This window comes from Coregonus lavaretus (assembly GCF_964263955.1).
Source record: "Coregonus lavaretus genome assembly, contig: HAP1_SCAFFOLD_260, whole genome shotgun sequence".
Classification (NCBI taxonomy): domain Eukaryota; kingdom Metazoa; phylum Chordata; class Actinopteri; order Salmoniformes; family Salmonidae; genus Coregonus; species Coregonus lavaretus.
In genome coordinates this window covers 44,394-116,482 of record NW_028159512.1, presented here as the reverse complement: position 1 = coordinate 116,482, position 72,089 = coordinate 44,394, and the positions used below count along the sequence as shown (strand labels likewise).

General features: G+C 45.5%; 1 protein-coding gene and 1 pseudogene across 2 annotated transcripts; one reads left to right on the top strand and one right to left on the bottom strand.

Annotated features, from left to right (window-relative positions):
- Positions 1-17,207: 17,207 nt before the first annotated feature.
- On the bottom strand, positions 17,208-47,606 carry LOC311122778 (2-hydroxyacyl-CoA lyase 1-like; annotated as a pseudogene). Its single transcript has 9 exons — positions 47,569-47,606; positions 21,480-21,560; positions 21,248-21,320; positions 20,982-21,059; positions 20,707-20,805; positions 20,299-20,407; positions 19,557-19,692; positions 19,104-19,209; positions 17,208-17,333 (listed from the first exon to the last, which is right to left on the bottom strand). The product of its transcript is annotated as a 2-hydroxyacyl-CoA lyase 1-like (transcript).
- A 95-nt stretch (positions 47,607-47,701) lies between these two features.
- LOC311122780 (E3 SUMO-protein ligase ZBED1-like) lies at positions 47,702-49,849 on the top strand. The gene is made up of 2 exons (XM_084197098.1): positions 47,702-48,928; positions 49,083-49,849. Exons 1-2 carry the CDS (start codon positions 47,748-47,750, stop codon positions 49,747-49,749), a joined length of 1,848 nt encoding a protein of 615 aa, XP_084053224.1. The 5' UTR covers positions 47,702-47,747; the 3' UTR covers positions 49,750-49,849.
- The last annotated feature ends 22,240 nt before the right edge of the window (positions 49,850-72,089 follow it).

Genomic DNA, 72,089 nt, shown 5'->3' with positions numbered 1-72,089 from the left:
TAATTCTGACAAAATAAATGACATACCTGTACACGAAGAGACAACACACAATAGCTTAGCCCTTGGTGCAGCCACAGCTCTCGGGCACCTGCGTGAGCACATAGAAACTCACTCAAACACTGACCCAAATACTCCCGAGTTACAATAGGTACCCTAATTAGCGAGCTCGGTGAAAGTTGTTAACATACATCTTTATATTGTCCACATTGTAACAAAACCTGTAGTTGCGTAACAGCACTTTGTGTAACTTTACCACAGTTTTATATCGACAAATTACGGCGCCAAGGACAACATACCTTGCTAGTTGAAGGTCAGGCAAAAGAGAACAATAAGAGGGTACATAAATACAGATAACCCGCGATGGACCAAACCAAAATATACACAACTTTTACAATTAGGTGTATTTGCAATATAGATACATAAAAATGTTTGTACACCAAAAAATAACATTAGCTATGCAGCTTTAATTAAATAAAGAAACCACATTGAATTATTATTATTATTAACTTATTAACATCCCCTCTTGACCTGGCCTACTTGAACTGTCCTTGTGTGCAATTTGGTGCATAATCTAGGGGAACAACATCACACTACTACACATATAATTCAAGTCATACCTTTATTGTCATTCATGCTCTTATTTTTAACCTAGTAGTTTTGCAAAAGTGTAACCTGCGTCAATTCTAGGAAATATTGGAATAACGTGCTTAAGAGGAGCCCTGACACGCACAACAGGATAACACAACTACCACATTTTCAATTGACAATCATTGATTTAAATGGATGTGGTCAATAGATTTGTATAGGCATATATACTAATTTAATTTAACTTGTAAGCCAAGGTTGGATTAGTAGGTCTATGCAACATGCACCTGGATAACCGCGTCATGAATCGGAACGGGCTCCAACGTCCTCATATACACATTATGACAAAATAAAGATCTTAATATTTCACGAAATAAAGACATAGAAGAAAACAGGTTCTAGAAACTCAATTTCTCCATGGCAATAGAATGTAAACATGTAAATTGCGCCAAACATATCCAAATATCGCCTACAACTCAATTCTCAGCGCAGCATATTGGACGACTCCACAGGCATTGATCATTCGCGACTTTAAGTCATTCCTGTTATCTCTAGAGCATCCCGTATATTTATAGCGCTGCATTTCGTCCCCCTCTGACCATGGATAGGGTTGGGAGCATTCCTGAGTTCACTTATGGTCCCACTAAGGTAATCTTAGGAGATATTCCTTTTGGCATACTGTAAATGCCTGTGCATAATGTACCTAATAAAGCATAATTGTTTTAATTATCTTCAAAGGAATTCTGTAGAAGCAGCCTTTATTTTCAGACTCTGCAGGCCTGCTGGGAGGAAGCATATTACAATAAACAGGTAAGATTCATCCCACAAAAAAAGTAACCACAGAAAAAAAGAGATAGATTTAATCCCAAAACAAGAGTTTTATTTCAAGACAGTTTAGAGAAGATGGTCATAAGAGTTTTTAATATCACTTGCAAATTGTGAGACATGAGCAGTTGTGAAATGTTGCGAGAGGCCCTTCTGAAAGCACATTATATGGTCTTTAGTGGCACGGTCTCACACCTTACCTCATCTTGCAGAAGAAGTTCATGGTCCACTATCTGCTGCTCCAGAGTCGAGGCCAGGTCTCGCCCCATGTCACCATGGAGCACATGAGCGACTGGCTGGTGTCTCAGGGCAAAAAATCCCTTAGGGAGAGGTGAGTACCACGTCAGCTCTCACCTTCACTGCCATTCTCTGTCACCAGCAGCACTCCAGGAGGTGTGGGTAAAATAAACAACAGATAAATAGGAAGCCAGGAAAGTTGAAATGCTTTGTGTTTTATTTGAAGGGTGTGGAAGGAAACCCTGGAGGAGGGGAACGAACTCGCTCGGCTGGTAAGAGAATGAGAGTTAGAGACTTAGACTATCAGTCAGTGAGCTCCTTTCTAGCCTTTCAACAACTAGTCAGTACAGCAGAATATATCTGTTGTGAAATTACACTAATGGGACTTCCTGTTTCCTACGGCAGACCTGGGAAGTAAACACCTGCCTAAAAATGATTGACATGGAGCACAAGGCTGTCTGCAAGCTCCGCCGCTCTATGCACACCACCTCTCCAGCTGGCGCTGACATGTGAGTTCCATGTATTGCCCTGCATACAGCTTGCTCCATTCATCTACACATCTGGAGCTATGCAGAAAATAACTAGGGCAGTGTTCTCTGTGTGAACATTGCACATCGTTTAGCTTTCTCTGCTGCTTTTTGTTGATTTCAGCGACCCCAAGGTCCACATCATCGTGGAGAGAGCTGTGAGGAGCATTCTGGACAAGCTGTCCAATAAGCCCTGTAGCAACCTGCTCAGCCCATCCCAGGTGGTGGTGGAGCTGGTGCCTAGGATCCTCCTGGCCCTGTGGCTTCAGCCAGAGGAAGGCCATTCAGATCACCCCATCCTCCTAAGCGGGATGGCTGTGAGTATGGTGGTGGCCGTAGGGGAGAAGCTCTCCAACACGTTGAAGGCCTCTTCTCCTCACACCCCTTTCTCCCGGGCTGCTGCTTTTGACTCTGTGAGGTCGATCCTCGGGAGAATCAGCCAGTCCTTCTCCCTGGATGACCTCAAGACCCCTTTTTTTATGAGCTCTGTCTGTGCCTTTGTGGCGGACGAGGTGAAAAGCTACTTCCAGCCTACTGCAGACACCCTGCGAGTTCCCCCTGTCCTAGTGGTGGCCTTCTCCGCCACACTACCAGCTGATATCCAAGCAGGTGAGTAGCACTCATAGAAAGCACTCTGACAGATGCCTTTTGTCATGACATCCTGGTGCCTTGTAGTAGTAGAGCCAATCAGGATTTTAATTGTCACCCCTAACACAGATGCAGACCAGGCTTCTTCCCACCTGGAGGTTGTGGAAATCCCCCATAACAAAGAGGCAGACCCAGCTTCTTCCCACCCGGAGGTTGTGGACATCACCCCTAACACAGAGAAAGACCCGGCTTCTGCCCACCTGGAGGTTGAGGGATTCACCCCTAACACAGAGTTTGACCCAGCTTCTCCCCACCTAGATGTTGTTGACATCACCTGTAGCAGAGAGGAAGACCCGGCTTCTTCCCACATAGTGGTTTTGGACATCACCCCTAACACAGAGGCACACCTGGCTTCTTCCCACCTGGAGGTTGCTGACAAAACCCGTAGCACAGAGGCAGACCCGGTATCTTACCACCTGGAAGTTGAGGACATCACCCCTAACACAGAGGCACACCTGGCTTCTTCCCATCAGGAGCTTGTGGACATCACCCCAAACACAGAGGCAGACCCGGGTTCTTCCCACCTAGAGATTGCGGTCATCAACCCTAACAAAGAGATACACCTGGCTTCTTTCCACCTGGAGGTTGTGAACGTCACCCCTAACACAGAGGCTGAGGCGGTTTCTACCCACCTGAAGTTTGTGGACATCACCCCTAACACAGAGTCAGACCCTGCTTCTTCCCACCGTATGGTTGTTGACATCACCCATAACTCAGAGGCAGACCCAGCATCTTCCCACCTGGAGGTTGTGGACATCACCCCTAACACAGAGGCAGACCCGGCTTCTTCTCACCTGGAGGTTGTGGACATCACCCCTAACAAAGAGGCACACCTTGCTTCTTCCCACCTGGAGGTTGTGGACATCACCCCTAACAAAGAGGCACACCTGGCTTCTTCCCACAAGGAGCTTGTGGACATCACCCCTAACACAGAGGCTGAGACGGCTTCTACCCACCTGAAGTTTGTGGTCATCACCCCTAACAAAGAGTTAGACCCGGCTTCTTCCTATCAGGAGGTTGTGGAAACCACCCCTAACACAGAGACAGACCCGGCTTCTTCCCACCTGGAGCTTGTGGACATCACCCCAAACACAGAGGCAGACCCGGCTTCTTCCCACCTAGAGATTGCGGACATCAATTCTAACAAAGAGGCACACCTGGCTTCTTCCCACCTGGAGGTTGTGAACATCACCCCTAACAAAGAGGCAGACCCGGCTTCTTCCCACCTGAAGGTTGTGGACATCAACCCTAACACAGAGGCAGATCCTGCTTCTTCCCACCTGGAGTTTGTGGACATCACCCCTAACACAGATGCAGACCCGGCTTCTTACCACCTAGAGGTTGTGGGCATCACCCCAAACACAGAGGCAGATCCTGCTTCTTCCCACCTGGAGCTTGTGGACCTCACCCCTAACACAGATGCATACCCTGCTTCTTCACTCTTGGAGGTTGTGGACGTCACACCTGAAGAAAAGCCTCTCATGGTGGCCGTCTACGCCACTCTGCCATCTGACATCCAAGCAGGTGAGTAAGACTTATAGAAAGCACTCTGACAGGTGCCGTTCATCATGATAACATGTCAAGTGTTGGTCCCATGTTTCATGAGCTGAAATAAAAGATCCCATTCAACTGGCCAGTGTTTAGAACCTACGGTTTGCATTTATTTACATTCTGTCCCGCTTTTGTCCCTTTCCAGAGGATGATGCTGTGGTCACCCTGGACGTCACCCCACACGTCACCAAGGACGTGACCCTGGATGTTCCATCCAGGGCGAGGAAAGGGGCAGTCCAGCGTTTTTTTTGCAGGCTTTGGAGGGCAGTGTGCTGCTGCGCTTGCCACAAGGAAGAGGAGGAACAATATTAACTATTCATTAGACCAGAAACAGGATTGAACCATATACCATTAAATTCTTTGCATTATAGTTGCCTTCAATTCTGATTTTCTTCTGTTTAATTCTTAATTAATTTCAGAACATTTCTCTAAACTTTGTGGAGTAGGTTGTATAAATAGGTGGGAAACATCCCAATCCCAATTTTAATGCTTTTAATAATTAACTTATTACATTTTTTTTAGATGTATTATTTGACAAAAAAGTGGAGGGCGCGACAAAAAAACTTTAATCATCATAGAAAACTCTTGCTCACTATTAAAAATGCATTGTTTTATTTAAGCAAGGTTAAAAGATTAACGTTTCGGCCTAGTCTATGACAATATGCAAGTTGTGTTTGCCCAGTTAAAGGGGGACCCAGACTCACCCTGGTTCTTGAGGGTTGCAGACACTGAATAATTATCATTTGAAATAAATGGCACTTTTCAAGTCTTGACTAAAAATCTTTAATGAATATGAATTTAAATACAATTGACTTGAGGATCAGAGCAGGCAGGCTGACTGGCTTGCCCTGAAGGCCCTCTGCCTCTACCTCTGTGTGGTTAATCTCAGCCAAGAGGTTGTATGGGTTGTCTGTCTCTCTCTGGGTGTGAATCACTATCACTATGACCTCTCGCTCCGCCTGCCCGTTGGCCTGATTAGAAGGCTTCCCCTCTCATTCCTTGTTCACAGGAGCAGGGGTGATGGCATCCGGGGTAACCTCCTCCTCTCCTGTATCTAACCCATCTTTCTGGCTGTGAGTTCGACTGAGGTCACTCGTTCTCTCTCCCAGGGTGTTGGATAGTGGATGAAATGGACATGGAAAGGTAGTGGAATGATAGTGGTCCTGTAATGGACAGATAACAGGGGTAATGAATATGCACAATATCTGATAGCACAAGTAGAGCAACAACGCTATTAACAAAGGAAGGGCTGTATTAATGGCATAATGCTACCTGCGGAGTATTACACAACACAGTAAAACACAGAGAGGCAACTTACAATAGGCAATGGTAGTAAATATAAAGAACAACAAGTAAGAATGATATACATGTTACAAACTCACTTTGTGCACGTACACTATCCCACGGTATATCTGTGCATTCAAATTGTCATCGATAAATGCAATTGTGTTCATTGTCTGTAGCTTATGCCTGCCCATACCATAACCCCACTGCCACCATGGAGCATTCACAACGTTGACATCAGCCAACAGCTCGCCCATACGCTGCTTTACAAGTGGTCTGAAGTCGTGAGGCCAGTTAGAAGTACTGCCAAATTCTCTAAAGCCGCCTTGGCTTATGGTTGAGAAATTAACATAAACATATCTGTTAACAGCTCTGGTGGACATTCCTGCAGTCCGTAAGCCAATTGCACGCTGCCTCAAAACTTGAAACATCTGTGCATTGTGTTGTGTGACAAAACTGCACATTTTAGAGTGGCATTTTATTATCCTCAGCACAAGGTGCACCTGTGTAATTATCATGCTGTTTAATCAGCTTCTTGATATGCCATATTTGTCAGGTGGATGGATTATCTTGGCAAAGGAGAAATGCTCGCTTACAGGGATGAAAACAAATTTGTGCACACAATTTGAGAAAAATAAGCTTTTTGTGCGAACAAAATATTTCACGCTTTTATTTCAGCTCATGAAACATGGGACCAACACTTTACATATTGCGTTAATATTTTTGTTCAGTGTAGTTATTAGGTTGGGAGAATGGGATCCTATCGGGGCTAGCTAAAGCCAACTTCATGGTTAGTAGTATGACAGAGAAAAAATAACAAGACAAATTTAAACATCACAAATCTGAGGGGGCAGGTGACCCTGTGCCCCCTTTGGGCATGACGTCTCTGCTATCAACCACATCATTCTGTCTCCGTGAATATTCAAAACAGACACATTCATTCAGGTCTGGTACAGTTCCTACCATATAGATCAGGGATGGACAATTCCTGTCCTTGGGGGCCGGAGTGGTGTCACACTTTTTCCGCACACTCTAGGAGCTCAGATGCAATAATTTAATAACCTAATAACCAAAGTTTCGACAGACAAGCTGTCTTCATCAGGGTATCCTGACGTTGGTTATTAAGTTATTAAATTATTGCATCTGAGCTCCTAGAGTGTGCGGCTCTCCTTTTCTTTTTCAAGTGTTCTACTCCGATAGCCAGCATCTCGCCTAAATAGGTGTGCGTTTCTTTCGCCTCCATATTAATCTGGTACTGGTCCTACCATATAGATCAGGCATGGACAATTCCAGTCCTTGGGGGTCGGAGTGGTGTCACACTTTTTCCCCATCCCTAGCAAACACAGCTGATTAAACGTATTGCATTCTAAACTGAAGCCCATGAGTAATTGATTATTAGAGTCAAATGTGTTAGCTGGGGCTGGGGAACAAGTGTAACACCAATCAGGTCCCGAGGACTGGAGTTGCCCATCCCTGATATAGATGCTCTGTTTGCACACATCGAGGGATGTGGTGACAGTGGAGACAAGGGAACACACATAAACAGCTTTGTCCTTTTAGAAGGTCGTCATAATCCTTACATAAATATGATGTGTATGCAAGAAATGCAGAGCCACTTCCAAAAACATATTGACAGAGTCTAGTATCTAGTAATCTAATCAATTAGTTTTCAACCCCTTTGTTATGGCAAGCCTAAATAATCTCAGGAGTAAAAATGTGCTTAACAAGTCACATAATCAGTTAGATGGACTCACTATGTGTGCAATAATAGTGATTTTCAAATGACTACATAATCTCTGTACCCCACACATACAATTATCTATAAGGTCCCTCAGTCCAGCAGTGAATTTGAAACATAGATTCAACCACAAAGACCAGGGAGGTTTTCCAATGCCTCGCAAAGTAGGGCACCTTTTGGTAGATGGGTACAATTAAAGCAGACATTGAATATTCCTTTGAGCATGGTGAAGGTATTAATTACGCTTTGGATGGTGTATTAATACACCCAGTCACTACAAAAATACAGGCGTCCTTCCTAACTCAGCTGCAGGAGAGGAAGGAAAACTATCAGGGATTTCACCATGAGGCCAATGGTGGCTTTAAAACAGTTAGAAAGTTTAATGGCTTTGATAGGAGAAAACTGAGGATGAATCATCAACATTGTAGTTACTCCACAATACTAACCTAATTGACAGAGTATGCACTCACTAACTGTAAGTCGCTCTGGATAAGAGCGTCTGCTAAATGACTAAAATGTAAATGTAAAAGAAGGAAACCTTACATGCATTGTGTTTGCAATAAGGCACTAAAGTAAAACTGCAAATAATGTGGCAAAGAAATTAACTTTATGTCCTGAATACAAAGTGTAATGTTTGGGGCAAATCCAACACAACACATCACTGAGTACCACTCTTCATATTTCCAAGCATGGTGGTGGCTGCATCATGTTATGGGTATGCATGTCATTGGCAAGGACTAGAGACTTTTTTAGGATAAAAAGAAACAGAATAGAGCTAAGTACAGTCAGAATCCTAGAGGAAAACCTGGTTCAGTCTGCTTTCCAACAGACACTGGGAGACAAATTCCCTCTTCAGCAGGACAATAACCTAAAACACAAGGCCAAATATTCACTGGAGTTGCTTACCAAGATGACATTGAATGTTCCTGAGTGGCTTAGTTACAGTTTTGACTTAATTTGGCTTGAAAACTTATGGCAAAAAAAAAAAATGGCTGTCTATATAATGTATATTGCATATATTTTACAATCCAGTTGTGCAAAGCTCTTGGAGACTTACCCAGAAAGACACAGCTTTAATCGACTCAGGGGTGTGAATACTTATATAAATGAGATATTTCTGTATTTCATTTCCAATACATTTGCAAAAATTTCAAAAACGTGTTTTCACTTTGTCATTATGGGGTATTGTATGTAGCTGCGTGAGAGAAAATATTATAATTGAATCCATTTTGAATTCAGGCTGTAAGAAAACAACATGTGGAATAAGTTAAGGGGTATGAATACTTTCTGAATGTACTGTATATCTGCAAGAAAATGATAAATATGTGAATGTTTGAAAGGGGGTCATATAAACATTGCCTTATTTATATTTTTACAGACAATATTAAGTGAATTCTGTCTGAAATAGTCATGCTATAATGGGCATAGTTTCTCAGACCAAATTTCCATTCTGGCTGAAACAAAGCAATCTGATCATGCTCCAGTCAAATATAGCTATAGGGAATGCCTATACATTGTCCAATCTGATATTAGCATTAACTTGTGTGTGTGGTGTCAAGTGTGGATGGTCCTATGTATGCAAATAGCCGAGATTGGATATTTCAGCACCATGGACAGCAGCGACATTGGGATAGCGAGATCTGTAATTCAGCAACACATGACACTGGATAGCGGCTGTCTCAGGTGAACTTGGCATTGGGAAAATCCCATCTAATAGGAAACGAGGCATAGGAGGCAAAAAGACTGAAGGAGAAGACTCCCACAGGAACTCTATGCTTAACTGTTCTGCCACATTCATTTCAAATGTTACATTTTTCGATTTGTAAATAAAAGGGAACACATCTGCAAATAATGTAAATTGACTTTTCTAACTACACTGTACAGCTTTAGTGTGTCTGTGTGTCATAGGTACAACTGCAAGCAATTCGCTTCTCAAATCCTTCTCAAATGTCTGTTTAATGTGAGAAACTAAATTAAAAACAACCGTTAGACTAATACAATGCGTACTGTCACAAATTATTACTATTCCCAACAAGACAACGAAGTGATGGTCTTTACCCACCATGGAGACTTATAAAGTCTACTTCCCCCCCACCAAAAGTTCCCACGCAGAGCGATGTTGTTTACTACATCATTATGCATATGCAGCGTGGTTCGTTCTGCGTTGTGTACTTTTAATTAGGACACTGCCACAACTGGAATTCTGATGGTTGGATAATTTTTATTCGACCTGCACACGAAGAGACAAAAAAATGATGTTAGCCCTTGGTGCAGCCACAGCTCTCGGGCACCTTGCTAGTTGAAGGTCAGGCAAAAGAGAACAGGTGCTGCATAAACACATTCAGTGCCTAACAACACACTATACAATACAAGTAAAATGATATTCAACATAATTCTGACAAAATAAATGACATACCTGTACACGAAGAGACAACACACAATAGGTTAGCCCTTGGTGCAGCCACAGCTCTCGGGCACCTGCGTGAGCACATAGAAACTCACTCAAACACTGACCCAAATACTCCCGAGTTACAATAGGTACCCAAATTAGCGAGCTTGGTGAAAGTTGTTAACATAAATCTTTATATTGTCCACATTGTAACAAAACCTATAGTTGCGTAACAGCACTTTGTGTAACTTTACCACAGTTTTATATTGACAAATTACGGCGCCAAGGACAACATACCTTGCTAGTTGAAGGACAGGCAAAAGAGAACAATAAGAGGGTACATAAATACAGATAACCCGCGATGGACCAAACCAAAATATACACAACTTTTACAATTAGGTGTATTTACAATATAGATATATAAAAATGTTTGTACACCAAAAAATTACATTAGCTATGCAGCTGTAATTAAATAAAAACCACATTGAATTAATATTATTATTATTATTATTATTAACTTATTAACATCCCCTCTTGACCTGGCCTAGTTGAACTGTCCTTGTGTGCAATTTGGTGCATAATCTAGGGGAACAACATCACACTACTACATTCACCCCTACTGTTTTACACTATATTATAAACACAAAACAAAACACATAACCTCGAAGGTAACAAAGCAAAGAAAGAAAAAAAACATTCCACACCCACAGGGCGACAGAGTAACCCAGTGTAGTCCCTTAATTCTAGACCCACAAATGGTCGATCAGCTGGAAAGCTATCCCGTGAAGGATTAGGAAAAATAAGAGGTAGCTAATCCCTTATTCAACCCTATACAAAAAATGCCAAATACATTTTATGCTGATGAACTACACACAAAGTTACATGAATTGTCAAAAATATTAGACAAACCCACAAATCACTCTAAGACCCACTTAGATTACCACATACACACAACAAAGAAAAGGTAGGCAATATCCTACCATCACTGAGAAACCAAGAATTGTTTCATTTCCTGTGTAGACATAGTTTGGATTAGCCTATTCACTGGATTAATAAATCTACCTAGTCTAGTCCGAACACCCTCACCCAAAAACCTAGCAGGAATGTCACGGACAGCACCAACCGTGCTCAAAGGTCTAACCTCAGGTTGGGGAGTACTACAGATCAGCATATCCGGAGCCAGCACACTTTCAATTTCCGACTCAACACTAGTAGTGTCAGACGACTGATCAGAATCCTGGTAGATTGTCACAGACCAGACTGACAAAGCATCTTCAACCAAGTTAACAACATCAGGCACAGCACCATCCCAGCTGAGTGGAGTTTCACTATCAGAATTCTTGTAGGCTTTGGGGATCTCAGCCCCGAAACCTGAAGGATCTGGAGAAGGTCTGTATGGAGGAGTGGGCCAAAATCCCTGCTGCAGTGTGTGCAAACCTGGTCAAGACCTACAGGAAACGTATGATCTCTGTAATTGCAAACAAAGGTTTCTGTACCAAATAATAAGTTCTGCTTTTCTGATGTATCAAATACTTATGTCATGCAATAAAATGCAAATTAATTACTTAAAAATCATACAATGTGATTTTCTGGATTTTTGTTTTACATTCCGTCTCTCACAGTTGAAGTGTATGTATGATAAAAATTACAGACCTCTACATGCTTTGTAAGTAGGAAAACCTGCAAAATCGGCAGTGTATCAAATACTTGTTCTCCCCACTGTATGTACTGGATATCATTTTTATTTTACATTTTTAGTCATTTAGCAGACGCTCTTATCCAGAGCGACTTACAGTTAGTGAGTGCATACATCATTTTTATTTTTCATACTGGCCCCCCGTGGGAATCGAACCCACAACCCTGGCGTTGCAAACGCCATGCTCTACCAACTGAGCAACATCCCTGCCGGCCATTCCCTCCCCTACCCTGGACAACGCTGGGCCAATTGTGCGGCGCCCCATGGGTCTCCCGGTCGCAGCCGGCTACGACAGAGCCTGGATTCGAACCAGAATCTCTAGTGGCACAGCTAGCACTGCGATGCAGTGCCTTAGACCACTGCGCCACTCAAAGGGTGCCAGCTTTGCAACCCATCTCTGCTCGCATGCATCGTCTCAGCTTTGTAAGAATATATTTGAGTGGATCGTTGTCGGTCCACACAGTAAACGTATGCCCTCGCAGCCAATGGCTGAATTTATCATGAATGGCCCATTTCATGGCTAGAAATTCCAGCCGGTGAGCAGGATACTTGGATTGTGCATGATTAAGAGATTTACTAGCAAAAGCTATCGGCCTGGCTATGTCCTTCCCATCTTGCACTTGTGATAGTACAGCTCCCAAAACACTAGTAGATGCATCCACGGAAAGTAGAAATGGCTGAGAAAAATCTGGATGAACCAGCAGTGCCTGGTCAACTAGTGCTGATTTCAAAGCTTCAAAAGCGAGTCGACATTCGGCAGTCCAGTCTGCAGCAGTGAGCCTGCGAGGGGGACCAGGCCTCTTCCTACCCTTGCCTCTCCTAGGCTTCTTCTGACCTGTAGTTAGCTGAAACAATGGCCTAGCAACCATGGAACAATTCTCAATGTAGTGCTAATAGTATACTACCATACCAAGGAAAGAACCTATTTTGATAGGAGACGGTGTGACACCATCAGCTTCACTCTCAGCTTCACTCTCAGTCACATTCAAAATGGTTTGAACTTTAGCAGGGTCAGTGGCTACACCCTCCTGAGAAATGATGTGGCCCAAAAACTTTACAGACCTCCTCAGAAACTTGCACTTAGACGGAGACAGTTTAAGGTTGTGCGCCTGCAACCGCTGAAAAACCATCTCAAGTCTCTGCAGACTCTCTTCCTCCGTCTTAGCAAAAACCATCAGATCATCCAAGTAACAAAGGAGACTTAGAACGTTTTGGTCACCAAAGATGGTCAGCATCATTCTCATAAAAGTAGCCGGGCTGTTGCAGAGGCCCTGAGGTAACCGATTGTACTCGTGCAGACCTAAAGGGGAGGAAAAGGCAGTGTATTTCTTGTCCTCTTCATGCAGTGGCACGTTGTAATACCCTGACGTCAAATCCATTGTGCTGAAGAAGGCATTACCTCCCAGTGCGGCCAGTACATCAGCCTGATGAGGCAGGGGATGAGCATCCTTTACTGTGCGGGCATTTAACCACCTGAAGTCAGTACATAGGCGCAAGTCCCCATTCTTTTTCCATACCAGCACCAATGGTGAGGCATACTCGCTGCTGGATTTTCTGACGATTTCCTTTTCCTCCATATCATCCAGTGTTTCCCTGAGTTTTTGGTAATGAGCTGGAGACAGCCTACGATAAGGTCATCGAAATGGGCGGTCATCAGTCAGCCGTATGCGAAGGCAGAACTCCTTTGCCTCGCCACAATCTAGGCTATGTCTAGAGAACACTGTGTCATACTTCCCAATTAAGTTGACAAGTTTATCTTTCCAGAACTGTGAAACTGGACACTCCTCAACAGACAGGCCTTGAAGTCCAAGATTCCTCAGTGTACTGTTGCCATTATCTACACTGCCACCAACTGAACTCTTAGCTGTCAGACTGCCATGTGATCTGTCACATTGAGCCTTTGCCACATTCTGATGAGCTGCTTGCTGCTTGACATCATTAAAATACTCCAATGCAATGCAAGGGTACACATCCGCCACTTTAGCATTTCGTCTCAGGGTAACTGCCGATGTTGTTGGATTCACAATCTTCACAGGGAGCCATCCATCCCCCCACAGAGGCGTAACTACTCTCCCCACTAGTATGTGTCGATTCACACAACGAGACGTGCTGGGCTCGACAACAACAGTACTGCCCACAGAGAGTTTTGTCTTTGGCGGTAGGCGGCCCCACACCAGATGCTCACTCATGGGTTGGAGCGTTACTGCTATCTTCAACTTAATGGTGCCCACTTTATCTGGGATGGAGTCTCCTCTCCATCTCTCCAGATTTGACATCACACTGGCTAGAGGAACCTGGTGTACCCGCCACCCGCCAGTAGCTGTCATTTGATTTGAACTGTCTAACCAGAGACTTCAACACATTAGTTCCCACAATGAGTTCATCAACCTGCCCATCAACAATAAGCACTGGGACTACATAACAGAAGCCATAAAGTTGAATTTTTAAGTCACACATGCCCACTGGGCTAGTTTGTTCCCACCACAACCCACCAGGATGATGTCTGAAGGAGCTAGAAAGTTCCCCTCTACCACTCCTGCCTCCCTCAACCGAGGAACAATATCTGCGCGCAGAGTAGTAGCCATGGACCCACTATCTAACATCCCCTTCAGCTCAACTTTATCCTGTACTAGCACAGTGGTGTAAAACAAACTGTCATTCTGATTGTGTTCTGAAAAATGACTGTGTTGTTCTTGGGTACTGACTCACAAAAGTAAGAATAAACAGATTGGATATCATCATCAGTGGAGGAAAAATAAGAATGCCCCACATTGCCCTCATTTAGCAGACGCTCTTATCCAGAGCGACTTACAGTTAGTGCATACGTTATTAAATTTTTTCATACCCCCCGTGGGAATCAAACCCACAACCCTGGCGTTGCAAACACCATGCTCTACGAACTGAGCCGGCCATTCCCTCCACGACGCTGGTCCAATTGTGCGCCGCCCCATGGGTCTCCCGGTCGCGGCCGGCTACGACAGAGCCTGGATTCGAACCAGGATCTCTAGTGGCACAGCTAGCACTGCGATGTAGTGCCTTAGACCACTGCGCCACTCACAGACTGAGTATTGCTGACCAGAGCCTTCTCTAACAAAGTCAAAACTTTCTTTAATGTCCCACCCTCAGATACAGATGGTGCCAGGTCTGGTTCACGGCCACATTGAGAAAAAGATGACACATTAGGTCTTTTCACAGGACCCACTCCCTCCTGAGGGCAGTCAAAAACTGCAGCAACCTGCTGTGAAAGTTGTGTTCTACATGCTTTACGTTCCCTTAACAGGTCATCCAACCGATCCTGTACCTCACTGGCTGTCCAGTCACGAATGGGTTTGCTCTTGAACACTTGGGCCAACTCTTTATCAGGACAGTTGCGTACAAACATGACTGCCAACTCTGAGCACTGATTGGGTAAGGTCCTGCCCTCACTCACAAGGTACTGTTCGGCTGCCTCTGCAGCTTTGTTAAGCCTAATCCAGAAATCTATTGGACCCTCATTAGCTTATGGTTTGATTGAATAGAAATCAGCTAATGGCATACCTGAGCAGACAGTATCCCCAAAGTGTTGCTTGAAAACACTGAACACCGCCTTAACATCTGTGACAACAAGGTTGTTACGCTTCCAGACTTTGGTCACATCCCGTGCCCTCCCCATGAGCCTAGACATCACCTCCCCAACATTCCCAGACCCAGTGTAACCCCTCTTCTCTAGGTAGACTTCCATTAACTCCTCCCACTCCAGGACAGAGTACTTATCTGAGCCATCACCCCTAAAAAGAGGTGGAGCACTAACATCTGACTTCACAACCAGATTCAGCTTGGACGCATCAATAAAGGTTGACCCACACTGCTCAGGCAGGGGAAACTGCTGGGGTTGGTGAGGGGGACGGGCAGGAGAAAGACTTGAAACCCCAGGCTGCAGTAAACTCGCTCTGATAGATTCTCCTATCTCTGAACCAATCTGCTTAATAAGGTCACTAAGCTGACTCGGAGGCATCCCATTATCACCGAGTACTGTGGATGATGGTACTTCAAAAGACAGAGGTGGGATACCCTGGTCAGGTGGAACAAACAGCCTACCCCTCCCAGTGCTTGCAAACTCAGGACTAGCAAACGCTCTACTCCCAGGAGCTGACTGTACAATTGGTGTAAATGGAAGGACACCCCTCCCTCTACCCACACTAAAATCCCCAGCATAACACGTCTTATGGATTTGAGAATCTTCCATGGCTCAACAGAGCACTAAAATACAATGTAATTTAGTGCATTTAAATACCCCCAAAAATTAATGCAATAAACAAATTCATCCAAAACATACAAATAAGCACGAATACCTGTATCTAATGAATATGCTACATTCACTTTCACTGTTTACAGTATATATTCACTTACAGTAAGCCATCAACAAATTCACATGCGCAGGTCGTGCACCTCATCCACATGCACAGCTCCGGCGGTCGGCTTGAGCTGACCAGTCGGCAGGTCACGTAATTAGGACACTGCCACAACTGGAATTCTGATGGTTGGATAATTTTTATTCGACCTGCACACGAAGAGACAACACACAATATGTTAGCTCTTGGTGCAGCCACAGCTCTCGGGCACCTTGCTAGTTGAAGGTCAGGCAAAAGAGAACAGGTGCTGCATGCACACATTCCGTGCCTAACAACACACTATACAATACAAGTAAAATGATATACAACATAATTCTGACAAAATAAATGACATACCTGTACACGAAGAGACAACACACAATAGCTTAGCCCTTGGTGCAGCCACAGCTCTCGGGCACCTGCGTGAGCACATAGAAACTCACTGTCTAATCAGAGACTTCAACACATTAGTTCCCACAATGAGTTCATCAACCTGCCCATCAACAATAAGCACTGGGACTACATAACAGAAGCCATAAAGTTGCATTTTTAAGTCACACATGCCCACTGGGCTAGTTTGTTCCCACCACAATCCACCAGGATAATGTCTGAAGGAGCTAGAAAGTTCCCCTCTACCACTCCTGCCTCCCTCAACCGAGGTACAATATCTGCGCGCAGAGTAGTAGCCATGGACCCACTATCTAACATCCCCTTCAGCTCAACTTTATCCTGTACTAGCACAGTGGTGTAAAACAAACTGTCTTTCTGATTAATTCTCATTGTGTTCTGAAAAATGACTGTGTTGTTCTTGGGTACTGACTCACAAAAGTAAGAATAAACAGATTGGATATCATCATCAGTGGAGGAAAAATAAGAATGCCCCACATTGCCCTCCTCAGAACGGAGGCTTTCTAGTTTTCCTGAGACCTGCCAGTCTGTCCACATCCAGGGTTCTGTCGCTGCCCAGCCTCACTACAGTCAAAGCTCATGTGGCCCGGAGAAAAGCACTTGACGCACAGCTGGTGCATCTGACAGTGAGCTTTGGTCCAGTGATTAGTGCTTCCACAGTCAGCGCACTCATGCTGACGTTTGTGGAACTGTTTACGGGGCCCTCTACATTTAACATGTTTAAGTCATTTAGCAGACGCTCTTATCCAGAGCGACTTACAGTTAGTGCATACGTAACTTTTTTTTTTTCATACCCCCCGTGGGAATCGAACCCACAACCCTGGCGTTGCAAACACCATGCTCTACGAACTGAGCCGGCCATTCCCTCCACTACCCTAGGCGACGCTGGTCCAATTGTGCGCCGCCCCATGGGTCTCCCGGTCGCGGCCGGCTACGACAGAGCCTGGATTCAAACCAGGATCTCCAGTCCCCCAGGACTGTGTTGTGTTACCTGCTTGACAATAGTATTGATGTCCCCCAGGAGAGCAGCAGCAGGTTGCACGTTGTTCCCCATCTCCTCAGCACACAGATCAACCTTGACATTGACCTTGACATAAATAACGTATGTGGAACGTTACTACAACATACCAGCAACGACACGACAGGAAGAGCGCCGTGCGTGACACATGTAACAGCAGCTGGAGGAGTGGCCAAACCTCAAGCTAAACACAACAGAAATAACCAGGCACCACCACATAATGCTAAGGCTGACACACACACGTTCCCTTTTATAAACCGGGTGACTCGAGCCCTGAATGCTGATTGGCTGAAAGCTGTGGTATATCTGACCGTATAACATGGGTCACGTTGAGGGAGGAGGTCAGAGACCTGGCCGTGTTGTGCCAGGATAACAACCTCTCCCTCAACGTGACCAAGACAAAGGAGATGATTGTGGACTACAGGAAAAAAAAGAGGACTGAGCACGCCCCCATTCTCATCGACGGGGCTGTAGTGGAACAGGTTGAGAGCTTCAAGTTCCTTGGTGTCCACATCACCAACGAACTATCATGGTCCAAACACACCAAGACAGTCGTGAAGAGGGCACGACAAAGCCTATTCCCCCTCAGGAGATTGAAAAGATTTGGCATGGGTCCTCAGATCCTCAAAAAATTATACAGCTGCACCATCGAGAGCATCCTGACTGGTTGCATCACCGCCTGGTATGGCAACTGCTTGGCCTCCGACCGCAATGCACTAAAGAGGGTAGTGTGTACGGCCCAGTACATCACTGGGGCCAAGTTTCCTGCCATCCAGGACCTCTATACCAGGCGGTGTCAGAGGAAGGCCCTCAAAATTGTCAAAGACTCCAGCCACCCTAGTCATAGACTGCAAGCGGTACCGGAGTGCCAAGTCTAGGTCCAAAAGACTTCTCAACAGCTTCTACCCCCAAGCCTTAAGACTCCTGAACAGCTAATCATGGCTACCCGGACTATTTGCACTGCCCCCCCACCCCATCCTTTTACGCTGCTGCTACTCTGTTAATTATTTATGCATAGTCACTTTAACTCTACCCACATGTACATATTACTTCAACTACCTCAACTAGCCGGTGCCCCCGCACATTGACTCTGCACCGGTACCCCCCTGTATATATAGCCTCCCTACTGTTATTTTATTTTACTTCTGCTCTTTTTTTCGCAACACTTTTTTTGTTGTTGTTTTATTTTTACTTTTTTGTTTAAAATAAATGCACTGTTGGTTAAGGGCTGTAAGTAAGCATTTCACTGTAATGTCTGCACCTGTTGTATTACGGCGCATGTGGCCAATAAAATTTGATTTGATTTGATTTGAAATTTATTTTGACTGTTCAAATTACGTTGGTAACCAGTTTATAATAGCAATAAGGCACCTCTGGGGTTTGTGGTATAGGGCCAATATACCACGGCTAAGGGCTGTATCGTCAAGGCACTCTGCGTTGCATCGTGCTTAAGAACAGCCCCTAGACGTGGTATATTGGCCATATACCACACCCCCTCGGGCCTTATTGCTTAAATATAGATGTACTGTACAGCACTAAGACAGCCATGACATTATTTGGAGAGACCACAAAGACTTATAGAGAAGCTATATAATTGATAGACTAAATCCAATAGACTGAGTCAAATACCTTTATACCTGGTTACAATGAAATGTAGTTCACTATGAAATGACCTGTGACTAGGGTTGCAAAATTACAGTTACTTTCCCCAAATTCCCAGAAATCCCTGTTGGAAGATTCCAGAAATCAGAACGGAATAAGCAGAAAATCTGGAATCCGAAAAAAAGAAGGAAAAAAAAGAAACCCTACTGGTGACCTTTGACCTAGCTGGATGACCTTTACTTGGGTGTCAAACCTGGGGGGAAGGCCAAAGTGCAGGATCCAGTTGAGTCTGGCACCAAGTAGGACCACAACATCAGACTGGAGCAGAGCTCTGCAGTCCCCACCAAGACCATAGAACCAGGAGGATAGGAAGAGGAGGAGGAGGAGGAAGAGAGGAGGAGGAGGATAGGAAGAGAGGAGGAGGAGGATAGGAAGAGAGGAGGAGGAGAGCAGGGACAAAACAAAATGTAATGAAAAGAGGCTAGTTATAGGAGTAGTGTAGTTGTTTGATTGACACCAGTTTACATTGACATGACCTGGCCAGGAGAGACTAGTTATAGATAGGGATTTCAGGAGTTTCGTGGTCCGTTCAAATGGTCAGGGAAATTCTTGGTCCTACTTATACAGTCAATGGTCTGTACATGAATATGATGCCAGCTGAGAGAAGGAGAGGCTGACCTGGAGCGGGCAGCAGCAACACAGTTGGGGTGATCGTCAGGCAGCACCCCTTTACCCATGGGGGTGGGCAGGAAGGGCAGGTCACACCCCTCCACCAGCTCCTTCAGAGCCCCCTCTGCTCTTCAATGGGCTGCACCTGCAGAGGGACACAGACAGAGGGCACTGCCACACGGATTTCAACAGACTGGTCTTCACAACTGGGATGCATTCAGCTGAGCAAAACGTTGTGCAACGTTCAGATAGAAATATAGCATGTAGAACGAACGTGCCTCTCAGACAGGTAGAATGAGAAATCATGTCAACAACATTTGTCGACTGAACGTGGCCCAGTTTTCAACTGAACCGTGGTACAGTGCTATATGTGTTACAGTGCGTCTCAGCTGGCTATTGATCTCTCTTGGACAGACGCACGTAACATAACTGGAAGTAGCGTCTGTCAACAGAATGGGATGTGACAACTTTGTTCCGGTACGCTGATTTTTCACCACTAATCATTTGGACAAATCCCGATTTCGCAGGTGCTCGCATCTTTTCAATTTCAGAACGGGAGGGGACATTTGGCCCATAAACTTGCCGGAAACTTGCAGAGAGTTTCCGTTTAGGGGGGTGGAGAGTTCGCAAGTGGCGTTAGTATCTTTCTCTTAACATCTCCCCAGACCTTATCCAAGTATCTGACGCAATTATGCAAGATTTTAGTTCTGTTTCCCCCAGATTATCTGGCTATTAAAAAAGCAATGCCTACCTTTGCCAATGATGAGTAAAGTCCGTTTGGCTCCTTTCAGGACCGCCAGTGCTTCTGTGATCACCATATGGTCAGCCATACTCACAGGAGGAGGTGGACTACAGGGCACCTCTCTGACAAAGGAAATAATAAATAATAGGTCAAACATTAAACATGTTACCTAGCAACTTTATTGCATATGTAAATAAACCATGAAGGTCTATCGAGGCTTATTGCTATTCTCTGATGAGAATATTTTGATATAGTGCTATATTTTCTAAGTAATTTAATTTCTGGTTCACTTCAGACGTTAAAAGGTATAACAAGATAAAATAAAAATGACTACGGTGATGTGAATTCAGAGGTATACATATTCAACAGTAACACATTAGTATACATTTTAAATGGATGAAAGACAGTGATGGCCACTAACCTGGCTCTGCTCCTGTCCAATTTAGCATTGACCATGTCCCCAGATATGTCTACGTATACAGCACCTGGACGTCCATACATGCTAGTGCGTGCTGCCTTAGACATACCAAACACCCTTAAATTCAGATCAATTAAGGCTGTGCTGTGCTCTTATGAAGCAGTTAAGGTACCTTGCTAAGCTGGAAAATTAGAGGTCAGAAAAAAGACAATTGCAGGTGATACCAAATGATATGAAGAGGACTACACAGAGGGAGTCAGAGTAGACTGTATACCTTCTCTACCACTGAGGAGATCATATCCAGACTGCTAGACCTAGCAGAGAACTTACTGTACAATCTGCATGCCTCCACCTGACAGAGAAAGAGGACCACAAATAACAAATTATTTCCTCTTTCAGCAATTAAACTGCTAGGGCCAGTTTCCCAGACAGAGATTCTCTATTGAGTTTGCTTTTTAGGCCATGACTAGGCTTAATCTGTGTCCTGGGAAACAACCCCCTAATGTTCAAAAGTCATAAATATCATGGTTCAATCGGTACCTGTGGAAACTCTTGAAACGCCCCAGTGGTCTCTTGGTTTTGATCGGAGGAGCCTCCAATAACAATCACAGGCCTACAGAGAGAGAGGTATCACACAATGACATCAACTGACAATCTGAGATAGTTTGGAGTCCTCAGATCATTTTTTGCAGTGTGCGGATAGCATCCCTTCTTTTGAAAGGACCACTGAACATGAGTAGTAGGGTCTTCTGTTTGTGGAGTTCTAGCATACCAGCAGTTCATGTTAGCGTTGGCCATTCCACCAAGTGCATGGATGAGTCCCGGTCCAGACACAACCAGACACGCACCTGGACTGGAGAGGAACAGACAGACAGAGGGACAGACAGGAAGACAGGCAGACAGACACACAAAGGGTCAGACAGACAGGCAGACATAATTAGCAATGCAAAAAAGCTATGAAACTGACCCTCACACACTACACGCTCCTGTAGTCTATGTACGGGTAGTTAATATCACATGATTTGGGGAGAGCTGGTTTAGTAATAAAAAGGTGGCTTATGGCTTGTTCATTGCGCATTCCCACATACTTGATTCCTGAGGCTTGAGCTGCCTTAGCTACTTCAATGACTGGAACACCAACTATTCCAAACATATATTCTACATTCTGTAGAGAGTTACATGTAGATACAGTATATTTACCTTTTTTTAAACATTTTTAGTCATTTAGCAGACGCTCTTATCCAGAGCGATTTACAGTTAGTGAGTGCATACATTTTCATACTGAATTGTATATGAATTGTTACAATGTAGTTTAGATTTTCTTTGCATTGACACACACATTGGCATGCATCAACAAGGGTGTTAACATATACTATTCCACATAAACATCTAAATGTTTTTCTACAACAATATTAATAGTTAGCTATACCAGTGCAATGACCTATGGCACACTTTCACAACTCATAGTGTTACATTCTCACTGCCAAGGACATGATCAGCGACTAATATATTATTAGCAACACGGTTACACAGTATAACACTGTTTTATATATATTGCACACACTTCACCTGAGCTTTTAGTGCCTCTGCAATGAGCTGAGCCCCAGTCACATCTTCCATTATTATTGTCGAGAAATCTGTTCAAAGTGCAAACGCGGTTAGCAATGATTTCTTGGACTTGTTGTTCAGTAGCTTATAAATCGTGTTTAGATCTCTTGCAAATCATTAGTTTTGTCTGCTTTCCAGCATGCATTACATGAGTAGCTTTTTCTTCTTCAGTGGGGTTTATAGGCAGTTGGCATCCAACGTTATGGTGCATTACTGCCCCCTATTGTACAGAAGTGTGGACATGAGCCGTGCAATAGCAGTCATGAATATTTAATAAACTAGTAGCATTTTTCTTTTTTTATTGCAAGAAATACATAATAAGCCCTCATTATGTGTTTATAACTGCACTTTACTTAACACTTAACTCAGTTAAGTCATTATGAGTGTATGACAGTATGAAAAAAAAAATGTATGCACACACTAACTGTAAGTCGCTCTGGATAAGAGCTTCTGCTAAATGACTAAAATGTAAAATGTAAATGACTTGAGTGTATGCATTATAGATATAGGCTTCATAGAAAGTGTTACAAATGTTCTCCTGTCATCTTATAGGAGATCCATTCATGGATTTAGTTATGGCTTGAGAATGTGACTGGTCTACGGAGTTCTCCTTTATGTCTGTCTTTATATGTGACAACAACTTTTCTGTATTATGTGTATTTCCACAATCAATAATCATAAACGGTACTTCACTATGAATACTTTTGACTATGTGGTTTGAAGTACTTTACCGTTATCTTGCACATACATGAAGACTACTATAGACAGAAATCAATGCAGTAATGTTTTATTAAATAAAGGCTCTGATTAAAATATCATATTAATAAAATCAGGCATTTGGCTAATTATTCTTCCCAGAAGCTCCTGTGAATGGTTTGGAGATGGCTCTGGAGAGAGCGTGTAACACCCTGACTATGAGTGGGCGTTTACGGGACTGGGACTCCTGGGGAGCAGGGGCCGGTGTGGTTGTCAGGTCCTCCTTGGGTGGGGAAGTGGATGGAACCTCTGGAACCTCACACTCAGCATCTGTCATGAGAACATTTCATAATCAGAAAATGAATGTGTGTGTTTGTGTCTGTCCGTCTGTCCGTCTGCCTGTCCGTCTGTCTGCCTGTCTGCCTGTCTGTCCGTCTGCCTGTCTGTCCGTCTGTATGCCTGTCTGCCTGTCTGTCTGTCTGTCTGTCTGTCCGTCAGTCTGTCTGTCTGTCTGCCTGCCTGCCTGTCCGTCTGCCTGTCCGTCTGTCTGTCTGCCTGTTTGCCTGTCTTTTTGTCTGCCTGTATGTCTGTCTGCCCGTCCGTCTGCCTGTCAGTCTGCCTGTCTGTCTGCATGTCTGTCCGTCGGTCTGCCTGTATCTGTTGTCACTGTTTTAACAAGCTTGTCATAGGGTGATACATCAATATGACATTATCGATGCTTATCACTTACCCTGTGAAATATGAGTCTCTCTGAGATGTTTGGTAGGCAGCGCATCCTGTTCAGGGTGTCTCTTCGGTTCCCCTTTTGTCTTGAACAGCTGTTGACAAAACACATCAGGACAACTGAGCCTGTGTAAAATACAGAGTGTGCATCCTAAAAGGCACCCTATTCGCTACGTAAGGCACTACTTTTGACAAGGGCCCAGAGAGCTCTGGTAAAAAGTCGTGCACTATATAGGGAATAGGGTGCCATTTGGGACTCTCCCATGTGTATTAGGATTGCATTACAGCGTCCTCACTCAACCTCCTAAAGACAATGACAACAGTTTTGTTCTAATGCTGAGAGACAATAGGGGTGTAGTGAATCTGTAGGGTAAATTTCAGCCCTGCCTTACAGAGGTAATCTCAAAACACAGAGCACCCTACCTTAATCATGATCTTTGGAAACTTATGCATTTTCGGTAGGAAACGCCACTTCCTGTTCTTCTTAGTCTCTTCCCCTCTGGCAGAGGGAAGACGGGCCATGCCGTCAGCCTTTACATCAGCCGGGCTAAGGCTCCTGGCAGGGAATTCCTCAGTAGCATTAAGGTCAGCTACAACACCATGAGTGATGTCACTTGTGGCATTGCTGGTGTCTGAGTGAGAAGAGCACGCTAGTGTGACCGACCTGTGTACAATAACTGGGAGAAGAGGACGCAGCCATTGAAGTCAGTCACTGCATCCCAAATGGCATTCTCTTCACTTTATAGTGCACTACTTTTGACCAGGGCCCATAGGGTCTGGTCAAAAGTAGTGCACTAAATATGGAAGAAGGTGCCATTTTGGACACAACCAGTGAATTTCACATCATAAAACGCAATGTATTGAGCATCATGTTACAATTAAGTCCTATGCAGATGAAAATAGGTACTTTCACTTACCATCCTCCATTGTAGACTTGGACACATAAGTCAGGCTGTCCATCACCACGTCTGTCATCAACTTGATGACCTGATCCAAAACCATTTCAGCCGATGGTGGCATAGGCCTTCCCATACACTGCCCCAGGAGTCTCCTAACAGAAGTCTGGGCAAAGTTGTAAATGAGCTCTGAGGCATCGTCCTTTGACAGCTTCCTCAGGGCTGGTTTAGGCAGCGCTGGTTGAGAGAGGCTTCTGTGGCCAACCATGGATTGAAGCTGGCGGTTTATGGTTATCTCCTGAATGAGACCATGGACCTTTGCGATCAGGTTGCCAGATGCACCTTGAAGGGCTTCAACTGACAGGAGCCTATCCAGATGTTCTTCTGCTGAAGTCATCTCTGGGTCGTCCGTCTTCAATGTGTCCATTATAGTTTTCACTATGATATTGGTGTCAGATATGTTTATTTCTTGTTGGCTCACAAGCGTTGACCGTGAACCTGTCTCGTCCATTGCGATAGAGGTATGGGATTCTGTCCTTGTGATTTCATCGGCAGCGCTCATGTCAGGCAACTGGTCAAGGCTCTCCAGTACAGAGTCTAACATGTTAGTGGCTATCAGACACTCCTCACTTGCAATCTGCCCAACAGATGAACTCTCAGAGTTGGCCACTCTACACTTGATCACATTTAGGATCAAGCTGAGCGTCTTCTTTGCAGTTTTGCTAAAGCCTTCTTGGCTGACTGCCACTGTTACGTCTTTTAGAGCCACAAGAGGTTTGCAACTTTCACTCAATCCACTGCCGTGGAGAGGAGAGGCTCTCTTCAAACTGTTGTTGCTCACAACTGACATACTCCTGGTGGGCAGAGTGACATCCTCACTGCATGTGTCAATTATATGGTGGTCTGTTGAAGAGCCACTCGAAGACACAAGGGCTTTAGACCTTTTAGCCAAACAGACTTTTGACAAAGGCTTCTCACTTCTCACAGACGGAGGGCGGCTCCTGTCCTCAACAAGAGCAGTGTCAGCGGACTTAGAATGTCTGAGTGTCTCCACAGGGGCGGAGTCCAGCACATATTTGGCTGTGGTGACTGACACTGGTGGAAAAGAGAAAAAGATGTTCAGTCTATCCTTTACTCTGTGGTACATGGTTTGAGCAGCATCCAATAAGTTGTCAAAGACAACTCTGGGTTTGAGCTGGAACTCCAGCTTTTTCTCTCCTAGTGGGAAGGAGTCTGCGTCGTCCACAGTGTACTGGGATACACTTTCAAGGTCTTGCATGATAATATTTACTATATCTTCGGCTGTAGAAACCGCATGGTGTGAGAAGGTGGTGCTAGGCATGCTCTGTAGCAAAGAATGGCTGGCTTTGCTAGCAGCTCTGAGAATGGTCTCACTCACAATGTGTTTGGCCTTAGCTCGGAACTCAGCACTGTGAAAGCTCTGGATGGAAATGTTAGAGGTTCTGCTGGCTGCACTAAGAGATCGCGTGAGTGTGGCAATCTCGGCTGATGTCACATCACTCGAAATGGTGAGGTCCTCCAATTTCGAAATTATCGAGTCCAACTTCTGGTTGAAGTCGAAGGATGAATTTGACGTGCTCTCCCCAACGGAAGCGGAGCAGTCTTCCTTTGAAGTGTCCACCCTCAGCACCGAGATCACCTGTTTGATTACCCCTTTAGTGCAGGTGTCGAGGGTGAGCTGGTAGGCTGAGGCTGGGGACTTAGAAGGGTCTTACTGTCTGTCTTCTGTACAGGAGACACTGCCAAAGTGGCCTCAGTTACAGGAGATTCCTGCACAGTGGCCTCAGTTACAAGTAGTCCAGTTGCAGAAAGCTCGATTTGCACAGGAGTATTTTTTCCCTCAGTGAGATGGTGGGAGGTGAACAGCTTCCTTAGTTTGTCCAGGGTTTTGGTATAAATCTTCTGGGAACCTGAACTCACTTCCACCCAGAACATTTTGCGACCTGATTTCGTACGCATGGAGGCCTTATTGACCTCAGATACCTCATGCAGGTCGGAAATAATTCCACCAAAGAGATCAGAGGATGCCTCCTCAATATTCTCTGAGGAAACATGGACAGATAGGATTTCCGACAGTTTCCCACAAGTGTCGGTTTTATCCAGCGCAGCAGTATATGTCACAGCTGCATCCTGAATGACCTGAGTGATGCATTGCTCAGCTTTGACAATATACTCCTCCACTGGTTGACCATGGAGGATGTCAACTTTATATTGTCGAGGTGGACATCTCTGGGTGCTTTATCACAGCAGCCTCCTCCAAAATGGCCGACGGGCCCTGGAGGATGTCAGAGATATCCATGTCCTCAATGGTCTCTACCAGAGACGATAGTAGGTCTCTGGCTGCCAGGTTGGTAGGTCTCTGGTTCTCAAGCTCTGTTTTGATTGCTTGACAGGCAGTTGCCAGAGCAACAACAGAGCGAGAACACAACTGCTTCAAGGTGGAGTCAGAAAAAGATGATGACAGATCTGTCATGGACATGGTGGAGAGTTGACTCTCAGAGACAAATGGGCTGAGTTTGACAGACACCTGTCTGACCAAGTCCCCAGCAAGAGCTCTCATATCTATTGCTCCACTAGCTGAGTTGTGGGAGCAGGCACTCTGTGGCCTTGACGGGTTCCTGTTATCCAAAAATCCTGTTATCCAAAAAACCTCAAGTACAAGATCCACAACATCGGATGACACTTCTGTCACTCTGTTGTCGGACAGAAATGTACTTGGATGAATGGTGCCTGCATTCACAGTCCAGTCGCAAATGGAGTTGTTGGACTGACTCTGGACTAGTGGAACTAGACAGGTTTCACTTGGACCTTGGCCAAAGAGCTCTGCCATTTTGAGCAGAACTGATCTTAAGACCTTTGACTTGGAAATGTTCAGCAGTGGGTCGTTGTTGGACAGTCTGGTGGATGGTCTGCTAGCCGATCTGTGAACCACTAGGCTTTGTATTTCTGCCGAAATGGCAGTTAGAAAATAGGTCAAGGGGCTGGACGCTCTCCCCTCATTTCCTCCGTTGGCTTTAGCCTTGATGATGCTATCTATGATGATGACTATGACCTGTCCAGCCAGAGGACCCAAGATGGCCTCAAGCTCCCTCTCTAACTCAAGGGGAGACTTGTGGCCGAGCGCAATATGCTCTATGGCATGGGAATACATCTTAGAAGTCGCCATGCTTAGCATCTCTTGGGCAAACTGTTGACTTGCTGAGATACTTCCAGTCAGCAGAACTAGAGTTCCCTGACTGACACTTCGCATTAGCTCAGCCAATCTGGAGTTGAGAAGGTTTATAACCAACTCGACAATACCCATCATAAACTTGCCGTCCGTTGACATTTTGCTAGGTCTGTATTTCTCCTGTCTACTCCGTTTGGGCAGCGGTACGATGTCACCCTGCGACTGGCCGCTCTGGACCATGTCGAAGACAGAGTCCTCAGAGATGCCAAACACAGATCTCAGTGGTGCTGAGTGTTGTCTGTGTCTCATCTCTCTATCGCCACCCTCAGGTGAGGAGACATATCGCTCTTCGTTCTCACTTAGCAAAGAGGTCATGGACCTGCAGAATGCACAACATAAATGAATAGTATATGGTAACAAAATAAAAAATATGATCCAAGAATTTGGGACACAAACTCAACCTTGTTATTATTATTCAAAGGAAGCATTGTGAACCATCTCAAACCACACTCAGAGCAAACATTAACATTCAGAGTAAACGTTGCCTAGCACCACGAGTGGTTGTGTAGTATCTAAGTAGTATTTCTCACTAAGTGGATCTGGAATGGATATTTGTACCTATAACAGGAAATACCTGCAAAAAGAGGAGGGGATAGAGCTAGGTATCTGTGAGAGGAGGGGATAGGGCTAGATACCTGTGAGAGGAGGGGATAGGGCTAGGTACCTGTGAGAGGAGGGGATAGGGCTAGGTACCTGTGAGAGGAGGGGATAGGGCTAGGTACCTGTGAGAGGCGTGGATAGGGGTAAGTACCTGTGAAAGGAGGGGATAGGGCTAGGTACCTGTGAAAGGAGGGGATAGGGCTAGGTACCTTTGAGAGGCGTGGATAGGGGTAGGTACCTGTGAGAGGAGGGGATAGGGCTAGGTACCTTTGAGAGGCGTGGATAGGGGTAGGTACCTGTGAGAGGAGGGGATAGGGGTAGGTACCTGTGAGAGGAGAGGATAGGGCTAGGTACCTTTGAGAGGAGGGGATAGGGCTAGGTACCTGTGAGAGGAGAGGATAGGGCTAGGTACCTTTGAGAGGAGGGGATAGGGCTAGGTACCTGTGAGAGGCATGGATAGGGCTAGGTACCTGTTAGAGGCATGGATAGGGCTAGGTACCTGTGAGAGGCATGGATAAGGCTAGGTACCTGTGAGAGGCGTGGATAGGGCTAGGTACCTGTGAGAGGAGGTGATAGGGCTAGGTACCTGTTAGAGGCATGGATAGGGCTAGGTACCTGTGAGAGGAGGGGATAGGGCTAGGTACCTGTGAGAGGAGGGGATAGGGCTAGGTACCTGTGAGAGGCGTGGATAGGGGTAGGTACCTGTGAGAGGAGGGGATAGGGCTAGGTACCTGTGAGAGGCGTGGATAGGGGTAGGTACCTGTGAGAGGAGGGGATAGGGGTAGGTACCTGTGAGAGGAGGGGATAGGGCTAGGTACCTGTGAGAGGAGGGGATAGGGCTAGGTACCTGTGAGAGGAGGGGATAGGGCTAGGTACCTGTGAGAGGCATGGATAGGGCTAGGTACCTGTTAGAGGCATGGATAGGGCTAGGTACCTGTGAGAGGCATGGATAAGGCTAGGTACCTGTGAGAGGCGTGGATAGGGCTAGGTACCTGTGAGAGGAGGTGATAGGGCTAGGTACCTGTTAGAGGCATGGATAGGGCTAGGTACCTGTGAGAGGAGGGGATAGGGCTAGGTACCTGTGAGAGGAGGGGATAGGGCTAGGTACCTGTGAGAGGCGTGGATAGGGGTAGGTACCTGTGAGAGGAGGGGATAGGGCTAGGTACCTGTGAGAGGCGTGGATAGGGGTAGGTACCTGTGAGAGGAGGGGATAGGGGTAGGTACCTGTGAGAGGAGGGGATAGGGCTAGGTACCTGTGAGAGGAGGGGATAGGGCTAGGTACCTGTGAGAGGAGGGGATAGGGCTAGGTACCTGTGAGAGGCGTGGATAGGGGTAGGTACCTGTGAGAGGAGGGGATAGGGCTAGGTACCTGTGAAAGGAGGGGATAGGGCTAGGTACCTTTGAGAGGCGTGGATAGGGGTAGGTACCTGTGAGAGGAGGGGATAGGGCTAGGTACCTTTGAGAGGCGTGGATAGGGGTAGGTACCTGTGAGAGGAGGGGATAGGGGTAGGTACCTTTGAGAGGAGGGGATAGGGCTAGGTACCTGTGCGAGGAGAGGATAGGGCTAGGTACCTTTGAGAGGAGCGGATAGGGCTAGGTACCTGTGAGAGGCATGGATAGGGCTAGGTACCTGTTAGAGGCATGGATAGGGCTAGGTACCTGTGAGAGGCGTGGATAAGGCTAGGTACCTGTGAGATGCGTGGATAGGGCTAGGTACCTGTGAGAGGAGGGGATAGGGCTAGGTACCTGTGAGAGGAGGGGAAAGGCGTGGGAGTGCGTGTGCTGCAGGCAGTTCTGGCGCTGGTGCACCTGCTGGGTCCTCCACTACAGCTGAATCTGACGCTGCGGCCAAGAGAGGTCACCTCTCCTGCCTCATTACTTCCTGATCCAGAAGAGCTTGGCGAATCAGAGAGCTCTATCTGCATGGTGAGGTCAAGGGCGGGAACAACCACAGTGGATGTAGACTCCATCACCCATGCTACAATATCCATGCACTTGGCACTAAACTCATGTCTGCTCATCTGCAATGTTAAAAGACCATACAGAGTTAGTTTGTTAAAGGGGCTGCACTGATATAAAATGTAGAACCATTTACTCAAGCTAGTCAATTAAAGCAGTGGTTCAGGATTAAAGGTCCTGCAGGATTTCCACAAATGAATGTTTGGTCCATTTTACCAACATTAACTACTTTAGAGGTGACTATAACTCACCCCGGCACGCATATTCTCACTCAGCAGATTCCAATGGCTGAAAAGTAAATAAATGCAAGTACACAATGAACTACATGACATTACCTCTATTATCTTAGACTATGTTATGGATGGACATTACCTCTATTATTTTAGATTACGTTATGGATGGACATTACCTCTATGATTTTAGATTACGTTATGGATGGACATTACCTCTATTATTTTAGATTACGTTATGGATGGACATTACCTCTATTATTTTAGATTACGTTATGGATGGACATTACCTCTATTATTTTAGATTACGTTATGGATGGACATTACCTCTATTATCTTAGATTACGTTATGGATGGACATTACCTCTATTATCTTAGACTACGTTATGGATGGACCTCTATGGAACTAGGCCACACCCAGACATCCCTGATTGGTTATTTGGTCCGTTGAGTCCTTTGTATTGGCCCGAGACTATGGGAGACTCTCAATCTCCTCGCCTCCTTCTCAAAACCCATTGGATGAGAAGGTCAGAAGGGCGGGACCTCTGGCTTTCTCATCCAATGGGTTTTGAGAAGAGAGGACACGAGGAGTATGCAATTGAGATAGGGAACATATCTAGGGGATGCATGGGGAAGCCAAAGAGCAACTTACTCGTCCTTCATGTCCTGCACAAAGGTGTGTAGGTCTGGGTAGCTTCTCTTTCCCCTGCTGAGGGTGAGGCTGGTCTGGGAAGTTTCATCCTTGTGGGTCACGGTAGTGAAGGTCACCACTGCAGCCTGATGGCGACAACAGAAAGCAGAGTTAGGCTGTAATTCAATTTTGCGTCATTAAAACACAAAATATCTCAATGAAATGTCATACATGTAATAGAAAAATACATCAAATACATCAACTTGTCCGAGAGAGATTTACATGGTTACAAAAACGTCACGCCACTTTTTTCCAAGATGGCGAAGTAGTGCAGTCCTGTTTCTGTCGTGTGTCTGTAAATAGCCTGTAAATACCCTGTTTTTTGTATTTTTCGTACATATTTCCCTATCAGACTTTTCATCCTTCTACAAAATATACTTTCCTGCAACCCGCCTCACTCAATGTGGAACGGATTCTATTATCGACTTACCTTTATCTAGAATCTAGAATCTCCAGTTGAAACTAGCTAGCCAGCTAACTAGCTACTTGCTATTAGCCACAGCTAGCGGTGTTTCACCCAGAACATTGGATTTTTTTCCGCGGGATTAATTTTAATCACTGGACATTGATCACCGGATATTCGGCCAGTCTGCACAGCGCGTTATCGACCCAGAACATATCAGTTTTTCCGCCGGAATCACTGAATCACTGGACCTTTAACTCCGGATTCATCGCTACCAGCTAGCTACCACCAGCCAGCTACAACAAAACGGACGCTGTGGTCTGGCTAATCATCCTGAGCTAGGCCCATCGCCCATCTCCCGGCTATCTACCTCTCTGTCAACCGGACGGGACCACCTAGTGTTGACACGGAGCCCCGCCGATCCTACACGACTGGTCTGCCGACGAAATCGTCTGATGTGGTTACGACGTTAACCACGAAGATTCCATCCATCTGCTAGCCCTGGCCCGCTAGCACACGCTAGCCGTGGCCTCTTACTAGTGCTTCACCACCGGACCTTATGATAACTCAGATATACAGCTGATATCTGCTGGACTGTTCCTTTTTACGGTACTACATCCTGTTTATGTTTAGCCTCAGCCCAAACATGGTTAGTTTATTGTTGTTTCGGTTATTTCTAATTGTACTATATCACTGTAGACCCCCCAGCCTAGCTAAACCTGCCTTAGATAGCTCCTTTGCACCTTCCCCTATACACGCGGAGACCGACTCAATTGATGACTCCAGCGATGCTATCTCTTTCATTGTTACCCAACGCTTAGGTTTACCTCCACTTTACTCATATCCTTCCATATCCTTGTCTGTACATAATGCCCTGAATCTTTTCTATAACACCCGGAAATCTGCCCCCTTTATTCTATGTACCCAACGCACTAGAAGACCAGTTCTTAAAGCCTTTAGCCGTATCCTTATTCTAGTCCTCCTCTGTTCCTCTGGTGATGTAGAGGCTAACCCAGGCCCTGCAGCCCTCAGTATCACTCCTACTCCCCAGGCGCTATCATTTGATGACTTCTGTAATCGCAAAAGTCTTGGTTTCTTGCACATAAATATCAGAAGTCTACTTCCTAAGTTTGAGTTATTCACTGCGTTAGCACACTCTGCCAACCCTGATGTTCTAGCAGTGTCTGAATCCTGGCTCAGGAAGGCCACCAAAAATTCTGAAATGTCCATCCCCAACTATAACATTTTCCGTCTAGATAGAACTGCCAAAGGGGGTGGAGTTGCAATCTACTGTAGAGATAGCCTGCAGAGCTCTATCATACTATCCAGGTCTGTGCCCAAACAGTTTGAGCTTCTACTTCTAAAAATCCACCTTTCCAGAAATAAGTCTCTCACTGTTGCCGCTTGCTACAGACCCCCCTCAGCCCCCAGCTGTGCCCTGGACACCATATGTGAATTGATTGCCCCCCATTTATCCTCAGAGTTTGTACTGCTTGGTGACCTAAATTGGGATATGCTTAATACCCCAGCCATCCTACAATCCAAGCTAGATGCCCTCAACCTCACGCAAATTATCAACGAACCTACCAGGTACAACCCTAAATCCGTAAACATGGGTACCCTCATAGATATCATCCTGACTAACATACCCTCTAAATACACCTCAGCTGTCTTCAACCAGGATCTCAGCGATCACTGCCTTATTGCCTGCGTCCGTAACGGGTCCGCGGTCAAACGGCCACCCCTCATCACTGTCAAACGCTCCCTAAAACACTTTAGCGAGGAGGCCTTCCTAATTGACCTGGCCCAGGTATCCTGGATGGATATAGATCTCATTCCGTCAGTAGAGGATGCCTGGTTGTTCCTTAAAAGTAATTTCCTCTCAATCTTAAATAAACATGCCCCATTCAAAAAATACAGAACTAAGAACCGATATAGCCCCTGGTTCTCCTCAGACTTGACTGCCCTTGACCAGCACAAAAACATCCTGTGGCGTACAGCATTAGCATCAAATAGCCCCCGCGATATGCAACTTTTCAGGGAAGTTAGGAACCAATATACACAAGCAGTCAGGAAAGCAAAGGCTAACTTTTTCAAACAGAAATTTACATCCTGTATCACTAACTCCAAAAAGTTTTGGGACACTGTAAAGTCCATGGAGAATAAGAGCACTTCCTCCCAGCTGCCCACTGCACTGAGGCTAGGAAACACTATCACCACCGATAAATCTACAATAATCGAGAATTTCAACAAGCATTTTGCTACAGCTGGCCATGCTTTCCATCTGGCTACCACTAACCCGGCCACCAACTCTGCACCCTCTGCTGCAACTTGCCCATGCCCCCCCCGCTTCTCCTTCACACAAATTCAGACAGCTGATGTTTTGAAAGCGCTGCAAAATCTGGACCCCTACAAATCAGCTGGGCTAGACAATCTGGACCCTTTCTTTCTAAAACTAGCCGCCGAAATTGTCGCAACCCCTATTACTAGTCTGTTCAACCTCTCTTTCATAACGTCTGAGATCCCCAGAGATTGGAAAGCTGCCGCGGTCATCCCCCTCTTCAAAGGGGGTGACACTCTAGATCCAAACTGCTACAGACCTATATCCATCCTGCCCTGCCTTTCGAAAGTATTCGAAAGCCAAGTTAACAAACAGATCATCGACCATTTCGAATACCACCGTACCTTCTCCGCTATGCAATCCGGTTTCCGAGCTGGTCACGGGTGCACGTCAGCCACGCTCAAGGTCCTAAACGATATTATAACCGCGATTGATAATAGACAGTACTGTGCAGCCGTCTTCATCGACCTGGCCAAGGCTTTCGACTCTGTCAACCACCGCATTCTTATTGGCAGACTAAATAGCCTTGGTTTCTCAAATGACTGCCTCGCCTGGTTCACCAACTACTTCTCAGATAGAGTTCAGTGTGTCAAATCGGAGGGCCTGTTGTCTGGACCTATGGCAGTCTCTATGGGGGTGCCACAGGGTTAAATTCTTGGGCCGACACTTTTCTCCGTGTATATCAATGATGTCGCTCTTGCTGCTGGTGACTCTCAGATCCACCTCTACACAGACGACACCATTTTGTATACATCTGGCCCTTCATTGGACACTGTGTTAACAAACCTCCAAACGAGCTTCAATGCCATACAACAATCCTTCAGTAGCCTTCAACTGCTCTTAAACACTAGTAAAACTAAATGCATGCTTTTCAATCGAACGCTGCTAGCACCCGCCCACCCAACTAGAATCACCACTCTCGACGGGTCTGACCTAGAGTATGTGGACAACTACAAATATCTAGGTGTCTGGTTAGACTGTAAACTCAACTTCCAGACTCACATAAAGAATCTCCAATCCAAAGTTAAATCTAGAATCGGCTTCCTATTTCGCAACAAAGCCTCCTTCACTCATGCTGCCAAACATGCCCTCGTAAAACTGACTATCCTACCGATCCTTGACTTCAGCGATGTCATTTACAAAATAGCCTCCAACACTCTACTCAGCAAACTGGATGTAGTCTATCACAGTGCCATCCGTTTTGTCTCCAAAGCCCCATACACTACCCACCACTGTGACCTGTACGCTCTTGTTGGCTGGTCCTCACTACATGTTCGTCGTCAAACCCACTGGCTCCAGGCCATCTATAAATCACTGCTAGGCAAATCCCCGCCTTATCTTAGCTCATTGGTCACCATAGCAGCACCCACCCGTAGTCTGCGCTCCAGCAGGTATATCTCACTGGTCATTCCCAAAGCCAACACCTCCTTTGGCCGCCATTCCTTCCAGTTCTCTGCTGCCAATGACTGGAACGAATTGCAAAAATCTCTGAAGCTGGAGACTCTTATCTCCCTCAATAACTTTAAGCATCAGTTGTCAGAGCACCTTACCGATCACTGCACCTGTACACAGCCCATCTGAAATTAGCCCACCCAACTACCTCATCCCTATATTGTTATTTATTTTGCTCTTTTGCACCCCAGTATCTCTATTTGCACATAATCTCTTGCACATCTAGCATTCCAGTGTTAATACTATTGTAATTATTCTGCACTATAGCCTATTTATTGCCTTACCTCCATAACTTGCTACATTTGCACACACTGTATATATATTTTCTGTTGTATTTCTGACTTTATGTTTTTTTACCCCATATGTAACTCTGTGTTGTTTTTATTGCACTACTTTGCTTTATCTTGGCCAGGTCGCAGTTGTAAATGAGAACCTGTTCTCAACTGGCTTACCTGGTTAAATAAAGGTGAAATAAATAAAAATAAAATAAAAATAAAAGCCTACACGAAATACAGCCCTTATTTTATGTGTTTCTAAAATCGCCTATGGGAAAAATTAATGGTGGAAAAACGATTGGAACCATTTCCCTGTTTGACCGCTAGGTTTTATGGGTATTATCACACCTCCACTGTAACACTCTATAGAGGGGTTGGTTGTTTAGCAACAAAACTGGCATGCAACTATGGGGCAAAATAGACAGGGTTTGACTTAGACAACATGTAAACTATATTTAGTCTCTAAATGTTTAATGCAAACATAAATACATTTGAACAATGAACTCGTCTCAAATACATTGTTACAGTTGTTGTTGGTTAGCTAGGTAGCGAATTCTAGTCATTGCATAGACATGATATCAGTCAAAACACCTCAAAACAAGACATGGTATCAATAACACCATACAACGAGCTGAAACATGCCATAGAGCTACGATTCCCCACATGGCAGCTTGTTGTTAGCTGAGGTACAGAATCATAACAAGATACACGACTTCCGGCCATCGATGCGCGAGCATCATTTTCGTGACGTCAGCCAACCCTTCTATGGCTCCTGGTCAAAAGTAGTACACTAGCCTACATAGGGAATAGGGTGCCATTTTGGACGAATTTATGAAGGTGCTGTCATAACCTTTGACCCCCATTTGACCCTACTGTACCTTTAGCCAACTCTCATGACTCCCCGGCCATATACTTTCTAGTTTGATATTACAGCATGAATAGCACATTATTTCATTTGTTAAACAATATTTAATCCACAGTAATTAATATAATTGAAGATTTAAAAATAAATAACATGTCTACCTTGAACTCTTTATTCTCCATCTCCTTGCAAAATCAGCACATTTCCTTGCCAAAATGAACGCGCATCCAGAGCGAAAACAAACGCAATCCTCCAGCACTAGGGAGGATTAGACTGAACTGCTCCAGCGGTTTTTGATCAGTTTCAACATTTATCAGTGATGACGTAACAATGACCTGTACAGATTTGACACACTTTCGATCTCGTGCTGATGCAACACTCTGTGTTGTTGAAAGCTCATGTATGGAAATCCTGCGAGTTGTAAACAAATGTAGGCTATTGTTGCCCTTAAAACTGTAATGTTGAGGATGCCATGAAAAATAAAATACATAACCCACACCGTTAGGCCAAGGTACATGCAATATTCATCACTTTGCCAATAGACTTCTTGTTCCTTGTTGTATGTAGCCTTTCTTTTGGGATTAGCACCACTGTCACCTAGAAATTGATACTGCGGTTGTCACATAAAACAGATAACCCATAGTTCATTATTAAATAACATAACTCATTTCTTTATTTTATTACTCATAAAATATACAGCAATCTTCAGATACTGAAAGAATTCATGGGAGTTTCGAATTCAGTCACTATTTCATATGTACATGCTAGTTTCATCCTTTTAAAGAAAAAAAAGGACACGAAAAAACCTGTGAACCTCCTGATCCTGATTTGACGAACATAGCATATGTATTGTACATATTTCCAGTTAAAATTATTTTCAAAGAGACAAAAACGGGGGTTTGAACAAGCAATCACATAAAAGGATTGAGTGGTTTCATTTTTTTGAAGAAGTTAAGCAAGCAAAACCTGTCAAAATACATTGATTATAAGACCAAGACAAATAATATATATATATTTTTTTCAACAGAAGAAAATCTAAATGCTGCTGTCCTACCATTGGTTTACAGTGTTTCTCCTCTCCAAGGGAGGCATGTTTTCCCCCTCGTATGCCTCGGAATAGTATCAGTGCTTTTCACAAACGTTGTAGTACTTAGTGTGCATCATTGTTTTCGCTCATACAGCTGCCCCTACTCTCCTAACCTCCCCTCAGTAACTAAAGAAGGCACAAAATGATGACATAAATATCACAAGAAAGAATACATGAATTAATAATTTACTTTCTAAAATATTTTCTAGAGGGCAAAGGACAGGTAGGTTTAATAACGCAAATGTAAAAAGTCCTGTCGCTCACATACAAATGCAAAATCTAAATGGCACCCTATTCTTTATAGAGTACACTACTTTTGACCAGAACCCTATGGCCCTGGTCAAAAGTAGTGTACTATAAAGGGAATAGGGTGCCATTGGGGATGGAAATTCTTTGAAATTACTCATGAGAGCAAATACTACGATTCTTTGGTTCCCACAGAGGGTCAGGAGCTTAAGACATGAATGATTTTATTAAAATGTTTGTTCATAAAAAATAAATGATTTCCCCTCCTCCCACATGGATTACAGACAAGAGGCTAGGTGCGTTCTGACTGTCTTAGTGTGCGGATAAACATGACCATCACTCTCATAAAACTTTAAATGAAACATCACTCCTTATGTTTTTTCTCAGGCCAAAACGCTCAATCCCATTTCTACTGTCAAAACAGGTTTTGAAAAGGCTTCTTCCACATCTTTTGGTCCATGTCTGTTTTTCACTCAGTGAAGTGCTACTATCCCCTTGGACTACAGGTTATTGCCGTCATAAGGTGTCCGTCTGTCTGTTGGCTGGACAGTTTCTACCGTTTAGGACCTTTGTGGGTAAAGGTAAAGGTGGGGTATAGCAGCAGCAGTTCCTCTGAAGTCCAGTATCTGCTGGAAGGACACCTGGTGGTATGAGAGGATGAGTGTGGCCAGCCAGCCTGTTGTGCCTCCCCCTCTCCCTCCCTCCCTCCCTCCATTTCTCTCTCTCCAACTGCGGGACTCTTAAGGCTCCTGTGCGGACTGTCTCGGCTCGTGCCCTCCCAAAGCTGGCTGTGGTGATTTAAGACACGGTGTGTATGTGTGGATTTGTTTGTGGCCTCTGCCCCACTTCACTGTCCATCCGCCTGCCCTTGGCTCCTCTCCTGGGCAGCGACCACCACCCCCCTCAGTATGTCTTTGAGTCTGAGTCGTTGAGTTCCTCATCCTTGTAGAAGCCTCCATCGTGGTCGCGGTGGCCGATGTTGTTGAAGCTGCAGTAGGAGCTGTGCTCGCTGCGCAGCACGGGCAGGCTGTCGAAGGTCACACTCTTGGAGGGGCTGGTGGTGTAGTGGTTAATGGCACTGAAGGACAGGCTGGGCGCCGGGTTGCAGGGGGACACGGGCATCATGGTGGCCAGGATCAGCGCCAGGCAGTCCGCCACGTCTTTGTTGGGGGCGCAGGCCAAGGCAGGCGTGTAACCTGAGGGGTTCAAACAGAACAGCAGAGGGTCACTTCAGGAGCATCACCGTTTACTATAACACTTTTGGTGAAAAACATGAAATAACACCAGGCTAGGAGATACAAAGTTAAGACAATAACCAAGCAGTGGACTAGAGAGAAACATTTGTGGACACATTGAGAAGAGAAGTACAGAAGAAAACGGTGTTAGCGTTATGGATCTTACCATTCTCATCGACTGCGAGCACACTAGTAGCTCCTGAACCACCACCGTCAGACCATTTCTGGCTGCAACGTGTAACGGCCTGAGGAGAAAGTACCGTCAGATTAGCCAGCAGCAAATGAGGATACCTCCCAAATGCCAGACTATTCCCTATATAGTGCACTTCTTCTAATTCTTCTGGCCCAATTAATACAGCTGAACCATACGTACGTCTGTAAGGCTGCGTTAGTCGAGTTGATGAGGTTCCTGTCTGTAATCTTCTCCAATATCAACAAAGCACTGGTTTCATGCCCCTTTAAAAACCAGAGTCAAACATGTCAGACCAACATTTCAACCAGAGAGAGCCAACTGTTCAGATGAACGTCATCTTCATGTGGGGATGCTCACCTTACTGCAGGCCAGATGAAGAGCAGTGTTCTTGACTGCATCCTGCAGGGTGAGCTCTGCTTTGGCACTGCTCACCAACAGCTCTGACACAGACAGAGAAACATAAAGAAACTCAATTAGGAAATTAAGCGACTTATTAAAATGTAAAACAGACATGTTGAACTTAAGCCGGCTGGGCGAGGCAAAGCGGAGGAGAGGGGGCTGCGTACCGACAGCGTTGGTTTGTCCGTTCTCAGCAGCCATCATGAGGGAGGTCTTCCCGGAGGCATCGGGGGAGTTGACCTGGGCGTTGTGGCCTAGCAGCAGCTGAAGACACTCCACGTGGTCCGTGAAAGCCGCCGCATGCAGGGGGGTCCTGGAGAGAGAGGAAACTTATTTCACCGATATCATGTAGGACTGTTGTAAACAAGTTTGTTCAATTAACCCTGTTTATACCATAGAAATATAAAATCACTAATAGATGTATTAAAAGTAATCTACAATCCCTCATCCAACCCCAGAGGTCATTTTATTCCCAAGACAACATTATTCTCCAGAAGAAAAGGACTTTGTCATGTGCTGTAGTTACCGGTTCTTGGTGTCAGTGGCGTTGACAATGGCCGGCCCCAGAGTGTCAATCAGCATCTCTGCAGCCCCCTCGTTGTCATTGATCACAGCTCAGTGGAGGGGGCTGAACGAGTTGCCCTCGGTCTTGTGGAAAACCTCCTGTTCCAGCAGCACCTCTACACACGTGTCATGGCCTAGTGGAAGATTGATTCATACCGGAAAAAGATGACGTCGCTGCAGACCACAACAATACTCTCAGAGAAAGCTACACATCTGACAATGGTGAAGTCACAAAATATGTTTTAGCTACAACATATGCTATGTCAATCCCTGACAAAGTCCTGTTTCAGTGTAAGGTCCTCCACTGAGAGTCATAACCCCTAATTCTGTTGTAGTCTTGTTCATTCCCCCACATGGCTCCGTCCACACCAATCGAATGCTTTTCAAGCCACAAGAGGGAGTGAATGAGTGTACACTTCATGGAGGAGAGAACAGAGCTACAGTCCAGTTAGTCAGTACGTACCGTTGTATGTAGGGGTGTAACGATCCATCTACTACATCGATGTATCGATTTATATTCCTATGATCCAACTACATCGATCTGTGCTCGGCGAGTTGGCCTTTTGGACAACATATATCACTCTAACATCGTTTTAAAATGTAATAAATCGATTGTATCGATACTAGGAAATAACCCATTGGATTTAAGCACGTCAGACTTTATATGGATGTTTTTTCTTAGCACTTTTAATGATAAAGGCTTTAAACATTACTCGATTCAGTCTGCCTATCCGTGACGTCATCGCCCCACGCCAGCAGCAGCGCAAAGGCGCAAAGACAACAAAACATAGCATGGCGGACGACAGAGGAGAAGCCGACGAGCGAGAAATTATCAAGCCACCATTGCGGTCCTTACAAGGAACAGGAATCTAGGAAACTTCACCTGCACTGTCCAGTATCCAGGTATTTATTTCAGTCACACTGGTTGAATTTTTGGCTAAAAGGTTACTGAATCGATTTCAAGTCACTGAATCGTTTCGGATCGTATCGTTCTAAATGAACCAATATCGTCCTTGAATCGTATCGACAACCACGAATCGTGATACAAATCGAATCGTTACACCCCTAGTTGTATGGCCTGCCTAATTCAGGGACATGTTTACGGTGCTGAAGAGAGAAAATCAGAAAAGATCTAGTGTTCCGTTAGTCCAGTACGTACCGTTGTAGCAGGCCCAGTGTAGTGGCGTGTAGCCCTGGTTGTCTGTGATGACGGGGAGGGTCTCCACTGACTGGGCGGCGTGTAGGAGCCCCCCCAGCACCCCGATGTGTCTGGATGCCGCCGCCAGGTGGACAGGGGTCCGCCCCTTACAGTCCCGAACCAGGAAGCTGGCGCTGTGCTGCAGCAGGGCCTCCACACACTCCTCATGACCCGTCAACGCCTGGGAGGAAGGGCGGGGAGACAAGAATGGATTTGAATAACTAATAATCAATGATATAATAATGAATCATCAATTATTACAAATGATGTCTGGAGGCAGGTCCCCCTACAGGGATGAATACACCACTACCCATGGACAACTACTTTTCTGAAGATAATATGTATATTTGAGCCTCCCCGTCTCTTTCTGTGTGTGAGCGTATACAGCCAGCTCTCCTCCTCACCCCTCTGTGTAGCGCTGTTCTGCCCCACTTGTCTTTGGCTTCTACGCTGGCTCCCTTGTTGAGCAGTGAGTACACACAGTCTGTGTGTCCGCTCAGCACCGACAGCATCAGAGGGGTTCTGATACACAAGACAACAAGGTCATATTACAAACTGGTAATAACCAGGCTGAGTCCCAAATGGCAACCTATTCCCTATATGGTACACTACTTTTGACCCGAGCCCATAGGGTTCTGGTTTAAAGTAGTGCACCAAGTAGGGCATAGGGTGCCATTTGGGACGTAGACCTAGTGTCAAAATCTCTTTATTTCAGGAATTGTATCCAAAACCCAATTGACTTACTGTCCATTCCCGTCTTGAACGTCCACTGCACTCTGGAGGTCAGCATTTCCAATCAGCAAACGCAAACACTCCGAATGACCGTTGGTAGCTAGAGGAGGATAAACAGAGAGGATATAAGAATGTGAGATGATTGACCGTTGGTAGCTAGAGGAGGCTAAACAGAGAGGATATAAGAATGTGAGATGATTGACCGTTGGTAGCTAGAGGAGGCTAAACAGAGAGGATATGAGCTGATTGCTGGACGACTTTTATCTTCACATGAACAGACAGATTTCTAGAACAGTGGTATTGGTAGATGACATCCTCATGATGTTAACACAGCAGATAATAAAACATTTTGGGGCTGAGGCCCTCGAAGCCTGTCACCTGCTAGCTGTGTACCTGGCTCTGGATAGAAGTCCCCCTGTGCACTGATCTAGGATCAGCTTACCCTCCCCAGATCCTCAGCAATAATGACAAAAAATGACCTTAGATCAGTGTGTAGTGGGCATTTTCACACTATGCTATATAATATCCCTAGAGTGGACATTGGCGTCCTAGCAACATGACCAAACAAATGTCCATCTTGGTAAGGAAAACTTTTGAATTACAGAATCTCTAGGTCTTACGTGATATCCTATGCGTACCTGCAGCGTGGATGGGGGTCCTCTTCAGGGTGAAGTCTTTAACCAGGATGGAGGCTCCCTGGTTGATGAGGACGTCAACACACTCCACATGGCCTTTAAAGGCATTCAGGTCCAGAGGGGTGCGCCCCTGGCTGTTCCTCACGTCTAGATCCAGCAGAGACTGAACCAGGACCTCCATAGCATGGTGGTGGCCGTGGTACGCCTGAATGGAAACAAACACACAGTCTGAAGCAAAGTCCAGTGGTATGCCTGAACAGATATACACTCCTAATATAATCAATGTCCTATAGTAGACCAGTGGTATGCCTGAACAGATATACACTCCTAATATAATCAATGTCCTATAGTAGACCAGTGGTATGCCTGAACAGATATACACTCCTAATATAATCAATGTCCTATAGTAGACCAGTGGTATGCCAGAACAGATATACACTCCTAATATAATCAATGTCCTATAGTAGACCAGTGGTATGCCAGAACAGATATACACTCCTAATATAATCAATGTCCTATAGTAGACCAGTGGTATGCCTGAACAGATATACACTCCTAATATAATCAATGTCCTATAGTAGACCAGTGGTATGCCAGAACAGATATACACTCCTAATATAATCAATGTCCTATAGTAGACCAGTGGTATGCCAGAACAGATATACACTCCTAATATAATCAATGTCCTATAGTAGACCAGTGGTATGCCAGAACAGATATACACTCCTAATATAATCAATGTCCTATAGTAGACCAGTGGTATGCCAGAACAGATATACACTCCTAATATAATCAATGTCCTATAGTAGACCAGTGGTATGCCAGAACAGATATACACTCCTAATATAATCAATGTCCTATAGTAGACCAGTGGTATGCCAGAACAGATATACACTCCTAATATAATCAATGTCCTATAGTAGACCAGTGGTGCGCCTGAACAGAAATACACTCCTAATATAATCAATGTCCTATAGTAGACCAGTGGTGCGCCTGAACAGATATACACTCCTAATATAATCAATGTCCTATAGTAGACCAGTGGTATGCCAGAACAGATATACACTCCTAATATAATCAATGTCCTATAGTAGACCAGTGGTATGCCAGAACAGATATACACTCCTAATATAATCAATGTCCTATAGTAGACCAGTGGTGCGCCTGAACAGAAATACACTCCTAATATAATCAATGTCCTATAGTAGACCAGTGGTATGCCTGAACAGATATACACTCTTAATATAATCAATGTCCTATAGTAGACCAGTGGTATGCCTGAACAGAAACAGTCCTAGACCTCTAAAGTAGACCAGTGTCTCTCAAATCGGGTGCCCATTTTTTCTCCCGCCCAGCATCAACATCGAAGGTCCCTGCCAAGCGTGAGATTTAGAAACAAACACACTACTACTCCTCTGTTGGAGGTTGATTAACTCAAATGGCAAAATAAGGAAATCATCCTCATCATCACCGTGTCAAAATATGCATGTATTTTACACTAATCAGGAACAGATAGGAACATGGTGTGTGAGTGTCTGGACAATCAACTTTTCGTGGAAAAACAACACCATGCCTGCATCCCAGATAGCACCCTATTTCCCATGTAGTGCAGTACTTTTGATCTGGGCCCATAAGGTTCTGGTCAAAAGTAGTGCACTAAATAGGGAATAGGGTGCCATTTGTCATGTGGCGAGACCCCTACAGGAGCAGGTAGGCTTTACTCACAGCTAAGTGTAGGGGGCTGATGGGAGCTCTGACATCAGAGTCGTTCAGGATGTCTGTCCCTGAGGTTTCCATTAGCTGGGGAAAGACAAGGACGGGCCAGTTTAGACTTGTAACATATTTACTTTGAAGGTTAGTCTAGTAGCATGTTTCATGTTGTAAATCTCAGTGACCAGCCCCTGCAGACATACTGGGGTGTTGCATTCGTATCTTAAACAAGCTAGTGTGAGGAAAAGTAACCAACTGGTACTTACCACATCTAAAGGTGTTTCACTTGCAATCTGGAAAAAGAACATCAAGAGTGACGATGCGGCCACGACAAACATGCAACCACACCTTAAAACCTACTGAATATCAACGTCTGTCCCAAATGGCACCCTATTCCCTATATAGTGCATTACTTTTGACCAGAGCCCTATGGGCCCTACATCCATTTGGGACGCAGACAAAATGGTCTGTGAATGCAGGGCGTCTAGTCCCCTGTGGTTCTGACTCACCAGCTCCAGACAGAGGCGGTGTCCGTACGCAGACGCGTAATGGACTGCGTTGTAGCCCTGATTGTCCCTGATCCCTGGGTTAGCGTCGTTTCGCAGCAAATATTCCAGACACCTAGAGGTCAGAGGTCAAGAGTTCACTAATCATTATACCAACATCAAGACAGACAGATAAGCAAGCAGAGACACTTTCCCAAAGGAGACGTGGCCAAGCTTTCACACTGCAGATTTAACACTAGTATGTATTCAAACACGGCCAACAACATACTCTAGACTACAGTGAAATGTGAAAGGTCATGGCACCACAACATACTCTCCAGACTACAGTGAAATGTGAAAGGTCATGGCACCACAACATACTCTCCAGACTACAGTGAAATGTGAAAGGTCATGGCACCACAACATACTCTCCAGACTACAGTGAAATGTGAAAGGTCATGGCACCACAACATACTCTCCAGACTACAGTGAAATGTGAAAGGTCATGGCACCACAACATACTCTCCAGACTACAGTGAAATGTGAAAGGTCATGGCACCACAACATACTCTCCAGACTACAGTGAAATGTGAAAGGTCATGGCACCACAACACACACAACAGTAAGAGAGGTGTGAGACGTACTTTCCGTCTGTGTCGGAGGCAGCAGCGTAGTGGAGCGGGGTGCAACCCCTTTTATCCAGATCGTTCACACTGGCCCCAGACCCCACCAAGGCAAACAGACACTGGTAGTTACAATTGGCTGCCGCATAATGCAGAGGACTCCTAGAAGAACGCACAGAAACCATTCAACATCAACAACAGAAACAACTTATTGGAGCTGTAAAACATTTACATTTTACATTATTTAGCAGACACTCTTATCCAGTGCGACTTACAGGAGCAATTAGGGTTAAGTGCCTTGCTGCAGTGCACATAGACACATTTTTCACCTAGTCAGCTAGGGGATTTGAACCAGCAACCTTTCGGTTACTGACCCAACGCTCTTAACCGCTAGGCTACCTGCCGCACAATATTTCCCATAATAATTCCTATATGCCCCTATACTATATTCCCCATTATCATAAAGATCACATATGAAAGTTATTTGATGCCACAGACAGACCTTCCGAAGCTGTCCTTTATGTTGAAGTCTGCCCCTGTGTTGAGCAGCAGATTCAGACAGTCCAGGTTCCTGGTAACAAGATATCAAGTTCAGAAAGGCCCTCGTACATCTGAGCTATCAGGTGAATGGTAACAAGATATCAAGTTCAGAAAGGCTCTCGTACATCTGAGCTATCAGGTGGATGGTAACAAGATATCAAGTTCAGAAAGGCTCTCGTACATCTGAGCTATCAGGTGGATGGTAACAAGATATCAAGTTCAGAAAGGCTCTCGTACATCTGAGCTATCAGGTGGATGGTAACAAGATATCAAGTTCAGAAAGGCCCTTTCACATCTGAGCTATCAGGTGGATGGTAACAATGAGAACCTTAAAGAAAAGAGAAACCCGTACACTGCTCTTGCTAGTATCACTGTTTTTATAATGCTAATAAAAGCAATAATAAAAAGTGATACTAGCAAGAGCAGTTTGCAGGTTTCTCTTCTCTTTCAAGAAGATATAAAGACAATTTAGACCAGAGCGCAAGTCAATACCACCATGGCATGGAACCACATTATACAGAAATTATACTGCACTAATGATCTATACGATTTTTTTATACTGCTAAACAATGTGAAATGTAAGAGTGTGAATATGTGTTTGTTCTTTCTGGTGGCTTTCCAGTTCATGAACTAAATATTCCTTGGTGTAAAGCCTGGACCAGTCCACTCACCCAACAGCTGCTGCAGCATGTAAACAGGTCCTTCCAAAGTCGTCATGGGTGTCTATATCAAAGCCTGATGAGAGGAGCTTCCGACAGTAGTCAGAGAACCCACTGAGAGCAGACAGGTGGAGGCGGAACATCCCATGGACGCCTCGCCTGCAACACATTTTTACATTTTAGACTTTAAGCAGACACTCTTATCCAGAGCGACTTACAGTTGATTCAGCTAAGATTGGAAACAGCACCACATCACAGTCCTCATTAAACCCCACAGCAGATCAACACATCAGCATGCTGCAATGCCCTGTCTATCAACCCCCCACACACCACAATGTGTTGAGCATAGTCTCCAAGCGGGAATTCGGTCAATGACAGAATTGCAGATGCATGTTGCATTTTTGCTGGAAACTGTGTGTGTTCTCACTTGGCTGTGTCAGCTCCGTTCGTGATGAGTGTATTGATGAGTAACTCATGGCCGTAGCGAGTATTGATGGGTCATGCGCACAAGCATCGGCTCTGAGAGCTCCCAGTTTTTTGCCCATTCGCTGCTTAGGTTTCACTTTCACAGAGGTCTGTTATGATTGGCCAGCATGGCGACCAGCATGCGGCATTCACGTGAGAATTAAGGATGTGTAAACAGAGAGGGGGCGGGGCAGACACACCACTTGACTCCACTGCAAGTGAAGAGAGAGACAGAGCGGACTGAGGAGCGTGTGTGCGTCTTGCATTGTCGTGTCGTTTAACTATGAGTGACACTAGAAAGCGAAGCAGCATCTGGCTGCAGTTTAAAGATATTGGGAACAAGAAAGCAGAGTGCCTTCACTGCAAAACGAAGGTCACTATAAGAGCAGGTTCCACCACAAACCTGCATAGACATACAAGAACTGTCCATCCTACAGTGCAGTTAGAGGAGAGAGGGCAAGCCAGCTCACCATCTACTGATCCTGGTGTGTCTCATACCAGAACAACAGCTGCTGTAACGTCTACTGCCATCCCCATGCGTGCAAGTATAACCTCTCCTACTGCAACTCAAAGCAAAATAAGTCAGTTTTTACCTAAACTGATGACCCCAGCCAAACAGCACAGTATTGATGATGAGTTGGCTAAAATGGTAGCTTCTGATTTTCAACCCTTTTCCATTGTGGAGGACAAAGGAATGAAAAACTTTGTCAAAGCCCTAAATCCCACATACACTCTACCCAGTAGAAAAACACTTTCCCAAACAATGATCCCAAAACTATATGACACAGAACGTGCATTATGGCAAGAAAGGGTGACAAAAGCTCCATCAGTTTGCCTGACAACTGACTGCTGGACCTCCAGAACAACCTGCTCTTTCATGTCTGTCACTTGCCACTTTATTGAAGATTACAAGATGACATCTTGCCTTCTGGACTGCTTCGAGTTCACCGACAGACACACTGCAGAAAACTTGGCAGTGGAGCTACTAAGAGTGGCAAAAGAGTGGCAAGTAGAGGACAAAGTGGTGTGCTGTGTGAGTGATAATGCTGCAAACATCACCAAAGCCATAAAAGTTTTGAAGTGGACCCATCACCCATGTCTGGCGCATACACTAAACCTGGTGGTTAGAGATGCTCTGAAGGTGATCAAAACAACCGTGGATAAGGTGAAGGCTGTTGTGGAGTTTTTCCACAAAAGCACAGTAGCAGCACAGAAGCTAAAGTCCACACAGCGCCAAATGGGGATTCCTGAACTGAGGCCCAAACAAGAGTGTGCCACCAGGTGGAACTCAACATTTGATATGTTGAAACGAATGCTTGAAATAAAAGATGCCATCATCTCCACCCTGGCCCTCATCAACGCATCTATTGAGCCATTAAGCCAAGAGGAATGGGAGCTGGTGAAAGAGGTCTGCGCCGTCCTGCAACCATTCCAGGAGGTGACTGTGGAGATAAGTGCAGACAGGTACCTAGAACCATTGAAGCATTGTTTTCTCTACTACTATTCAGTCACTATTATACATTGCAAACACAACACATACAGTATAATGCATCACGTATAATATGCCACATACTTTTAAAAAACTAAATTCTAAAAGTTGCTGTTTTCTCTCCTTCAGCTATGTCACAGCCTCGAAAATGCTCCTGCTTTGCAAAGGTCTGCAGCTGGTGACAGCCGAGAACCAATGGACAGTAACTGTGCAGAAAGTGAAGGAATTAGTTGCAGCTCTTTGTTCAGCCATGGACCGCAAATTTCTGCGGATGGAGTACAACACTGTCCTTTCAGAAACTACCTTATTGGATCCAAGGTTTAAAAAACTTGCCTTCAGTGATCGTAGAGCTGTTGATGAAGCTCTTCAGAGGATTAGTGCAGCAGCAGCAGCAAAATGCACCCCCAGCAGCCAGCCAGCTCCACCATTACAGGGCCAAGTGGAGGAGGAGCAGCAAACCTCTGCTGTTTGGAGGCTTTTTGATGACAGAGCTACAGGAGATGCTTCAAGGAGAAATCCGACAGCTGATGCTATAATGGAGGTGAGGAGCTACCTTGAGGAGCCCCTCATCCAGAGAGCAGAAGACCCACTGAGCTGGTGGCAGGCCAAGGCCTCAGTCTTTCCACTCCTGGTGAAGGTGATGGAGGGGAGACTATGTATTGTTGCCACATCAGTTCCTTCTGAGAGAATCTTCTCCAAAACAGGGCAGATACTCACGGAGAGGCGAAATCGTATCAGGCCTATCAGCCCATCCAAGCTGAGGCATCTGATCTTCCTGAATGCCAACCTGCCCTGAGGACTAATGCTGTTTGCTGGAGTTTGGTTCTGGTTTTGATTCTGTTCTGTGGATTTGTTTGAAGTTTATTGTTAATTTGTGCAATAAAAAAGTTTAATTGAAATAAACAAATGTAAGAGTGGTTTTGTCACAGAATAAATGCACAGAATTAGGCATTATAAGGTCTCTCATAAAAACACTGAAAGCAAAAGGGTTTTCAACACATAAACCATGATTTTTTTTCAAAGTTAAGGTAAAATATAGGCTACAAAAGATCCTAAATAAAGAGCCGTTCGGGAGTCGAAAGAGCCGGCTCTTCTTTGGGAGCCGAGTCAAAAGAGCCGGCTCTCAGAAAAGAGCCGAACTTCCCATCATTAGTAGCGAGCAGAGATGTGCAGAGGTGTGTTTCCATTCTTTTCTTCACAGTCGATCTCAGCACCTACAGAACACACACACACACAGACACACACAGACACACACAGACACACACACATACACACACACAGACACACACACACGTCAACCACTTGACCCTAGAGGCCTCATGAAGCTTCATGTTCAACCACATTGCAAGTAACATTGCTCTGTGCCAGTGAATCATGGTTTGAAGACAAAAGACAATGCTGAAGAGCCTACTGGTTCATATATATTCAGTTGAGAGCATTCACAGCGACTCACCATTCTGGATGATGGCTTGAGATCTGGAGAAGCGTCCGTGGATGGCCGTCATGTGGAGGGGGGTCTTTCCATCTTTACTCTGCAGATAGAAAGACAAAGATGGTTCACACGGCAGTCTGTGCTGCTGACCACAGGCAAAATCAAACACGTATTGGAGGAGCGCTTGATGGCATTTAGTTTGCATTGTTAGGCCTATTCCATTGGTATTTGAATGTAGACCAGGGCCAAATACTAAGCCATGTGCTGCGTCAGTGTGTGCGTCCCAAATGGCACCCTATTTATAAGTACACTACTTTTTGAACCAAAGTAGTGTACTTATAAAGGGATCAGGGTGCCATTTGGGACACAGGCAGTGTCATCACGGCTCCTTGCTCTATGGGCCCCTGGTCAAAAGTAGTGCACTACATAGGGAATAGGGTGTTATTTAGTTCAGACACAGTGTTGGTCATCCGGTCTCCTCACCTTGATGTTGACGAGGGCCCCGTTGCCCACCAGCAGCTCCAGGCAGAGCGCCCCATGGCGCGAGGCGGCCGTGAAGTGGAGTGGGGCGAAACCCTTCTCGTACACCTGGTTCACGTTGGCGCCACACTCGATCAGCTCATTCACCACCACATCATGCCCGTTGTAGCATGCCACGTGGAGGGGGGTGTTACCGTACCCATTGGGCTAATTTATCTGGAGGGAGCAAGGGAGGGAAAAGAGTGGAGAGAGAGAGAGAGGGGGGGGAGAGAACAAAACAATACATTCCTGATCAGGTCACTTGGTTCTGAAAACCCCCTGGTCCAACCTCTCTCTCTTCATTACTTGGTTCTGAAAACCCCCTGGTCCAACCTCTCTCTCTTCATTACCTGGTTATGAAAACCCCCTGGTCCAACCTCTCTCTCTTCATTACTTGGTTATGAAAACCCCCTGGTCCAACCTCTCTCTCTTCATTACTTGGTTATGAAAACCCCCTGGTCCAACCTCTCTCTCTTCATTACTTGGTTATGAAAACCCCCTGGTCCAACCTCTCTCTCTTCATTACTTGGTTATGAAAACCCCCTGGTCCAACCTCTCTCTCTTCATTACTTGGTTCTGAAAACCCCCTGGTCCAACCTCTCTCTCTTCATTACTTGGTTATGAAAACCCCCTGGTCCAACCTCTCTCTCTTCATTACTTGGTTATGAAAACCCCCTGGTCCAACCTCTCTCTCTTCATTACTTGGTTCTGAAAACCCCCTGGTCCAACCTCTCTCTCTTCATTACTTGGTTCTGAAAACCCCCTGGTCCAACCTCTCTCTCTTCATTACTTGGTTATGAAAACCCCCTGGTCCAACCTCTCTCTCTTCATTACTTGGTTATGAAAACCCCCTGGTCCAACCTCTCTCTCTTCATTACTTGGTTATGAAAACCCCCTGGTCCAACCTCTCTCTCTTCATTACTTGGTTCTGAAAAACCCCTGGTCCAACCTCTCTCTCTTCATTACTTGGTTATGAAAACCCCCTGGTCCAACCTCTCTCTCTTCATTACTTGGTTCTGAAAAACCCCTGGTCCAACCTCTCTCTCTTCATTACTTGGTTATGAAAACCCCCTGGTCCAACCTCTCTCTCTTCATTACTTGGTTCTGAAAACCCCCTGGTCCAACCTCTCTCTCTTCATTACTTGGTTATGAAAACCCCCTGGTCCAACCTCTCTCTCTTCATTACTTGGTTCTGAAACCCCCCTGGTCCAACCTCTCTCTCTTCATTACTTGGTTATGAAAACCCCCTGGTCCAACCTCTCTCTCTTCATCACTTGGTTATGAAAACCCCTTGGTCCAACCTCTCTCTCTTCATTACTAAGCTAGCTAGCTAACTCACCTCCTGGATTAGCTGGTGAGTTGCTAATAGCAACGGTTGCAACTAAAAACAATATCCTTTTAGCCAGCTACATTCGTTCGCAGCGACGCCGTTTTTCAAACAAAGTCAACACAGTAGCCATTGCTAGCCAGCCAACACTACCAGCAGGCTGTGGTAGCTAAATACAATATCTTTGTGCTAGCTACCCAACGTTTAATCGTTGCTGCGTTATGAAAGGTAAGCTTGGCTTCTTATATGGTGTTGAGTTAAGCTTAAACCATGTATTTAGATTGTAGGTAGGTATTGTAGTTTGGTATTATAGGTAGCTTACTCAGGTAGTTATTGAAGGTTATTGTAGGTAATTATTGTAGGTAAGGACTGTATTCGGCGGACTCCGGCGAAGCACGAGGCTAGCCTACCCACTACTTGGACCAACAAAGCTAGCTAGCTAGCTAGCGGGTAGCTACTGGTAACTCTTTGCAACTATGGTTAATTGTTTCCAATGTTATTTCATGGTTAAGAGTGCCTGTGATTGAGCCAGCTAGCTGCTACCATTCAGCTGTTTTTCTAACCTCATCCGAGGCATTAACGTTAGGTGGTTGGTAGCTGCTGTACTTAATTATAGCTACTGATAACAGTCTGCTGTAGTTTACAACAATTCTAATTTCTAAAGTGGAAGTTGGGAGAGTTTTACTCGGGTGGTTCAGTGAAACAATTATAGTTTCTGAGGTGGAAGTTGGGAGAGTTATATATATTTTTTTTTTTTTGGTGAGGGAGGCCTGCTCTCTCCTTTCCCTGATGTTTAGTTCATTTCATCCCGATCTCCTCTGCATTATTGTAGCCATCTGCTGCAGCCTGTCAACTATGCCTCTGCCTATCCCTGTTCTCTCCTCTCCGCACAGGCTACACAAACGCCCCACACCGCGTGGCTGCTGCCTCTCTAACCTGGTGGTCCCTGCACGCACCACACACCTCAGGCAGCCTCTGGAACTGCCGTTCTGCCGCCAACAAGGCTGACTTCATCCCAGCCTATGCCACCCTCCAGTCCCTCGACTTCCTGGCACTGACGGAAACATGGATTACCACTGAAAACACTGCTACTCCTACTGCCCTCTCCTCGTCTGACCATGTGTTCTCGCATACCCCGAGAGCATCTGGTCAGAGGGGTGGTGGCACAGGAATCCTCATCTCTCCCAAGTGGTCATTCTCAATTTTTCCCCTAACCCATCTGTCTATCTCCTCATTTGAATTCCACGCTGTCACAGTCACTAGCCCATTTAAGCTTAATATCCTTGTCATCTATCGCCCTCCAGGTTCCCTTGGAGAGTTCATCAATGAGCTTGACGCCTTGATAAGTTCCTTTCCTGAGGATGGCTCACCCTTCACAGTTTTGGGGGATTTCAACCTCCCCACGTCTACATTTGACTCATTTCTCTCTGCCTCCTTCTTTCCACTCCTCTCCTCTTTTGACCTCACCCTCTCACCATCCCCCCCCACTCACAAGGCAGGCAATACGCTTGACTTCATCTTTACTAGATGTTGCTCTTCTACTAATCTCACTGCAACTCCCCTCCATGTCTCCGACCACTACTTTGTATCCTTTTCTCTCTCGCTCTCCTCCAACACTACTCACTCTGCCCCTACACAGATGGTAACGCGCCGCCGCAACCTTCACTCTCTCTCTCCCACTACTCTCTCCTCTTCCATCCTATCATCTCTTCCCTCTGCTCAATCCTTCTCCCTCCAATCTCCTGATTCTGCCTCCTCAACCCTCCTCTCCTCCCTTTCTGCATCCTTTGACTCCCTGTGTCCCCTATCCTCCCGGCCGGCTCGGTCCTCCCCTCCAGCTCTGTGGCTTGATGACTCATTGCGAGCTCACAGAACAGAGCTCCGGGCAGCTGAGCGGAAATGGAAGAAAACTAGACTCCCTGCCGACCTGGCATCTTTTCACTCCCTCCTCTCTACATTTTCTTCATCTGTTTCTGCTGCTAAGGCCACTTTCTACCACTCTAAATTCCAAGCATCTGCCTCTAACCCTAGGAAGCTCTTTGCCACATTCTCCTCACTGCTGAATCCCCCCCCCTCTCTGTGGATGACTTTGTCAACCACTTTGAAAAAAAGGTTGACGACATCCGATCCTCGTTTGTTAAGTCTAATGACACTGCTGGTCCTGCTCACACTGCCCTACCCTATGCTTTCACTTCTTTCTCCCCTCTCTCTCCAGATAAAATCTTGCGACTAGTGACTGCAGGCCGCCCAACAACCTGCCCGCTTGACCCCATCCCCTCCTCTCTTCTCCAGACCATCTCCGGTGACCTTCTCCCCTACCTCACCTCGCTGATCAACTCATCCTTGACCGCTGGCCATGTCCCTTCCGTCTTCAAGAGAGCGAGAGTTGCACCCCTTCTCAAAAAACCAACACTCGATCCCACTGATGTCAACAACTACAGACCAGTATCCCTTCTTTCTTTTCTTTCCAAAACTATTGAGCGTGCCGTCTTTAGCCAACTCTCTTGCTATCTCTCTCAGAATGACCTTCTTGATCCAAACCAGTCAGGTTTCAGGACTGGTCATTCAACTGAGACTGCTCTTCTCTGTGTCACGGAGGCTCTCCGCACTGCTAAAGCTAACTCTCTCTCCTCTGCTCTTGTCCTTCTAGACCTGTCTGCTGCCTTTGATACAGTGAACCATCAGATCCTCCTCTCCACCCTCTCCGAGCTGGGCATCTCCGGCGCGGCTCACTCCTGGATTGCGTCCTACCTGACCGGTCGCTCCTACCAAGTGGCGTGGCGAGAAGCTGTCTCCGCACCACGTGCTCTCACCACTGGTGTCCCCCAGGGCTCAGTTCTAGGCCCTCTCCTTTTCTCCCTATACACCAAGTCACTTGGCTCTGTCATATCCTCACATGGCCTCTCCTATCATTGCTACGCTGACGATACACAACTAATCTTCTCCTTTCCCCCTTCTGATAACCAGGTGGCGAATCGCATCTCTGCATGTCTGGCCGACATATCAGTATGGATGACTGATCACCACCTCAAGCTGAACCCTGGCAAGACGGAGCTGCTCTTCCTCCCGGGGAAGGACTGCCCGTTCCATGATCTCGCATTCACGGTTGACAACTCCGTTGTGTCCTCCTCCCAGAGTGCGAAGAGCCTTGGCGTGACCCTGGACAACACCCTGTCGTTCTCCGCCAACATCAAGGCGGTGACCCGATCCTGCAGGTTCATGCTCTACAACATTCGGAGAGTACGACCCTGCCTTACACAGGAAGCGGCACAGGTCCTAATCCAGGCACTTGTCATCTCCCGTCTGGATTACTGCAACTCGCTGTTGGCTGGGCTCCCTGCCTGTGCCATTAAACCCCTACAACTCATCCAGAATGCCGCAGCCCGTCTGGTGTTCAACCTTCCCAAGTTCTCTCACGTCACCCCCCTCCTCCGCACACTCCACTGGCTTCCAGTTGAAGCTCGCATCCGTTACAAGACCATGGTGCTTGCCTATGGAGCAGTGAGGGGAACGGCACCTCCGTACCTTCAGGCTCTGATCAGTCCTTACACCCAGGCGAGGGCATTGCGTTCATCCACCTCTGGCCTGCTGGCTCCCCTTCCTCTGCGGAAGCATAGTTCCCGCTCAGCCCAGTCAAAGCTGTTCGCTGCTCTGGCACCCCAATGGTGGAACAAGCTCCCTCACGACGCCAGGACAGCGGAGTCACTCACCACCTTCCGGAGACATTTGAAACCCCACCTCTTTAAGGAACACCTGGGATAGGATAAAGTAATCCTTCTACCCCCCCCCCCCCCCCCCCCAAAAAAAAAAAAAAAAAAAAAAGTATAATTGTAAAGTGGTTATCCCACTGGCTATAGGGTGTTTGTAGTCGCTCTGGATAAGAGCATCTGCTAAATGACGTAAATGTGCCCTTGAGCAAGGCACTTAACCCTAATTGCTCCTGTAAGTCGCTCTGGATAAGAGCGTCTGCTAAATGACTAAAATGTAAATGTAAATTACTTGGTTCTGAAAACCCCCTGGTCCAACCTCTCTCTCTTCATTACTTGGTTATGAAAACCCCCTGGTCCAACCTCTCTCTCTTCATTACTTGGTTATGAAAACCCCCTGGTCCAACCTCTCTCTCTTCATTACCTGGTTATGAAAACCCCCTGGTCCAACCTCTCTCTCTTCATTACTTGGTTCTGAAAACCCCCTGGTCCAACCTCTCTCTCTTCATTACTTGGTTATGAAAACCCCCTGGTCCAACCTCTCTCTCTTCATTACTTGGTTATGAAAACCCCCTGGTCCAACCTCTCTCTCTTCATTACTTGGTTATGAAAACCCCCTGGTCCAAATCACTGGCTCTAACCTCTCTCTCTTCATTACTATTATGAAAACCCCCTACACATTTGAATGCGTGTTGACTCACATCCACACCAAGGTCCAGGAGGTACTTGACCACACTGATCATTCCACTGGAGGCTGCAGAGTGGAGAGGGGTGTAGGCCTTCTTGTTTTTACAGGACACCTCTGATCCATGAGAGGCCAGCAGTTTCACCACCTCAATGTGCCCTATGGTAGAGAGAGAGGGGGAGGGATAAATAGAGAGAGAGAGAGAGAGAGAGAGAGAGAGAGAGAGAGAGAGAGAGAGAGAGAGAGAGAGAGAGAGAGAGAGAGAGAGAGAGAGGAGGGAGATAGTAAGGGGGTTAAGAGAGAAACAGAGATACAAACACAGAGAGATAGGCAGAGAGAGGGAGAGATAGATTAGTTTACAGTGGTACACAGCACCATAAGCAACACCTACATCATGTTAGTACAACTGAAAACATCTAATCAACCTACTTAGTACATGATTCTGACATAATAACACACTAGACGTGGCTCATACAGCTGAGCTGTGAGACTAACACACAGTCCATTCATTCATTCATTCATTGGTATAAAGGACATTAGTCAGAATGTAAATGATGTGGTAAACTCATCACCCATGTAAGCAGCCCAGTGGATTGCTCGGCGATCCTTCTTGTCAAAGGCATTAATGTTGGCTCCTCTGGAGAGAAGCAGCCTCACCATCTAACAGGGAGAGGAGAGAGAAACAAAACACAGGTTGAGGAAAACTAAACAGCAAAATCCGCTAAATCTGGCTTCAAAGCCTTCCCTTTAAAATTATATATTTTGTATTCACAATGAATGAAAGATAACATGTAAAGACATGGTACATTTCTCCCCTTTTAGTCCCCCTTTGACCTCCCCCTCCCCCCAGAATGCCTCCAAACACATTTAAAAAGAAAGGGAAAGTAATTGAGTTACATGTCAGAAAACAAAACAAAAGTATACAACAACGTTACTTCAAGCAAAAATGTAATAGCCTAACAATTTCAGGTGATTAAGTGATTTTATAGGCCTATATAGCAGTAATCTCAAGGTGGGGCCAAGAGTACTAATCTGGAGGAAGTGTTTGGAGCTGTTCAAAATAGGATATCATCGGGTCCCAGGAGGAATAAAATGAGTTGGTTGACCCTCGAATGGTAACTTCATTTTTTCTCATTTTAGGAACAGCTTCAGATCTTTGAGCCAAAGAGAGGCTAAGGGAGGATTGATAGATTTCCAATCCAATAAAATCCTTCTGCGGGCTAACATGGAGGCAAAGGCAATGGCATCTAGCTGTCTATTGGTCAGAGAAGGATTGTTGTTTGGTACTCCAAAAATAGCAATTTCTGCACTAGGCTGCAACTTTATATCAAATGCTTCAGAAAGGGTTTTAAATAGTGGACAAATAATCTGCCAGACGGGGACAGGACCAGAACATGTGGGTCAAGTCCGCCAAGGAGCTTTTACACCTGTCACATGTACCATCAATATTTGGGTAGAATTTGGACAATCTGGCCTTACTGAAATGGATACGGTAAAGTACCTTAAACTGTATAAGGCTGAGCCGGGCACAAGAGGAGCTTCCATTTACCCTCAGTAAGGCATTTCACACTCAGATCGGATTTTATTAAAAGCCTCCTCTGAACAAACTCAAGCATACAACTAGGGCTGTGATGGTCATGGAACTTCAGGTGTCGGTGATTGGCGTGTCTTATGTACGTGGTCATCGACAAAACTGACAGCTGACAGGGGGGCGGGACGGACATTAGCAAAGGAAAACATTAGCGCGTTTAGGCCAGTCTTGCTCTCAAGTTTGGGGAAGCTAATTTTCTCCATGAAAAATATCAAGCATTCCATGCATCATCACATTTGCAAACTTATTTAAAAAAAAAAAAATTGTTCACCTTTATTTAACCAGGTAAGCCAGTTGAGAACAAGTTCTCATTTACAACTGCGACCTGGCCAAGATAAAGCAAAGCAGTGCGATAAAAACAACACAGAGTTACATTTGGGGTAAAAAAACATAAAGTCAAAAATACAACAGAAAATATATATACAGTGTGTGCAAATGTAGCAAGTTATGGAGGTAAGGCAATAAATAGGCTATAGTGCAAAATAATTACAATAGTATTAACACTGGAATGCTAGATGTGCAAGAGATTATGTGCAAATAGAGATACCGGGGTGCAAAAGAGCAAAATAAATAACAATATAGGGATGAGGTAGTTGGGTGGGCTAATTTCAGATGGGCTGTGTACAGGTGCAGTGATCGGTAAGGTGCTCTGACAACTGATGCTTAAAGTTAGTGAGGGAGATAAGAGTCTCCAGCTTCAGAGATTTTTGCAATTCGTTCCAGTCATTGGCAGCAGAGAACTGGAAGGAATGGCGGCCAAAGGAGGTGTTGGCTTTGGGAATGACCAGTGAGATATACCTGCTGGAGCGCAGACTACGGGTGGGTGCTGCTATGGTGACCAATGAGCTAAGATAAGGCGGGGATTTGCCTAGCAGTGATTTATAGATGGCCTGGAGCCAGTGGGTTTGACGACGAACATGTAGTGAGGACCAGCCAACAAGAGCGTACAGGTCACAGTGGTGGGTAGTGTATGGGGCTTTGGAGACAAAACGGATGGCACTGTGATAGACTACATCCAGTTTGCTGAGTAGAGTGTTGGAGGCTATTTTGTAAATGACATCGCCGAAGTCAAGGATCGGTAGGATAGTCAGTTTTACGAGGGCATGTTTGGCAGCATGAGTGAAGGAGGCTTTGTTTGCGAAATAGGAAGCCGATTCTAGATTTAACTTTGGATTGGAGATTCTTTATGTGAGTCTGGAAGGAGAGTTTACAGTCTAAACAGACACCTAGGTATTTGTAGTTGTCCACATACTCTAGGTCATACCCGTCGAGAGTGGTGATTCTAGTCGGGTGGGCGGGTGCCAGCAGCGTTCGATTGAAAAGCATACATTTAGTTTTACTAGTGTTTAAGAGCAGTTGGAGGCTACTGAAGGAGTGTTGTATGGCATTGAAGCTCGTTTGGAGGTTTGTTAACACAGTGTCCAATGAAGGGCCAGATGTATACAAAATGGTGTCGTCTGCGTAGAGGTGGATCTGAGAGTCACCAGCAGCAAGAGCGACATCATTGATATACACGGAGAAAAGTGTCGGCCCAAGAATTGAACCCTGTGGCACCCCCATAGAGACTGCCATAGGTCCAGACAACAGGCCCTCCGATTTGACACACTGAACTCTATCTGAGAAGTAGTTGGTGAACCAGGCGAGGCAGTCATTTGAGAAACCAAGGCTATTTAGTCTGCCAATAAGAATGCGGTGGTTGACAGAGTCGAAAGCCTTGGCCAGGTCGATGAAGACGGCTGCACAGTACTGTCTATTATCAATTGCGGTTATAATATCGTTTAGGACCTTGAGCGTGGCTGAAGTGCACCCATGACCAGCTCGGAACTTATGTAAAATAGCTGACTATTCCTAATGTGATTAGTAAATTGGATAGTCATAATTTAGGCTAATAATATAACTCAATCACAGGCTGTTCAATGCAGCGGGTGGTGGAGTAGGTTTCTTTTCACTGAAAAATGTGGCCTTTTATTATTTTAAAATCACGCAATTCTACTACACTTTATATGACTAGAGAGATTAGCAGAATCTTTTTCAACACGACTTTCAAGTGGCACTGACCCAGTGATAAAGACAGTGAATATGCACACTCACCGGGGATATAGCCGATGCCAATAATACTGTTCCCTCAATTAAGTTGAGGATTTTGATCATTAAAAAGACATTAGTATTTTCATCTTCTTCTCTTTGAAGCAATAAGCCAATTGCTTTCCAAACTGTTTTCCCTCCATTGTATTTTGAAAAATTGCGATATGCCTGGTTGAGCCTCTCTTTCACTGACATTCACAACTCAACAGTCATCTATTTGGAAGCCTATTCGCCGCACCCGCTGCCTTCCGACAGGCTACGCGATTTAAAACAATCCAGAAGAAGCTAATGATCATGCTTTCTGGTATAGTATACACACGTAACATGTAGGATTCCCAGAATATGTTCTATATTCTCATTATTAACTCATTATAATCAGTGGTTTAATTAGAGTATGATTGGCTAAATAAAACAATGGGCCTATGGTAATGCAACATTAAGTGATTCAAGGAAACTAGCCTATTTTGTTTGTTTATTTGCTCGGGCATCTGAATTACAATTATTCATGAACAATAATTTTGCATAGCTTATTCTTTTAACATTGAATAGCCTATAAATGGTTATTACAGCTTAGTTATTAAAACTTCATTTCTCACAAGAATGAGGTTGTGAATTGGGAGGTTCAGCTCGGTCTGGGCCTTACTAGGTCCCTCTTTTAAATCGCCAGCTCTGCTAAAAAGTGCCCACCAGAGTTCTACATAGGCCTAGAACACGGCCTGTGCTCTGGCTTCACATTGATGGTGACAGCGAGATGGAGATTGTGGCCAAAGCAATTTAGCCAAGGCCAGTTCAGTTGCCTCACTTCAGCCACAATGTTGGCCCTGTTGTCTGTGGCGATACAGGACATTAGATTTTCGTCAAGGGCCCAGTCAAGGAATTCCGGAATGTAGGTTGTTTCCAAACAGTTGGATTTCAGTGTCCAGTCTTTCGTCAGATAGTGCACTGTTAGGTTCATGTAAGGAGTCATATTTACACTTGACCACATGTCCATATTCAGTGCAAAAATAAACAAATCTACGTCCTTTAGCTCTGCCTTGTCACGGTGCTGTGTATGGGTGTGGTGTAGAATCAGGCGCAGGCAGCAGAGGGTAAGTCCAACAAGACTTTACTGAGCACGAAAATTAATCCAAAACAGCCCGGAGGCAAAAGACGCACACAGGCGTAAAATACAAGCGCACACACAGGTGCGTAAATCTCTCCTCACAAAACGAGGAGGAAGCTCAGGAAAAATAGCGTACCGACACGGGTAGCGCAACCACGACACGAACAATCACACACAACACAAACCTAACAACAAGGAAACTAAATAGGGTGCTAAATGAGACCTAACACAAAACAGGTGTGACTAACAGACAAAACCAAACAAACAAGAAACATCGAGCGGTGGCAGCTAGAACTCCGGAGACGACGACCGGCGAAACCTGCCCGAACAAGGAGGAGGAGCCGCCTCGGCCGAAACCGTGACATGCCTGAACCTCCCCCTTCACCTTGTTGAACAAGGTAGGGACCGCTGTTTGAGACAAATACTTTCTCCCCGGTAACTCGTATAGTCTGTCAAATTTCCAGAGCATTTATTTGAAGGCGGGTTTCTCCACCGTTCGTAAAGGCACCATTCCTATGACTAAATAACGAGTTCCAGTGTCTGGCAGTGCTCGCCACTTATCGGTGTCCCGTTTGTGGTGCTGGAATTCTTAGTAGGTAGCCTATGGGTTTTGCGCATATTCTGCAAACAGGCTGGCCAAGTCATCTGGTTCTCCATCGTCGTTAGGTGTGAAACTGAAATGTGCCCAAACAGGTTGTTATGTTTTTTTTTTTGCTATGAGAGCCATCTTTTTCACCTCACTCCTCTGATCTACTGTAACAATGAAAAAGGTCAGAGGTGAAGGTCAGAGGTCAGAGGCTACCCACCCACCCCCAGCCTGTAGGCTATAGATCTAGAGGTACTATAGTTACCCCCGGTCCCCACTTTTCACCTCAACCCCCCCCCTCCCCCTCTTCAATTAACCTGAATTGACCTTCAAAGATTCTCTCCTATTCGCGCATAGAGCAGATTTGGTGATTGCGGTGCATCAAAAGATAGTCCATCTATTAAACTGTCTATATCTCCTCCAACTAAGTCAGCAAAACAATACCATATAATCAATAGTTAACACTCCCGCTATGGATAAAGTATATCTACATTAAAATAAAGGTGATAAAACATTTTATGGAGAGAAAATCATACTTCTTTTTGGTTTTGACGGTAATTTTATTTTCATGGTGTTCTTCATCCAAAACCGTCAATGTCACGGTTATCCAATTACCGTCACAGCCCTACATTCAACCATTGTAAGTAATCGGATGCACAGTAAGCTCAACATGGGGATAGGACAGGTATAAAGTGTAGACTACAGTGTGTAATCATGTCCATGCTAATTGCTAACCTCCTGGTGTCCACTGAAGGCTGCATGGTGCAGCGCCGTGCGCCCGGCCCGGTCTGACACGTTCACGTTGCTGAGGAGAGGGACCAGGGCCTCGGCACAGCGGACTGCCTTATTGGCCGCAGCGATGTGGAGCGGCGTTTGCCAGTTCTTGTCCCTGGCGTTCACATCAGCAGAGTGTTTCAATAACACCTGGACAGCCTCCTACAGGAACACAGTTCAAATAATAATAATAATATGCCATTAACAGACGCTTTTATCCAAAGCAACTTACAGTCGTGCGTGCATACATTTTTGTGTATGGGTGGTCCCGGGGATCGAACCCACTACCTTGGCGTTACAAGCGCCGTGCTCTACCAGCTGAGCTACAGAGGACCACAGTCCAAAGTCGAACAAATCATGTTCAACTTTGTTTAAAGTGCATTTAAAAATCACAACACACTTAACAGTCAAACACATATGCACAGGAGTGTGTGTGAGGGCTGACAGTATCACTACACGTACCTCACTGCAGGAAGCCAAGGCCCGGTGCAGAGGAGTGAGCCACTTGTTGTCTTTGGCATTTACTCTGGCTCCTGGGACACAGACAGAAAAACAGGTGACAGACCGACAGGGGGACAGACCGACAGGGGACACATTCAGTGCCTAACAACACACTATACAATACAAGTAAAATGATATACAACATAATTCTGACAAAATAAATGACATACCTGTACACGAAGAGACAACACACAATAGCTTAGCCCTTGGTCCAGCCACAGCTCTCGGGCACCTGCGTGAGCACATAGAAACTCACTGTCTAATCAGAGACTTCAACACATTAGTTCCCACAATGACTTCATCAACCTGCCCATCAACAATAAGCACTGGGACTACATAACAGAAGCCATAAAGTTGCATTTTTAAGTCACACATGCCCACTGGGCTAGTTTGTTCCCACCACAACCCACCAGGATGATGTCTGAAGGAGCTAGAAAGTTCCCCTCTACCACTCCTGCCTCCCTCAACTGAGGTACAATATCTGCGCGCAGAGTAGTAGCCATGGACCCACTATCTAACATCCCCTTCAGCTCAACTTTATCCTGTACTAGCACAGTGGTGTAAAACAAACTGTCATTCTGAGTAATTCTCATTGTGTTCTGAAAAATGACTGTGTTGTTCTTGGGTACTGACTCACAAAAGTAAGAATAAACAGATTGGATATCATCATCAGTGGAGGAAAAATAAGAATGCCCCACATTGCCCTCCTCAGAACGGAGGCTTTCTAGTTTTCCTGAGACCTGCCAGTCTGTCCACATCCAGGGTTCTGTCGCTGCCCAGCCTCACTACAGTCAAAGCTCATGTGGCCCGGAGAAAAGCACTTGACGCACAGCTGGTGCATCTGACAGTGAGCTTTGGTCCAGTGATTAGTGCTTCCACAGTCAGCGCACTCATGCTGACGTTTGTGGAACTGTTTACGGGGCCCTCTACATTTAACATGTTTAAGTCATTTAGCAGACGCTTTTATCCCGAGCGACTTACAGTTAGTGCATACGTTATTTTTATTTTTTCATACCCCCCGTGGGAATCGAACCCACAACCCTGGCGTTGCAAACACCATGCACTACGAACTGAGCCGGCCATTCCCTCCACTACCCTAGGCGACGCTGGTCCAATTGTGCGCCGCCCCATGGGTCTCCCGGTCGCGGCCGGCTACGACAGAGCCTGGATTCAAACCAGGATCTCTAGTGGCACAGCTAGCACTGCGATGTAGTGCATTAGACCACTGTGCCACTCACAGACTGAGTATTGCTGAGTATTGCTGACCAGAGCCTTCTCTAACAAAGTCAAAATTGTATTTAATGTCCCACCCTCAGATACAGATGATGCCTGGTCTGGTTCACAGCCACATTGAGAAAAAGATGACACATTAGGTATTTTCACAGGACCCACTCCCTCCTGAGGGCAGTCAAAAACAGCAGCAACCTGCTGTGAAAGTTGTGTTCTACATGCTTTACGTTCCCTTAACAGTTCATCCAACCGATCCTGTACCTCACTGGCTGTCCAGTCACGAATGGGTTTGCTCTTGAACACTTGGGCCAACTCTTTATCAGGACAGTTCCGTACAAACATGACTGCCAACTCTGAGCACTGATTGGGTAAGGTCCTGCCCTCACTCACAAGGTACTGTTCGGCTGCCTCTGCAGCTTTGTTAAGACTAATCCAGAAATCTATTGGACCCTCATTAGCATATGGTTTGATTGAATAGAAATCAGCTAATGGCATACCTGAGCAGACAGTATCCCCAAAGTGTTGCTTGAAAACACTGAACACCGCCTTAACATCTGTGACAAGGTTGTTACGCTTCCAGACTTTGGTCACATCACGTGCCCTCCCCATGAGCCTAGACATCACCTCCCCAACATTCCCAGACCCAGTGTAACCCCTCTTCTCTAGGTAGACTTCCATTAACTCCTCCCACTCCAGGACAGAGTACTTATCTGAGCCATCACCCCTAAAAAGAGGTGGAGCACTAACATCTGACTTCACAACCAGATTCAGCTTGGACGCATCAATAAAGGTTGACCCACACTGCTCAGGCAGGGGAAACTGCTGGGGTTGGTGAGGGGGACGGGCAGGAGAAAGACTTGAAACCCCAGGCTGCAGTAAACTCGCTCTGATAGATTCTCCTATCTCTGAACCAATCTGCTTAATAAGGTCACTAAGCTGACTCGGAGGCGTCCCATTATCACCGAGTACTGTGGATGATGGTACATCAAAAGACAGAGGTGGGATACCCTGGTCAGGTGGAACAAACAGCCTACCCCTCCCAGTGCTTGCAAACTCAGGACTAGCAAACGCTCTACTCCCAGGAGCTGAATGTACAATTGGTGTAAATGGAAGGACACCCCTCCCTCTACCCACACTAAAATCCACAGCATAACACGTCTTATGGATTTGAGAATCTTCCATGGCTCAACAGAGCACTAAAATACAATGTAATTTAGTGCATTCAAATACCAAAAAAAATTAATGCAATAAACAAATTCATCCAAAACATACAAATAAGCACGAATACCTGTATCTAATGAATATGCTACATTCACTTTAACTGTTTACAGTATATATTCACTTACAGTAAGCCATCAACAAATTCACATGCGCAGGTCGTGCACCTCATCCACATGCACAGCTCCGGCGGTCGGCTTGCCACAGGACACTGCCACAACTGGAATTCTGATGGTTGGATAATTTTTATTCGACCTGCACACGAAGAGACAACACACAATATGTTAGCTCTTGGTGCAGCCACAGCTCTCGGGCACCTTGCTAGTTGAAGGTCAGGCAAAAATGAACAGGTGCTGCATGCACACATTCAGTGCCTAACAACACACTATACAATACAAGTAAAATGATATACAACATAATTCTGACAAAATAAATGACATACCTGTACACGAAGAGACAACACACAATAGCTTAGCCCTTGGTGCAGCCACAGCTCTCGGGCACCTGCGTGAGCACATAGAAACTCACTCAAACACTGACCCAAATACTCCCGAGTTACAATAGGTACCCTAATTAGCGAGCTCGGTGAAAGTTGTTAACATACATCTTTATATTGTCCACATTGTAACAAAACCTGTAGTTGCGTAACAGCACTTTGTGTAACTTTACCACAGTTTTATATCGACAAATTACGGCGCCAAGGACAACATACCTTGCTAGTTGAAGGTCAGGCAAAAGAGAACAATAAGAGGGTACATAAATACAGATAACCCGCGATGGACCAAACCAAAATATACACAACTTTTACAATTAGGTGTATTTGCAATATAGATACATAAAAATGTTTGTACACCAAAAAATAACATTAGCTATGCAGCTGTAATTAAATAAAGAAACCACATTGAATTATTATTATTATTAACTTATTAACATCCCCTCTTGACCTGGCCTACTTGAACTGTCCTTGTGTGCAATTTGGTGCATAATCTAGGGGAACAACATCACACTACTACACATATAATTCAAGTCATACCTTTATTGTCATTCATGCTCTTATTTTTAACCTAGTAGTTTTGCAAAAGTGTAACCTGCGTCAATTCTAGGAAATATTGGAATAACGTGCTTAAGAGGAGCCCTGACACGCACAACAGGATAACACAACTACCACATTTTCAATTGACAATCATTGATTTAAATGGATGTGGTCAATAGATTTGTATAGGCATATATACTAATTTAATTTAACTTGTAAGCCAAGGTTGGATTAGTAGGTCTATGCAACATGCACCTGGATAACCGCGTCATGAATCGGAACGGGCTCCAACGTCCTCATATACACATTATGACAAAATAAAGATCTTAATATTTCACGAAATAAAGACATAGAAGAAAACAGGTTCTAGAAACTCAATTTCTCCATGGCAATAGAATGTAAACATGTAAATTGCGCCAAACATATCCAAATATCGCCTACAACTCAATTCTCAGCGCAGCATATTGGACGACTCCACAGGCATTGATCATTCGCGACTTTAAGTCATTCCTGTTATCTCTAGAGCATCCCGTATATTTATAGCGCTGCATTTCGTCCCCCTCTGACCATGGATAGGGTTGGGAGCATTCCTGAGTTCACTTATGGTCCCACTAAGGTAATCTTAGGAGATATTCCTTTTGGCATACTGTAAATGCCTGTGCATAATGTACCTAATAAAGCATAATTGTTTTAATTATCTTCAAAGGAATTCTGTAGAAGCAGCCTTTATTTTCAGACTCTGCAGGCCTGCTGGGAGGAAGCATATTACAATAAACAGGTAAGATTCATCCCACAAAAAAAGTAACCACAGAAAAAAAGAGATAGATTTAATCCCAAAACAAGAGTTTTATTTCAAGACAGTTTAGAGAAGATGGTCATAAGAGTTTTTAATATGACTTGCAAATTGTGAGACATGAGCAGTTGTGAAATGAGGCCCTTCTGAAAGCACATTATATGGTCTTTAGTGGCACGGTCTCACACCTTACCTCATCTTGCAGAAGAAGTTCATGGTCCACTATCTGCTGCTCCAGAGTCGAGGCCAGGTCTCGCCCCATGTCACCATGGAGCACATGAGCGACTGGCTGGTGTCTCAGGGCAAAAAATCCCTTAGGGAGAGGTGAGTTCCACGTCAGCTCTCACCTTCACTGCCATTCTCTGTCACCAGCAGCACTCCAGGAGGTGTGGGTAAAATAAACAACAGATCAATAGGAAGCCAGGAAAGTTGAAATGCTTTGTGTTTTATTTGAAGGGTGTGGAAGGAAACCCTGGAGGAGGGGAACGAACTCGCTCGGCTGGTAAGAGAATGAGAGTTAGAGACTTAGACTATCAGTCAGTGAGCTCCTTTCTAGCCTTTCAACAACTAGTCAGTACAGCAGAATATATCTGTTGTGAAATTACACTAATGGGACTTCCTGTTTCCTACGGCAGACCTGGGAAGTAAACACCTGCCTAAAAATGATTGACATGGAGCACAAGGCTGTCTGCAAGCTCCGCCGCTCTATGCACACCACCTCTCCAGCTGGCGCTGACATGTGAGTTCCATGTATTGCCCTGCATACAGCTTGCTCCATTCATCTACACATCTGGAGCTATGCAGAAAATAACTAGGGCAGTGTTCTCTGTGTGAACATTGCACATCGTTTAGCGTTCTCTGCTGCTTTTTGTTGATTTCAGCGACCCCAAGGTCCACATCATCGTGGAGAGAGCTGTGAGGAGCATTCTGGACAAGCTGTCCAATAAGACCTGTAGCAACCTGCTCAGCCCATCCCAGGTGGTGGTGGAGCTGGTGCCCAGGATCCTCCTGGCCCTGTGGCTTCAGCCAGAGGAAGGCCATTCAGATCACCCCATCCTCCTAAGCGGGATGGCTGTGAGTATGGTGGTGGCCGTAGGGGAGAAGCTCTCCAACACGTTGAAGGCCTCTTCTCCTCACACCCCTTTCTCCCGGGCTGCTGCTTTTGACTCTGTGAGGTCGATCCTCGGGAGAATCAGCCAGTCCTTCTCCCTGGATGACCTCAAGACCCCTTTTTTTATGAGCTCTGTCTGTGCCTTTGTGGCGGACGAGGTGAAAAGCTACTTCCAGCCTACTGCAGACACCCTGCGAGTTCCCCCTGTCCTAGTGGTGGCCTTCTCCGCCACACTACCAGCTGATATCCAAGCAGGTGAGTAGCACTCATAGAAAGCACTCTGACAGATGCCTTTTGTCATGACATCCTGGTGCCTTGTAGTAGTAGAGCCAATCAGGATTTTAATTGTCACCCCTAACACAGATGCAGACCAGGCTTCTTCCCAGCTGGAGGTTGTGGAAATCCCCCATAACACAGAGGCAGACCCAGCTTCTTCCCACCCGGAGGTTGTGGACATCACCCCTAACACAGAGAAAGACCCGGCTTCTGCCCACCTGGAGGTTGAGGGATTCACCCCTAACACAGAGTTTGACCCAGCTTCTCCCCACCTAGATGTTGTTGACATCACCCGTAGCAGAGAGGAAGACCCGGCTTCTTCCCACATAGTGGTTTTGGACATCACCCCTAACACAGAGGCACACCTGGCTTCTTCCCACCTGGAGGTTGCTGACAAAACCCGTAGCACAGAGGCAGACCCAGTATCTTACCACCTGGAAGTTGAGGACATCACCCCTAACACAGAGGCACACCTGGCTTCTTCCCATCAGGAGCTTGTGGACATCACCCCAAACACAGAGGCAGACCCGGGTTCTTCCCACCTAGAGATTGCGGTCATCAACCCTAACAAAGAGGCACACCTGGCTTCTTCCCACATGGAGGTTGTGAACGTCACCCCTAACACAGAGGCTGAGACGGCTTCTACCCACCTGAAGTTTGTGGACATCACCCCTAACACAGAGTCAGACCCTGCTTCTTCCCACCGTATGGTTGTTGACATCACCCATAACTCAGAGGCAGACCCAGCATCTTCCCACCTGGAGGTTGTGGACATCACCCCTAACACAGAGGCAGACCCGGCTTCTTCTCACCTGGAGGTTGTGGACATCACCCCTAACAAAGAGGCACACCTTGCTTCTTCCCACCTGGAGGTTGTGGACATCACCCCTAACAAAGAGGCACACCTGGCTTCTTCCCACAAGGAGCTTGTGGACATCACCCCTAACACAGAGGCTGAGACGGCTTCTACCCACCTGAAGTTTGTGGTCATCACCCCTAACACAGAGTTAGACCCGGCTTCTTCCTATCAGGAGGTTGTGGAAACCACCCCTAACACAGAGACAGACCCGGCTTCTTCCCACCTGGAGCTTGTGGACATCACCCCAAACACAGAGGCAGACCCGGCTTCTTCCCACCTAGAGATTGCGGACATCAATTCTAACAAAGAGGCACACCTGGCATCTTCCCACCTGGAGGTTGTGGACATCACCCCAAACACAGAGGCAGATCCTGCTTCTTCCCACCTGGAGTTTGTGGACATCACCCCTAACACAGATGCAGACCCGGTTTCTTCCCACCTAGAGGTTGTGGACATCACCCCAAACACAGAGGCAGATCCTGCTTCTTCCCACCTGGAGCTTGTGGACCTCACCCCTAACACAGATGCATACCCTGCTTCTTCACTCTTGGAGGTTGTGGACGTCACACCTGAAGAAAAGCCTCTCATGGTGGCCGTCTACGCCACTCTGCCATCTGACATCCAAGCAGGTGAGTAAGACTTATAGAAAGCACTCTGACAGGTGCCGTTCATCATGATAACATGTCAAGTGTTGGTCCCATGTTTCATGAGCTGAAATAAAAGATCCCATTCAACTGGCCAGTGTTTAGAACCTACGGTTTGCATTTATTTACATTCTGTCCTGCTTTTGTCCCTTTCCAGAGGATGTTGCTGTGGTCACCCTGGACGTCACCCCACACGTCACCAAGGACGTGACCCTGGATGTTCCATGCAGGGCGAGGAAAGGGGCAGTCCAGCGTTTTTTTTGCAGGCTTTGGAGGGCAGTGTGCTGCTGCGCTTGCCACAAGGAAGAGGAGGAACAATATTAATTATTCATTAGACCAGAAACAGGATTGAACCATAGACCATTAAATTCTTTGCATTATAGTTGCCTTCAATTCTGATTTTCTTCTGTTTAATTCTTAATTAATTTCAGAACATTTCTCTAAACTTTGTGGAGTAGGTTGTATAAATAAGTGGGAAACATCCCAATCGCAATTTTAATGCTTTTAATAATTAACTTATTACATTTTTTTTAGATGTATTATTTGACAAAAAAGTGGAGGGCGCGACAAAAAAACTTTAATCATCATAGAAAACTCTTGCTCACTATTAAAAATGCATTGTTTTATTTAAGCAAGGTTAAAAGATTAACGTTTCGGTCTAGTCTATGACGATATGCAAGTTGTGTTTGCCCAGTTAAAGGGCGACCCAGACTCACCCTGGTTCTTGAGGGTTGCAGACACTGAATAATTATCATTTGAAATAAATGGCACTTTTCAAGTCTTGACTAAAAATCTTTAATGAATATGAATTTAAATACAATTGACTTGAGGATCAGAGCAGGCAGGCTGACTGGCTTGCCCTGAAGGCCCTCTGCCTCTACCTCTGTGTGGTTAATCTCAGCCAAGAGGTTGTATGGGTTGTCTGTCTCTCTCTGGGTGTGAATCACTATCACTATGACCTCTCGCTCCGCCTGCCCGTTGGCCTGATTAGAAAGCTTCCCCTCTCATTCCTTGCTCACAGGAGCAGGGGTGATGGCATCCGGGGTAACCTCCTCCTCTCCTGTATCTAACCCATCTTTCTGGCTGTGAGTTCGACTGAGGTCACTCGTTCTCTCTCCCAGGGTGTTGGATAGTTTCTCCTCCTCTGTGTCTTGTGTATTTTCTACATTGTAGAATAATAGTGAAGACATCAAAACTATTAAATAACACATATGGCATCATGTAGTAACCAAAAACGTGTTACACATATCAAAATATGTTTGAGATGTGAGATTCTTCAAAGTAGCCACCCTTTGCCTTGATCACAGCTTTGTACATACAGAATAATACGAAATGTTCTGAGACCAGGTTGCGCTTTCACCTCCCCCGGTAAGAGGGGAATAAGGCAACCTCAGAGTTACATTCAAGGATACTTTATTGACACACACGGATGAAATGGACATGGAAAGGTAGTGGAATGATAGTGGTCCTGTAATGGACAGATAACAGGGGTAATGAATATGCACAATAACTGATAGCACAAGTAGAGCAACAACGCTATTAACAAAGGAAGGGCTGTATTAATGGCATAATGCTACCTGCGGAGTATTACACAACACAGTAAAACACAGAGAGGCAACTTACAATAGGCAATGGTAGTAAATATAAAGAACAACAAGTAAGA

Bases quoted from the DNA above. Each gene is read 5' to 3' on its own strand.
- LOC311122780 (XM_084197098.1), top strand. From the start codon at position 47,748: ATGAGTGACACTAGAAAGCGAAGCAGCATCTGGCTGCAGTTTAAAGAT. The intron at 48,929-49,082 runs GTACCTAGAACC...TCTCTCCTTCAG, and splicing joins GTGGAGATAAGTGCAGACAG to CTATGTCACAGCCTCGAAAA.